Source organism: Cajanus cajan, chromosome 1 (genome assembly GCF_000230855.2).
Source record: "Cajanus cajan strain Asha chromosome 1, NIPB_CcT2T_4, whole genome shotgun sequence".
Classification (NCBI taxonomy): Eukaryota; Viridiplantae; Streptophyta; class Magnoliopsida; order Fabales; family Fabaceae; genus Cajanus; species Cajanus cajan.
The window spans coordinates 51,287,328-51,359,416 of record NC_138517.1 but is presented as its reverse complement, the minus strand read 5'-3'; the positions used below and the strand labels follow the sequence as shown (position 1 = coordinate 51,359,416).

Genomic DNA, 72,089 nt, shown 5'->3' with positions numbered 1-72,089 from the left:
CTACAAGGAGCCACTTAATAACCAAGCCTTTTCAAGTGGAAATTACTAAACCCCCTTATACTTGTCTTAGAAAACAACTTTTTCACACAAGCAAGTCAAGTAGTTGTGTGTGTGTGCACGAAACCCCTAGTAGGCAATAGGAAGCCTTCTAAACGAACTTAGAATTAAAACAACAAAAGGAAAGCAAGTAAAGCATACACTAGTCGAATTGTCCTAGGGTGGAAGTCTAAGTGACACTTAGAATCCCTTGGAACACTTCCACAAGTACTAAACGGTTTATGAAAGCAATTAAACTAGGCGTCTCCTAGTGGAAGCCCAAATGACACTTGAAGCCTTTTGGGGACCCTTCCACAAGCACTAAACGATTTTAAGAATCTTTATTTAGAACTATTTAGGAAGTGGTGGGACTTAATCAAAGAATTTTCCCAAACAACCACTCCTAAATGTAAGTTTTCTTCTAACCAAAGAAAGTTAAAAGTTAACCCAAGGGTAGGGTTAAGGAATTACAACAAGAAAATGATACAATCAAAAGAAATTGAAGAGTCTCTTCAAAGGATCTTGGTGACCGAGTTTGGAACAGCTTCTTGTATCAAGTTTAGTGACCAATTTGAGGGAAGGTAGGGATCTCCACAAATCCGCCACAATTCTCCAAATCCGTCTCTAATTTCCTTCCAAAATCCGTCTCCAATTTTTGACCTAAAATTAGAAAGAATTATTGGCTACAAAAAGAAAAAACAAGTGAGCCTTTCCAAAGTGTTTCTGATGGAAAACTTGTTGGAGAATCCGAATTGATGTGAATCCTCTTCAAGTTCCTCCCTAGATCTTTGGCTCCTTGATTCTTCTTAAGCTTCTCTAAGGTCTCCAATGGAGGAAGAGACCTTAGAACCACCACGGTTTGGTGGGGAACTCTCTCAAGAGACGCCACTCCTTGGTGAAGAGATAAGTCTCTTCAATTCTCACCACACTCTTCTATGGAAGGGATAAGAGAATTGGATGAATATCAAAGAGGTTAAAGACTTTTAGAAGAGAGAATTTTCGTGCAAATTCTGATCTCACTCAAAAATATCATCCAAAAGTCTTTAACCTCTTTGATGGAAAATTTTGTAAGGAAAATTTCAGTCTTTAAGTCAATCACTAAATTTTGTTTTCAAATTTTTTTTTTACAAATTTTCAATGAATTGTTTTGCTTTTCCACTCCTCTTTTTCCATCTGCCAAAACTCCTCCTAAATGTGTTTCCAAGTGTTTAGGTTGTGGTATTTGTTCCTTGCCAATTCCACCCTAGTTTGGACTTTCCACCAAATTCTTCCTTTTGATGACCCTTGTAACATTAGTTTCTATAGAAGATGATTAGTCCAAATCTTAGGCAACACATAGAATTAACAAAATTAGGAGCAAGATACAGCTAGAAGAATGGAATTAGAGTTATACAAACATAGATGAACATGACCAAAACAATGGTAAAAGAATTTCAATCAATAGACAAACTAAAACAAGTTGATTTTAAAGGCTAGCACACAAAGGACTCCTTAAGAATGGCTCTAGATTAGATAACCAAACCAAAAAGAAAAAGAACAACATTAATTCACCCAAAGAAAATGTTTTTCATGGTTTAGCAAATTAAAATAACAATTCATGTAGTGAACACTCCTTTGTTTGGATTTTTCTTATATATGTGTGTATGTATATATTTAAAAAATATTCCATTGAATTTTTTTTTAACAAAATGAGGAGCTGCCTTTTATGTTAACTAAATTCAAATTCTAGTCACACTATCCAACAACAAGGCGCACCAATTCAAGATGAATTTGAATTCTCAAATGCAATTGAAATTTGACCTAAATGAAATGGTTTAGGTTCATGTTTTTCATGCTTTCTATTTTCAAACAATGTGGCATGTCCTTGTACTCTGTTTTCTAGATTTTAATTCAAGTTTTGAAGCAAATTGTCCAGCAACAAAATGAAGAACAATGCTAGATATTTGAAAAGAAATTTCTGGACTCAAAGAAAATTTTTAAGAAACTCAAAGACATAATAGAAACCTAAATCTACAAAAAATTTACTAATGATATAATAGTAATCCATGAACTCAAATTGCTCAAAATAAAAAGCACCAAAAGCTCAATTAGTTTTGGCCAGAATAGAGTTGCAACATGTATTTCAAATTTAAAATAATCAAACAAGTACTACTAGGAGTATGTTGACATATAAAGGATTTGACTTTAAAAAATTTTGTCATATGCAAAATTGTTGAGTCATTTTGATTTGTGAATCTATCCAAAATTGTCCAAAGTCATGTGTAACAAGACTCAAATAAATTGAAAACGCACAAGTATAGATCCTGAAACACAATTTCAAGCATGATTTATATGAGGCAAATTGAAATTGATGAACATATATGAATCATTGAAACAAGTGAAATATTGATATATCAATTTTCAAATCAAGAATTAGATTCATACAACCAAAACTTAAGACAATAAAGGATTAGAAAAATTCACCGAAAGAAATTGATGAACTTATCTCTTGAAGTAACCTGACTTTGATACCACTTGATGGAGTCTAATGTAACTTCAAATGAACTTCGATCTTGCTCATTCAACCTTCTCTTGGAATCCTTGAGAATTCTTCAAGGAAAAACCAAAAGGAAGAAGAGAAGAAATGGTGCCAAAGGTTGGAGCAATCTCCTCGAATAGAAGAGTCCAAAGACCTAAGGCTATAAAGAGGAAATTTCAAGGTGATTGAAGAATTCCCTTACTATGGTGACTTCGACAAGGAGAGAACTCAGAAAATATGACTCTCATATAATGCTCAAAGTGAGGTAAGCTACATGGACCTAGTCTATATATAGGCCAAAGAAGAGTACCAAGGAAGCTAGGATAACCTAGAGTTTAAACCAACCATGGTATAGTTAAGTTTAAACTATAGGCGCCAAATTTGAATTTGAAATTTCAAATTTGGATGTCTCACCCTAGATTCTCGAAACCTCCCATGTGCCACATGTGGAGCTTGCATCTAAATGTAATTTGATTCTCATTTGAGGTGAATTTGAGTCACACCATGTGCACCACCCATATGGTCTATCACATGGCTCCAAATTCATCTTAAATGTGTTTCAAATTACTCTAAATGCAATCTCTTATATAAATGTAATTTTCTATACACTAAGTGGCCAAAATACAAGGCCCAAAATAAACCTAATCTACTTGGCCAAAATACAACGCCCATTGATCGGTGTCATACCCGATCAAATAATATAGTTTTTGTAGTACTAGAAAGTGACTCCTAGGTCGTTTCTCTCAAGGAGAAACAAGCCAATCAAAGGCTCTTGCAATACAACCAAACACGCAAATTGGGGGGTTTCAGACTCAGAATAAAACATGTGAACAGTAAGCAATGGAACAGTGTACTCTCCAACTCAGTTACAACACCCATATCATTTGTTCACAAATTATCTTTTACTGATCTAGACCTTGGTTCAGTTTCTAGTAATCACTAAGCATTATTACCATTGTCAAACGCATACAAATGAAGCATTAACATACATTCCTATCTATATTCACGGGATTAAGCAAACCATGAGCAGAGCCATTCAGTCTAGTTGAAAAAGAAACCATTAAGCATGGAGACAAATCGTAACATGTTAACAAGGATTAGAACACAAAGACACATTAAAATGAATAGACATCAATGGTGCATTAAACTGAGTTCGAGAGTAATACAATCAGCCTTCCATGAAGGAAAAAATAGAAGAAGAAAACAGAAGAAAAAGAGGAGGCAACAACACACTCAAAATACCAGTAGAAGAGAGGGAAACAAAGATACAAAAATGGTCTCTGTCAAAACTCATCCAAGACCCCCAAAAGGAGAGTGGCGGCTGTCCCCACTAATGTCACACCCCCTTACCTAAAACCCTAGTTTCCCTTTTTTCTTGCTCCAAAATTTTGAATTCACTAGGGTCAACACTATTGGGTTGACCCAGTTAGCCCATCTAACCCATACAAGCAACAAAAACAAAATTATAAAATAAAACAAAATTAAGACTGTGCTGAAAATAGGTCCACATGGCAGTGCTCACAGTCTATTAAGTACTTCTAAATTCTCTGCAAATGATTATGAGATTAATTAGGCTAATAAATCCAATTAAATGCAATTCAGAATTAATAGCTCAATAAATCTCAAAACAATAAAATATGGCAAGAGAGAACAATTAGGCACTAACAATATTTAATAAGAGCTTATAAAGGTAGAAAATGCATGAAAATTATGATTCATCACCCATAAACAAAAATACAAACACACATGGGCCAAAATCCTACTCTACATGGGCCTCAAGGCACAACCCAGCTAAAAAGTGTCTTGAGTTTTCTCTCCTCTGTACTAGCCCACTCTTCCTCCATTCTCCTTGCCATAGCTCTAGTAATTGGACACTTGGTTCATGGTCCTCCATCACCTACTAAACTAGAACAACAACCAACACATCAAGAATTAGTTTAGGGAAGAGGGGTTGTTGTGGGAGAGAAGATGTAGAAAAGGAATAAACTCACAGACCAAAGTACTTCTCTCTATAATTCTTCTCTCTAACTTTCTAAAGAATTGAAATTATGAAGCTTAACTCAAAATGGAAACCTTATATATTTCTCCCCTTAGACGTCAAAGTAGATCTCTATCAAAAGAAACTTCCAACATTGTTGAAACTAAACAGGAATCCTCAGATCCTAGAGTTCCTCAACACAAAACAACTCAACTTAACAATATATGAAACAACATAAAATAAATATATCACTATTCAAATTATAGTGTTAAATCAACCATTTTTATGACACAATTAGTTACTAATGATCAACTATTATTAACAATTAGACATTAATTTCAATAACTTTACAATACTATTAAACACATTTGAAAAAATGTAATCTTGCTCTTTTTAGCGGATTTAAAATACTCGAGCTACATGGTCTAATAAATTTGCATTATGTACGAGGAGTTGTATTGAAAAAAAAATCAAGCTCACTTTGTTCTAAATCATTTAGAAAATGTCACTCACTATTTATTTAAATGCGAAGTTCAATAGTATTAGGTGGAAATGATGCATGAGAAAAATTAATGTTCTTAAAATTGAACCGGTCATTTAACAAATATAGGTATTAGTTTAAGATTTGATAGTTTAACAATAATCAAACCGGTATTAATAAAATAATAATAATAATATTAAATAAATATAATTTTATAATTTTATAATAAATTTAAAATAAAATATTATTTATAATTTCATTATATTTAACATATACATAAAATTCAAACTCGACATAATATAATATTTAAGTTCAAATTTTAATAATACAATTAATAACAAGTTTAGATATAAAATAAAAAGTGTTTAATTAATATAATATAAATTGTAAAGTTCAAGATATTAAAAATCGTAAATTAAAAGATTGATTAAATTATATTTTATTAAAAAACATTAAAAATAATTTATAAACAATTTATTCTAATTTTGAATTTTTTATTACATACGTATTTTATTTTTATAAAAAATATTAAATTAAATTTCAAACTTGAAAAGAAAATTAGGTGCAATTTTTTAAAACCAATTTTGGGTAGGGTTTATTGGTTTTTATCAATTCTCACTAGTACTAAGTTGTTCCAATTTTTTTTTGTTACATATCAAACTCGTCACCAAACTGGTTCTTGGTTCAATAAGAGGAATCAGTCCGTTTGGTTCGATTTTCAAAATTAAAGAAAAAATTCAAGACTCACATTAATTAAAGAATGATAAAAAAGTGAAAAATAATTTTTACCTTACAAACCAATTTTATAAGATTAAGTTAGGTTCAAATTCACATTAATTCTAAAATCGTATCTTTGCTATTCTAATATAATTTTATCGCAATAATTATCTTCGACATTAATCTCATCTTTTATTTGAAAAATTAATTATATATAAATTTTTAATTTTAATTACATATAATAATAAAAAACATATTTACATTGCACCTAAATTTTATCACTTGATGTGTTGTGCGTAATCATACCAAGTTAAGGCTTTGCAAGTCTCTTTCAATAGAAGGCCATGTCCCACCTAATATTCTCTTGTCTCAAATTTTTCCTTGTCTTTGCGGTTCTTAGCTGACCCCTATTTTGTTGCATGCTTGCATAAATTACTTTTATGTTTTTGACCTTTGGGAGACCACAAACCTAGTTCTTTTAATTTTTAAAGTAAAACAAAATTAGATGATGATTGATGTACCCTTAGCCAACAAAACCTACACTATTATGCGCCTTAGTTATATATGATGCATGCGTACCTAACCTATTAATTGTCGTTGATCGTTACTCCCTTTCTTCTTCTGTTAGAGTGAAATTACCTTCTAAAAATATTATTGGAACAAATATTAATTTTTTTTTATGAAATCATAAAAGGCGTAAACACAAATTACACAATATTAGATAAATATTGATATTGGTTGTTATTTGTTATCTATACAAATATAAAAGGAATTGTCATGTAATAACACATATCTTATAATTAATCTTTAGTTACAAAATAGATATATTATATGTTGATATATTGTTAAAAAAACGTAAGTATAAATTATAGTAACACACAATATGCTGTTAAATCTTATTTAAAATCAACACTAAAATTGTGTATAGTTATATAAATAAATTTATATATATATACATATATTGTATCTATATTAATATTTTTGTATGTCATTGTATGTAATATTTGTTGTAATAACATGATGGATTGTAGCCTACAAATAATTTATTCTGTATAAAAGAAAAATGTGACTCGAAATCTTAAAATTTCATGATAATAACATCATTTTAATTAAAATATACTGAGATTATTATATTGTTACCCAATTGTATAATTAAAAATAATTAAATTTTAAAATAATTACTTCAAAAACCATATAATGCAATTGACATTTGAATATATATATATATATATATATATATATATATATATATATATATATATATATATGAGAGCGATCCGTTTACTCTAAGAGTAATTCTAATTAGACTTATTTCATTCAATAATTCATATTTTTACTTCAAATTTTAACGATCCAACCGTTGAATTTAAAGTTCTTGTGCATATATCAAGTCTACAAATTTTTAAAAAACTTTGAAAATCATTTGATACTTCATTTTAATGAAACTAAGTATCAAATAATTTTTTATTTTTTTTTAAAATTTGCAGATTTTATTTATATATTAAGAAATTTAAATTCAATGGTTGGATCGTTGAAATTTGATGTACAACATGAGTTATTGAACGGAGTAAGTATAGGTAGACTTACTTTATTTAATAAATCATATTTTACACCAAATTTTAATTATCTAAATGTTGAATTTAAAGTTCGTAAATGCATAAATCAAATTTACAAATTCTTAAAAAATTTGGAAAACCAATTGATATTTCATTTTTTTAATTCAAATTGATGGATAATCATAAAATTATTTTATACATTGATTCGAATTAATGAAACGAAATATTAAACGATCTTCAAATTTTAAAATAATTTGCAAACTTAATCTATGCATTAAGAATTTTAAATTTAATAGTTAAATTGTTTAAATTTAATGTCAAATCAACGTATAAAAAGACATTTATAATTATCTGTTAATTTAAATTAATAAAAATGAAATATCAAATCATATTCAAATTTTTTAAAATTTGGAAGCTTGATCTATGTATTAAGAACTTTAAATTTAACAACTGAATGATTAAAATTTGATATAAAATATGAATTATTGAACGAAATAAATCTAAGTAGACTTACTCTTAAATTAAACGGATCCCTCTCTCTCTCTCTCTCTCTCTCTCTCTCTCTCTCTCTCTCTCTCTCTCTCTCTCTCTCTCTCTCTCTCTCTCTCTCTCTCTCTCTCTCTCTCTCTCTCTCCTCCTCTCTCTCTCTCTCTCTCTCTCTCTCTCTATATATATATATATATATATATATATATATATCTTTTATATTTACGTCATATTAAAATTAAACTCTAATAATATTGATAAAACCATTTATTAATTACTTAGAAAGTAGATTGTCATAGAGTAAGATAATAAATAAATTAGAACTCTCCATTGAACATTTAACTACAAGCAAGTTGGTGCCTTAACACGAATCTTAATTAATTACTTCTACTTGTAGGATTATGGTAACAACCGATATTAATGTGGGTTTCCCTACCTCTGATTAACTTCCCAAGAATAAAGTACATTATATAAAAACCTAATCCCATTTGGATTTTTAGACAAGTTCAAAGCATCTCTTTTTTAAAATTCAAGTTAGTTTAAGAAAATTTTGTCAGAGATCCTTACGATTAAAAAACAAATCATATATAACGTTCCCGTAATCGAAACGACAAACTCTAAGCCCAAGAATAACTTATACTCCCTATGCTTATATTTCATTACGATAGTCGTTTAAGAAGATTGCACTCTAACAAACAAAATCAATTGCTCCACTATTTGTATATTGAGTATGTTTGAATTATTCGCTACTACTACTATACTATTATTTTTTTGTGGATTAGATAAATTGTAGAATTTTGATTTTTATACAATGGGCTGATACTAATTACTAAGAATGACAAAGTTAATCTTCGTTCATAAGTCTATAAAGGGCATGAAATTAACTGGAGTTAACCTATTTGGTTAATCAGGCCTCCTTTTAGTTTTTACCCACGTATGACAAATATGTAACCTATTTGAATTATTTATATACTTTTATATAAGATATGTTTTTAATCTCTGAAAATATATAAAATATTATTTAATTTTTATACTTTAAAAATTTATTTAGTTAGTTTGTTTTGCTCTAAAAAAATTTCAAATAGTCTTTTCTTTCATAATCTTTTACACGGTCTTTGTTGCTACTAAAGAATAACATGATATATACAAATATCTACTCACCACTCTTGCCAGTGATTAGGTCAGCACGAAAATTCCTTCAAGAATGTAAATCACTCTATCACTGTCCTAATCTCATCTACGACATGTACAAATTTGCTTACAGAATATTACTTTAAAAGTTGTTAATCTCAAGTTTTTTCTATTGAAATTGTTTTCAATAACTAATTAACTATTAATTAAATAGCTATCAAGATAGGTTACTCCAAACTGCAGTCCCCATCATGGTAGTTACATGGTGATATGTATCGGAACTGGAATGGGGTCGATTAATGAAACTATGTACTGATTGATTAACGTTAAGAATATATTTTATAAATAAAGTGCTCAACATTCAATAAAAATCCTAATATTTTAATTACGTAATAGTGGAGCCTATGAAAGTGAAATCTTGGTGACATAAAATGAATTAACCTTTCACCTGTTAGCTAGAGAATAGCTAGGAAAGAAGAAAAGGATAACTAATAATAAAAGTTAATTAGCTCAATCGTACGTCAAAATAAAATAAGTGAATTACAATTACTTTGAATTTAACGAAACTTTATTTGATGCGCACGATATATTTATTTTAAGAATACATTTTCGTAAATTTATTGAAAAAGTAAGTTTTTGTTGATGTATGTCACTCAATAATTTGTGTCTTACATTAACTTTCAACGATCTAATCATTAAATTAAAATTTTTAATTTATAATTTAAATTTTAAAATAATTTAAAGATATTTTATTATATAAATTTAAATCAATCTATAAAATATTTTTATAATTACCTATCAATTTGAATTAATGAAACAAAATTTTAAATAATTTTTAATTTTTTTAAATTTATATATTTGATCTATACAATAAAAACTTTTAATTTAATGATTGAATCATTAAAATTTAATGTATAACAAAGTTATTAAGTGAAATAAGTCGATTAAATTTTTTTTAAAATAAATAGTTCTCTCGTCTTGTGAGACCCCCTCTTTTCCTTTTCCTATTGTACTCCCACACTCTAACTCTCTTTTTCCTTTTTACGCACTCTTTCTCTCAAAACTCATACTTCTCCTTTTCTCCCATTCTCACTTGCGGAACTCCTTCTGGTGGCTGTGGTGTTTAGGTGTTGATGTTGGTGTGGGAAATTAGCTGAAGATCTCCTTCTCCGTTGGTCTCCGTCCGCTTCCAATCTTCTTCTTTATTCTTCCTCCCAGAGCTCGAAAATTCTTGAACCAAGGTAAGGGAAGCTAGTTACTTTGTGTATTTTGGCTGTGAATGAGTCCCGAAACTCCTTTGCTATTTGATGCTTGCGGGATGTCGGGTTGAGATTGCTGAAAATGGGTTTTGGTGGGGGTTTCGGAGTTTGGATAAATTTTTGGGGTTTTGATGATTTTGTGATTGCATGTCGAAAAAGGAACGTTTTTGTTGATGTTTGATGAAAGAGGAAGCTTTTGGATGGTTTGCATGTTGTTTTCCTGGTATTTTTCGCAGGTTTTGGTGAAATTTTCGTAGCAGGTAAGGGTCCCCGTTTGAATTCGCGTCGGGCGCAGTTCTTCGCCCTGGGCGCGACTTGAAATGGGAAGTTTCTGGGTGAATCGCGTTGGGCGCGATGAGGACAGTGCTGGGCGCAATAGAATTTACAGGTCTCTGGTTGAGAATTGAGCCGGGCTGCACATAACGCGCTGGGCGCGCATTTGTGTTTCATAATTTGACTTTATAGTCTTCATAAAAGTTGTAGCCTTGGATGTCAGCTTTCCAATGGCACTGGAATCACTCAAAAAGGAGTTTTAGAACTCCAGATATGGCCGTTTTAGTGAAGAGGGGTCAGGCTGCCAGCTTTACCTATAGCTGTTGCGGTTTTTAGAATATTTAACAAGGTAGATGAATGAATTAAGACTTTGTGTATTCATGAGAGTTGTAGGAAATTTGATTATCTTTCATATGAGATAAGGATGAGCATGGTAGGAGTAGTATAACTCATGATGTGATATTTTCTGTGAAGGTTGCCATTTTCCATTTAGTGATTTGGTTAAGTTTAAAGTTGTTTTAGGTGCTTATGTTGATTGGTGTTGTTTGGGTGGGTAATTTTGACAAGATAGATGAGTTGTAAATAAGAGGATTGGGTCGTAGTATGTGTTGAACATGTCGTACGTTGTGAAATTGTTGATCATGCTATTTTATGCTGTTGATGATGAAATGCTACGCTGTAATGGATACATATGTATATGCTGATATTGGTGTGCTGCGCTGAGTGCGGCCCTTGTCGCGCTGGGCGTGAGACTCCTTGGGAGTCTCTGCCCTGTGGGCGCTGGGCGCAATTTGAATTGCGCTGGGCACGAGACCAAGGGGAGGTCTCTGCCTTTCCCGCGCTGGGCGTGGGTATGGGCACGCCGGGCGCGTGAGACTCCTGGGAGTCTCTGCCTGGCATGCGCTGGGCGCGTGTGAGCCTTGGGCTCTCTGGCTGAGCCCCGCCAGGCGCAGGCATACCTGCGCTGGGCGCGCTAGCCCCTGGTGCTCTCTGGTTGTACCGCGCTGGGCGCGACCATGAGTGTGCCGGGCGCGGAGATGAGAAATTTATATATGTTGGTTAATGTTTTTTTATGCTTAGTTGAGTTGTAGACGAATATAATGTGATGACTAATGGATGATGTTGGTTGATTGATGTTGAGTTGTACAGTTGTGTTGTGTTGCAAGTTGATATGTTGAGTTGCAAACGTTGTGTTGTGTTGAATGTTGATATGAGTTGCTGTAGGCCATAATGGCTGAGTTGTTGTAGGCCATAATGGCTGAGTTGTTGTAGGCCATAATGGCTGAGTTGCTGTAGGCCAAAATGGCTGAGTTGTTGTAGGCCATAATGGCTGAGTTGTTGTAGGCCATAATGGCTTAGTTGCTGTAGGAGATCTCCGAGTTGATATGCGTGACGACGCATTGTGTGCTGATTGCTGATTATGCTGTAAGATCGATGAGTTGTATGCTGAAGATGTGTGCTGTTATGGTTAAATAATGTGGTACTTTAAATGAATTTCGTTAAGTTGATTGATGTGTTGAAGTGTTGTGTTGTGCTGAGTTGGGGGATATTATAGCCGCTAAGTCGGTGCTGTTGTTAGCCACATATGTGGTGTTGATTCTAACCGCTAAGGCAGTGCTGATATTGCCGCATTGCGGTGCTGATATTGTTGAGTGGTATAAGCTGTATAAGTGTGCTAATAATTGTATCTGCTGTTTATTTATATTGATATATATATATATATATATATATATATATTTGTATGTTGAATTTTAATTACACTAGTTTATCCTTTTTTTGTCTCCATGATGTTGGACTGCGATGATCATACTATGTATGGGAGCAGAGCAGGGATAGGTGGGCATCTAAGGATGAGTCTTTGGCGGACCAGTAGAGCTGATCATTTTTGTGACTATTTTGTCATGTAGCTACTTGGGATAGTAGCATTGATTGTACTTTGTGTTGTACACTCTAACTCTAGTCGGATAGAGACTTTGTATATATTTATATTCTAGACCCTATATCTATATACTTGTCCTTCTGTCTGGCGTTTCCGGTGTACAGTGGTGCGTGTAGTGACCAGCCGGGTCGTTACACTTTAGGGTGTGCAGTGGTGTGTGTGTAGTGACCAGCCGGGTCGTTACACTTTAGTGGTATTAGAGCAGTTCGAGTCTAGTGGACACTCTTTGGGGGTGGTTCCTTTAGGCTTTTGTTGTGCTGAACTCTGTGTTGTGTTGTCTTGTTGTGTTGTTTGTTGTATTGGTTGTTGTGGTGTTTTGTTGTGCTGGTGATGGTTGATTGGTTTAGTTATTGTATACTGAAGATGTTGTTACTTCGGTAGATAATGACTAGAACCAATTAGTAGGTAGCCTGTGCCATGGAGATGATGGTTATGGCTATATAGCAGCAAAATGCCTATTTTGCTAGGATGGACGCTGATAGAGCTGCAGCTGGTGCAGCAAGGCCCTTGGGGTCGTAGGAGAGTCGGGATCTAGCTGAGTTCCAGAAATGCCGTCCTACTCAGTTCAAGGGAGATGCAGACCCAGAGGTAGCTGACCACTAGATCTGTGAGATGGAGAAGATCTTCACTGTGTTGGGATGTTCTCAAGAGAGGAGGCTGGCATATGTTGTTTACATGCTGGTTGGGGAGGCTGAGCATTGGTGGAGGGGTACAAGGTGAACTTGATCTGTTTACCTTGGGTGGATATTGACATAGTCTTAGGGATGGATTGGTTGTCTGCCAATCGCATCCTTATAGATTGTGCCAATAAGCGGTTGATCTTTCCTCAAGTGGAGGAGGAGCTGTTGATTTCAGCTGGTCAAGCTGAATCATTGTTGAGGGATGGAGCAGAGTGTTGTCTTCTGCTTGCTGCTATAAGTGTGGAGACCGAGAGGGTCATTGTTGAGATTGATGTGGTGAGGGATTTTACTGAGGTGTTCCCTGATGAGGTGCCTGGGTTGCCTCCTGTTAGGGAGATGGAGTTTAGCATTGACTTGGTTCCAGGTGCGGGGCCAGTGTTGGTGGCTCCCTATGGGATGGCTCTTGCTGAACTGGTTGAGCTGAAAGGTCAGTTGGAGGACCTATTAGAGAAGCAGTTGGTGTGGCCGAGTGTATTGTTGTGGGGTGCTTCCGTGTTGTTGGTGAAGAAGAAAGATGGAGGTTGTCGATTGTGTGTTGATTTCTGGCAGTGGAGCAAGTTGATCATTAAGAACAAATATTCACTTCTCCGGGATAGATGACTTGATGGATCAAATGAGGGGAGCATCCGTTTTCTCGAAGATTGACTTAAGGTCAGGCTATCACCAGATCAAGGCGAAGGAGGGTGACATACCGAAGACTGCTTTCAGGACTAGGTATGGTCACTACGAGTGTGTTGTGATGCCGTTTGGTATGACCAGCCGGGTCGTTACACTTTAGGGTGTGCAGTGGTGTGTGTGTAGTGACCAGCCGGGTCGTTACACGTCTAATTTGATATATATATATATATATATATATATATATATATATATATATATATAATATTTTTAATCGATATAACAACTTAAATTTAGTATATTTTATTAAAATATGCGCAATAGTTATAATTAATCATTTTTCATTAAAAATATTAAAACGTTTGCCTTTAATTTAATTTTTAAATCATCAACTTTTATTCCTTCATTTTCGGGGGAAAAAAAAATATGTCACGTTAAATCTCAATTACCGACAGCATTAATTTAACTAATAATGGTGCTACATGTACCAACACTATACATGTAAACATTTTAAGTGATGCGACATTCACATGTTTACCAACAAGTGTATTTTTCCCTTAGAAAATATTTAATATGTTTGTTATTCTAATAATATTTAAGGTTTGGTTTTAACATAGAAATTAGAAAAAAAAATAGTTTTAGTCCTCAACGTAAACGATTGATTTAAGTCCCATAAAATTCAAAATTTAAATTTAGTCATTTAATTTAAAGTTTCAATTGCCGACACTTAAACATTACCAATATCATTAGTATAGTTCAAACCATTATTATTATGAACTATCGATGTCAACACTTTTTAAGCAAATTATTTGACACCCTTCATTAACTAACGAAAGATTCAACAATTATAGCTATAATTCAACATTTTCAAAACTCTACTACTAAAGAAATATTAAACTAAGCATCGTAACATTGTTAGTTACTAAAGAATGTTAGAGTATATGTATTAGGTATATTAATATTCAATTTGTATTTAGGTCATTTGTTTGTCATTATATTAGACTATATGGTTGCACTTTCTCCTCTTTTTTTTTTTAATTTCTAATAATAGTTTGAACCAAAACTTTTAAAACTAGATTGTTCTTTAAGTTGGTTAATGCAAGAGTTCAAGATTCAACAATCATATTTGAACTTGTAATAAAATAATATAAAGCATTAGAGGTAATTTATGTCGGTTATTTTATGGTTTTTACGTTAGAAAAGGGTTCGACGTTAATGCGGGAGACGTAAATTTACGTCGGCTGTGACAGACGACGTAAATTTACGTAGCACATTCCTTAAGATCGATGTAAAAAAAGGTTTTAAAATTAAAAAAAAAAAAAAACACACACACACACTAAAATATTTTCGTCGGACATGGTGTGTCCGATGTAAATTTATGCGTTTTTTTTTAATTTTTTTTATTTTTTGATACACCTAAAACCTGCATACAGTCCAAAATATAAAACCTAACTCAGGCAGTCTAGAATACAAATTCAAATATAATTTATATTTCAAAATTAAATGACAAAAAGAAAATAATATATAAATCTTAAAAAGCATAAATTAAGACTATGTAAATTTTATTATCCTAAAAAAGCTATAAAACATATGTTTGTCAATGCTATCAAACTAGAAACATAATATCCAACTAACTAAACTTAGAAATCTAACTATTATATACTTTGAAGAAAAAAAGTTGCCTATTGTTCTCTTATCTTGATGATTTCATCTTCGAATAATGGAAGTAGATCTTGAAAGACCTGAAACATTAATTTAAGTGTCATTAATATGCAATGTTAATTATCATAAAGGTAAATATACTTAAATAAATTTTGATATGAATTACCTGCCCCCAAGAATTAGTAATACTCGTAGAAACTATAGCTTTCATCCAATACATGATGTAATAGCCACATTCATACGAGTCTTGTTGCTTATTACACTAAAATGAGAAACAAATAACTATTATTTCCAAAGTCGATAAATTCAAATATTATTGCCTCTATTAATTAATTTGCTAATCTTAGGGTATATGAATTACAATGTCTTTGATCTAGCTCTTCCACTTAAAATATTAGCTCTAGACACGATTCTAATTAATTGAAATAAAAATAGATGTTAGCCAATATATATAGTTACAGTTTTAAAACATAATGAAAAATTTCAGTTACCCTTGTATTTGGCATTTAATTTCATGGCTTGGTTTTCGATATAGTGAACAAAATCACACCACGGTATATTCCTTAGGAATGATTACCATTAACTGCCAATGGGACCTACATTGTATGACAAACAAATTAGTTATAAAATTACCATGATTAAAAAACCAATTAAAAAACTAACCTATCAATGTATGAAGCCATGTATATATCTCTTCCTGATTCACTCATCCATGTTTGCATATATTGCTGGATCTGGACCTTAGTGTTTCCTGATTTTTGGATGGATTGAGGCTCAATAAATCCATATATTTGTGCTTGTGCCTGCTCCACACTCAATTTGTCCATGTACCTAACACAATTAATTATTATAAGTTAAATGTAATTATTGTAATTTTAGACTCATAAAAGAAAATATCACTTACATGGCCCACAACTATATGATAGATATATTTAACATGGAGTTTCCTCCAACAATCTCTAATGCGTCGGGCAGGGATATGTATAGTGGAACATTAGAGCTATCAACTCCAAAAACTCTAATGTCCCACTGCAATTGAATTGGTTTCTTCTTCAATCGTGGTAATATGGTTAGAAGCCTAGGTATGGGATCATCCTCAGCTTCTGCGATATCAACATCATCAACAACAGGTTCTCTCATGACCTCCTTACCACGATTGATAAAATCCTAAAGAAAGAACCAAAATTAGTTAAACTATAATAGAATTATAAGAATATAAAAGAGCAATAATAGAATTACCTTTGTCCGTTCTGAAAGCGGCATCACCAAACGTTTTGGCCAAGCTAAGAATGTGCCGGTTGCCTGCCCCACTAGTTGAACCTCTGTATTGGGCAAAGGCACTGGAGCAGCAGCATCTTGAACTTGGTCAACCACAACCCGTGTCCAGTCTGGCTCTAGAGGGACACCATGGATGGTTGAGCCACCTCAAATACTCGACCAATAGCCACTAATCACGGGGGGTCATCCTTAACATATAACTCACACTAGTTTGGTACAGCAGTGTGAGTCTGTTCCCCTAAGGGATTTGGAGCAGCACAACTCCCTTTAGTGTTAACTCGAACACCAACATGAGCAACTGTAGTCTATTGTTGAGAACGAGCCAAAAACTCAAACTTCTGTTCAAACTCTTGTCGAATGTTCTTCAATTTTTCTTCAAACTGCATCTCCATTCTCTACATAACCCTTGATGCCTCTGCCCTAGCCTTCACCAATTTCTTTTTTTTTTAATTCATATCCCTCTCTTGATAATAGATGAGGTGCATCATTCTTGCTCTGTCATTCTTGGACAGCTACTCTTTTGGCCTGCAATAATACAAATAAGAAAATGAGATTAATTAAAATATACCTTAAGTATTTGTGTCAATATAAGAATTATCAATAACTAACCTACCAAGAAGGGTCCAATTGAGTGGCACGAAATTGCATCCACTCCTCATCAGTAATCTGGTACACTTTAGACAGGGAGTCTCATTTTTTCGCTCTCCAAATACATACTCCCATGTCAAGAAAGTCTTGAAGTCTCTCCACCTGGTGGCAAGGGCAGATAACATCTTCCTCCTCATGACCTCAGTGTTGGGAATGTCAAAATTTTGCTATCAAAATAACAATAAATAATAAATAACGTATTTAAGTTATATAATATTGAAGGGATGTGAAAGTATATACCTGAATATCCTGCCACATGAGGTTCTTGTCAGCCTCCTCAACGTCATCCCATGATGGAATGATAATAGAAACATGACGTCGAGCTAAGACTCCCAAATAGCTCCTAAACTTCAGAGCATTTGGGCCTAACGCCTTGCCAGAACAAGGATCCACCTCAACCGGTGTCCTCTCCTTGGCAATGCGTCCAGCTGTCAACCCAGACAATCGGGTGACAAATCTACCCTCCCTCCTTCCACTGCCAGACCCCGAATCTGCCATAATCTTGAAAAAATTAAACTCTCATTATTAAAACAACGAATTAACTGAATAGACAAATAAAGTAAAAAAGATAATAAAAATATAGCAACAAAACAACTAATAAAAAAATTAATAATACACAAACACAAACCTATTAGGTGGGTATGTTTTCCCATATTCCTTCATCATGATCACTTCGAATAGTATGCATTTCGTCCACTTCATTGTCCGCAATAGGACCAAATGATCTACTTGAGAAAGACAGTGTCTCATGCATATCTAGAGACTCATCTTCGTGAGTTCCATGCATGGTTCTTCCTTCGAGGACCACTAGCCATTTCATTACATTGATCCCTGACATAAAAATTTTTTCTTTCTTGATATGCCATAATAAAAGGTTCATCCTTATAATCGACCTTGTTCAAATCAACCAAAGTAAACCCTAAATCATCTGTTCGCACATCCGTATTGCCATCAACCCATTTACACTTGAACACAGACACTCTAAACGTAACATAATCAATTTCCCATATGTCTTGTATGACTCCGAAATAACTCATGGATGTTGTAATGGGATTTTTATCTTTAGAACTAGCAAAGTGCACAGCCTCAGCCTGAATTGTAACCCCACTATTTTGTACTCTACTTTTGTCATCTTCTATCTTTGTATAGAAACAATATTTGTTAATGTCACACCCACCAAATGTAATGACATTGTTGTTAGGCCCACGAGCGAGTCTCAAAAGTGTATCAGAAGCATTAACCTCACCGTAAACCTTTTTCTTAAACCAAGCTAAGAAACTCTTGTTATGTTCATTCAATACCCATTTTTCATTCATTCGGGGGTGTGCTATCTTGATTTCATGTATGTGTTGCGATATGTAAGGAATTACTTCATTAGTGTTGTTCAATATGTACAAATGTACTTGGTCAACTTCTGTTCGACTCACAGTTCTAATCTTTAAACTTCTAGTACCCTTACCAAAATGTTTCCCATCATGTCGAGTCTTAGGAATTCCTATTGGTTCTAATTTTGACATGTACCCTGAACAAAACTCAATGGCTTCTTCTGCAATGTACCTCTCCACAATAGAGGCTTCTGGGCAGTATTAATTCTTGACATATCCTTTTAAGATCTTCATGTATCTCTCAACAGGGTACATCCATCTAAGATAAATCGGGCCACACAATTGAATCTCCCTAACCAAATGAACTATCAAATGCACCATGATATCAAAAAATGAAGGTGGAAAATACATTTCCAATTGACACAAGATTGTGATTGCTTCATTTTCTAACTCATCTAACTTTAAAGGGTCAATTACTTTGTTGTAAATGGCATTGAAGAATAAACACAATCGAGTAATAATAGCAACTATAACAGAAGATGGTAAAATGTTACGAATAGCCACAGGCAAAAGTTGTTGCATTAAGACATGACAATCGTGAGACTTTGATGGAGAAGATAGGAGGAGTGAATGTTGTTCTTCTCCTATTCTTCACCTAGGCTTGGATCTTCTTCAAGGAGCTTGAATTCGAAGATGGAGAACTCTGGAATGATGAAGGAACACGAGTGGAATGAGGTCTAGACTTGGATGGAAGCATCCAAGCTCAAGCATCAATGGAGAGCACACTTCAAAGAGAAGGATTCTAAGGTGAAATCCTAAGGTTTTGAAGAAGAACTCTAAGGGGCTTTTGAGAGAGGAAACTCGGCAAATGGCTCACAAATTTCTATTATGATCAAAAGTGTATACAAAGTGAGAAGGAATTGGCTTAAGTATGCACCGAAATTATGACACTTAGGCGCCTAATTTTAAGGTTCACAAAATGGCGCCTAAAGTTTGAATTCAAATTTGAAATTTGAATTCAAACTTTGGTGCACATGTGTAAGTCCGAAAATTTAGGTACCAAAGTTCATTTAGGTGTGATTTGAGAGTCATTTAGGGTTAATTTGAGTGGCACATGTTCAGCCACCCAAGGTGCTAAACATGTGACTCAAATGTAACTTAAATGACTTCCAAATTAAACCTATTTTAACCTAATTAGCATACTTTAGTATTCCTTGTATTTTCCTATTCTAATGACCTAATTACATTGGTCCAACAATTACAATGGAAAGGAAAAATTACAAGAATGAAAATGAGCCCAATATTGGGTACCAAAAGCCCAAAGGCCCATGAAGCCCAAAACTAGGCCCAACTAGCCTAAAACCTAAAATGCTACTCTATGTGGTCCAAAATACAAGACCAAAATATATGATACCTATACTAACATGATGTATACAAAACATATGAAAATAGCTATAACAAACTATGGCCCATGAAAAGTTCAACTTGGGCCTTCCCAAGCCCATAAGGCCCATTGGGCCCTGGCTGGCCCAAACCTTCATGTCTAGCCAACTCCTCTTGGATCTTTGAGTATGTCACCTCTTGCAGACTCTTAACATTTGAGGAGTACCCTTGTGTAACTTTCACACTGCGTAAGCACTCATGAAAAACTTTTTTTTTCCCTTTTTTTTGATAGAGTATGACAAGCTGGAGGCAAGTAAGTACGTCATCTAATAGACTGAGGATGTAACTCAGAACGTATACCCATGTCCACCAAATCTTGTTGTGCTTTCACTCCATCTTTAGTCTTTCCTTTTATGTTTAGCAATGTCCCAATTACACTATCACAAACATTTTTCTCCACATGCATCACATCTATATAGTGTCTAACATCTAGCTTGCACCAATAAGGAAGATTAAAGAATATTGATCGTTTCTTCCAGATATTTCTCTCAATTGACTTCTTTTGCATCTTTCCGAACATAATTTTAATGTTCTTCACCCGCTGATATACTTCTTCACCATTGCACGGTGTCGAGGCAATTTCATCCTCCTGACATCCATTAAATGCTTTCTTCAATCTACGGTATGAACGACTACGAACTAGAAACTTGCGATGCCTAGTGTACACAGTCTTTTGCCCATGTTTCAATTGGGTATAACTTGTGTTTTCTTCACATATAGGACATGCATACCCTTCACACTATATCCACTCAAGTTACCATATGCTAGAAAATCATTTATTGTGCAAAATAACATTGCACGCAAAGTAAATTTTTCTTCACAATATGCATCAAAGACCTCCACTCTTGTCTCCCACAACATTTTCAAGTCATCAATCAAGGGACTAAGATACACATCTATGTCATTTCCTGGTTGTCAGGGTCCTGATATCATCATAGACAACATAATATATTTTCTCTTCATGCATAGCCAAGGAGGCAAATTGTAAATGACCAACAAAACTGACCATGAACTGTGTTTACTACTTAAGTTCCCATAAGGATTCATGCCATCTATAGCTAGACCAATTCTCAAGTTTCTTGACTCTGCACCAAATTCTGGAAATGTTTCATCAATCCTCTTCCATTACGGAGAATCAGTTGGATGTCGAAAAAATTTGTCACATTTTCTACTATTTTCATGCCATGTGAGGTTTTTTGCATCCTCTTTAATGGCAAACAATCTTTTAAACCTAGGTATTATTGGAAAATACCATAAGACCTTAGTAGGGGGGACCCTCTATTTCTTCCTCACCACTACTTCCATCAGTTTTCTTTTTGAACCGTGACAATCCACATGTCGGACACACTTTCAATGTAGCAAAATCATTTGTATACAATACACAATCATTAGGGCATGCGTGTATCTTCTTATACTCCAAACCCATTGGACATAGTATCTTTTTTGCCTCATAGTTGCGATTAGGTAACGTGTTATCTTCTAGAAGTATCTCTTTCAACAACTCCAACAATTCTATGAAACTTTTATCAGTCCAGCCATTTCTTGCTTTTAAACTAAACAATCTTAAAGTTGCTGATAATCTTGTAAACATACTACATCCTGGGTACAATGGTTGCTCAAAATCAGACTTTAAGGTATCAAACACATGTGCTCTTTCAAAATTTTCTACACCAACATCACGTATCATCTCTTCTAAATTATCGTCTATTCCTTCAAAATTTTCAGTTGTTGACATCGTTAGAATGTCTAATATTTCTCCGTGCCATGTCCATATTGTATAACTCTTCACAATACCAAATATAAATAGGTGATCACGTATTTCCCCAACTTCTTGACGTATCTGATTCAAACAACGAACACATGGACAATAATATGTCCCTTTGATGGGTTTTCCATTTTCTCTTGCAAATTGCAAGAACTCTTCAACTCCATTTCTGTACTCTTGACTAATGCGACGTGCATTCATCCAACTTCGATTCATTATCTATATATTAACACAAATTAACTATTGACTCAGTTATTCATAATTATTCTAACCTAAACTACAACCCTAAAAAATTGATAGTAATTTCGGATAGAATCGATAAATACTTCTACTAATACAATGCTAAACTAAAGGTTAATGCCTAATTTGGTCCCTCTTAATAATTAAATTCTTCTTCTTTAATGCATCTGGAATGGCCTGTTCTGAAACTAGAACAGGCCGTTCCAGATGGACAATTAACACAAAATTAATGCGTCTAAAATGACCCATTCTGAAATCAGAACGACCCATTCTATCTGCATCAATTTTGTATTAATTGTTAATCTGGAACAACCCGTTCTGGTTTCGGAATGGCCCGTTCCAGGTGAACAATTAACAAACAATAAATTCAAGTAGAAAGGCCCTTTCTAGTTGCAGAACAGGCCGTTCCAGATAAACAATTAACACAAAATAATGCAGAGAAGAGAACTAAGTTGAAACTAACCTCAAACGTGCAGACCCAATGCAAAATAGCTTACAAAGAGAACGTGTGCAGAGACTAAGATATCTAAGTTTCTTTCTGTAAACTTAGATGGAAAAATAAGTAAACTAAAGCGCGCGCGGGAAGAGAACGAAATGGTCATCATGTAAATAATATTTTACATCAGACTAGGTGTGGCCAGACGTAAATTATATAATCTACGTCGGACATGTATTGTGGCCAACGTAAATTGTATATTTTACGTCGGACCATACCTAGTCCGACATAAAATAGTCTACTTTTAATTACAAAAATATCACTGCTTATTTTTTACGTCGTATTTTCGTATGTTTGACGTGAAAGAGGTGATGTAGTAACCTTATTTTACACTAGTGAAGTAATATTAAAAATAAAATAACATAATATTAACTCTAACATTATTAGAAAGGGTGAGCAATGGATGAGTCAGAAGAGTGTTAAAAAGAGTATTATAAACTAACATTATTTTTCAATTAGAAATGTTGAAATTTAGTAACAGACAAGCAGTCATTTTTTATATTGTTTTGTGGGTTTGTGAATCGGTCTAGCAATTGGTTCCTAATTGAATCACAACTATATATTTGAACAATAATATATAATTATGTTTGTAAGACGGATGTGAAAATGGATAAAATAAATATTAGATTTTAAAAATAACTAAAATAAGATGACAAATTACGAATTGAAATCAAATTTTAAAATTTAAATGATCAAATTAAATCAGACTTTGAATTTTAAATGATTAGAAGCAAACTTTGAATTTTATGGAGGATAAAATTTAACTTATGAATTTTATAATGACAAAAACCATATTTTAAAATTTATAAGTATTAAAATCAACTTTTAAAAATTTTCTAGGATAAAACAACACTTGTCAAATGAAAAAAGTGTACACAAAATGTCCATGTATATAATGTTGATATTGATATGACATTACTGTTAATTCTATTGACTGAGTTATTCAGAGATTTAATGCGACAAATTTTTTAAAATAGAAGACTGAAATTAAGTAGATGATTTTAAAAGGAAGGACTAAAAGTAAATTATTAAATATTTACAGGGAAAATAAAGATTTAAAGTGCCCTAATTTAAATTCATCACAATTTGGAGTTTACACCGTAGAGCATTCTTAAATTTCATTTGTATGGCCAACAATGCAAAAAGAATTGCAATAATTTTGATCCATTTCATTTTTCACACTCTAAAACAAATTAATACTAACATATAAACCTAAACCTTTCCTATTCCTCTTTATAAGCGATGATCTCACTCTTCACTTCCTTGTCAACAAAACACAGACGTTATCATTAATAAAAAGTGACAGAGAAGGTACCAAGTCCAAATAGGATTAATGTAACTAAAATATAGATGTCGTTTTCCATGATCATTTTTAGCTCCTCAACTCGTGTTGGATCAACTGTTTTTTTTGGCCCAACTCCAATGGCTTGAGATATGATCTTTGCCAAAATACCAACCTAGCTTTTTTGGTAAATTAACTAACGCAATCAAAGAAAATCAAACCCACATGTCCACAACCTCACCCCAAGAAAATGAAAGGTAGTTCAATTAGAGGTTAAGTATTTAAGGGTATATAAGGTCTTTTAAGGTCACAAATTACTAGACAATGGTCATTGTGAGTGTTAGTGACAACTTTTGAGATTAGTTGAAGTTTGTCTTCCTGCTGTAGTAAAAAGGAACATGAAGCGCAGCCTTTATTGACAATAAAAGAGGCTTCATGGCCAACTCCATTCCATGTTTTTATTTGACCACCTATATATGTGCTTGCTTCTGTATAATCTATATACGTGTAAGTGCTATAACCTCCTCATAAAGGTGCTCAACCTAGTGACAAAATCTTCTCTAACAACAGAAAAAGGTCCCACTCAACAATGCTGCACAAATGCATAATTGATTTTATTCATGGATAACTCCTTAGTTTTGGACCCCTATACTATTCCGCACATGAATATTATTGGCGATAATCATTGTCTTTTGCTTCTCGATCCTAAGTTATGATCACAAGAATAGTTATCATTATGAGTTAATCACCTATATATTGTCAGTGTAAATTTTTTTTACACCGGTAACTAATTATATCTTTTAATTGTGTCATGTTACTATAAATACATTTACTTTTAACAGTGATATGACACAATTAAAAGATATAATTAGTTGTTAGTGTAAAAAAACTTTACACTAACAGTATATTGGTGATTAACTCTATCATTATATATATTAATACATAAAAGAGTTAATCATCCATACACTGTCAGTGTAAAGTTTTTTACACGGACAACCAATCATATCTTTTAAATTATTTTATTTTATTTTTATTTGATTAAATAAGCAAATGACATGACATTATTAAAATATATGATTGGTTGTCAGTGTAAAAAAATTTTACACTAACAGTGTATAGGTAATTAACTACATAAAATCAATCTCTAAGTGGTGTTTCGCCAAAAGTTTGGTAACCCCTGCATATATTTAGTCTTGGAGAAACAAAGAGCATTTTAATTTTATGCATTTTTTTTCCATGCTTATATGGATCCTATAAAACCTAAGCTTGTGTGCCCCTCCCTCTTTTTTCTTCTCAGCTTGATTTAAGGTCATCTTCTTTAACTCTTTATAACCAAATGACTGTTACAATTAATTTATAAATCATTACTGAATATCTAAATCCACATATTTCCATTCACAAGAATCAGCGTAGTAATTAACAGTGAATTGAGATAGTATATGCAAAAATTTATAAATTCGAATTTTATTGTGGTTATTATATTACGAATAAAAAAAATTATATATGTTACTATTCTAACTAATTGTCAGTGGCCTAGCTATGTAGTATATAGGAGTGCTATCACTTTAATTAAAAAATCAAATGTGTACATTTCAAAAGCCTAACTTCACTACTTAATATCACATTTGTGAGAAATCGTATCACATTCGTGTTTGAGATAGATTTGTCCTTTAAGAAAATCATTGAATTGTTTCACCTAAAACAGTCTTCCTGTCTTCTCTCAACTAACACTGCAAATTCAAACGTCATGGACTGCCCCTTTTTCTCCCTTCACTCTCATAGGCAAACATCGAAAAAATCCTAGCTGCCTAAGATATAACGTAATTGTCAATTACCTGTATGTGTGCCAATAATTGTCACTGAACTTCACACACAGAAAAAAGGAAAAAGGAGGGTCTTATTACTGTGATGCCTCGTGTCTATTCTAATTTCAAAGTTTAATCCTAGTGTTTTCTTTTTTAACTTTTGTTTGTTTATGTGGGGGGCTTTCTTTTTCTTTGTTCCTTTTTTACTTATTCCGGATCACTCGCTGTCATTATTGACTTTGGGTTTTAACACTTATTAGTCTACCAAAAAGTGAGTGAACACAGCACAACAAACAAAAAGAGAAGGTAAATTTTAGACCAAGTGTTCTTTCATAACATTGCATTTGGACCCTAAACATGGAATAAACGCCCTAATTTCAATCATATATTTCTTTGCTAATTTACCGCTAATTAGCCTGCTTTTATAACTATAATATTAATAAGAAGTATCAGTTGAAAATATTGATTAATCTTTGTCGAAAATATAATATATTCTATATTTAAGGTTAGAATTCAAATCATAAATGATTTGGTTAGGAGACACAAATTTATAACACTAATATCAACCAATATTAGTTAAAATTGATTAATCTATCATAGAGCAAAATAGAAGAGGTAAATTTGGAACAACTTGTTTGGATAAAATATTTCATAAGACTTAAAGAAAAAAAAATTAAAAAAAATTAATTTATTCATAAATTAAAAATAACTTGTGTATAAATTAAAAAAAAAATCTTAGAGAAACTAATAAGATAAAATTTCTATATTAATTTTAATTTTTTAAAAAGTTTATTTTATATTTTCTCCTTATTTTTCTCTTGAAAAAGTATTTTCAAAAAAGTTTACTCAAATATGTTCATACTTCAAGTAGCATTGCACATGGATCTCAAAACTGGAGTAAAATTCTGAAATTCCATCCTGCTGTTTACGAAACTAGGTAAACAATTTTTTTTGTGTTATATAATATCAAATTTGTATCCTTAATCAACGCAAGAATATTTATTGACATCAAGGTTTTATTTTAGGTCACGATTTTAAAACGTTATGGATGTAGTTGGCATTTTGAAACACTGAGATGTGACATAGACCAACCAAATCAGTGAAACTACCCTAACCAAAACACCTCCCAACCCTGTCTTTTGAACCTTCTAGTTCTAGCCAAGACTCTATAATGTTAAGCCACCACCCTATCTGCCAACCTTTGACACCAACATGCTGAGCCTAAGCCCCGTCCTATATATCAACCTTTGAGACATTGAACATGTGTCTGTTCTTTTATTAGTTTGATTGTGTCCAAGTGATTTTGTGCGTGTCTAATAAACTGTGGTGGATCACGCCATTTTTGACATTCCAGCAACATCAATTTGGTGTGTCAGAAGTAGGGATGACAAATATACCCGTACCCGCGGGTAATATCCGAACCCGTCCCGACTTTGACAGAAAATACCCGGTTTAACTGGGTACGGGTACGGGTAAAACCCGATATATTAAATCGAGTACGGGTACGGGTACGGGTATGTACTTACCCGCCCCGTACCCGTACCCGTACCCGTCCCCGTTTTCATTTTTAATTTAATACTCACTTTCAATTTAATTATATTAAAGAATTTTAGTATTTTTTTATATGTGATTTTTTATTATAATATGAGATAAAGAAATAACCTAATTATAATTATAATATAATTAAAAAAATAATTTAAAAATATTATATTTAAAAAAATAATAATAATAAAAATTTTGATAGGTACGGGTATACCCGATACCCGACGGAGACGGAGATAGGGATGAAAATCACATACCCGACGGGTACGAGTACGGGGACGAGAATGAGTTTGCCTCGCGGGGATGGGGACGGGTATCATGAAACACTACACCAAAATTAGGTTTTTGTGGCAATTAATTTATTCTTTAGCGACCATATAAATGGTCATTATTTTTTTTACCAGCATTTAAATAATGGCTGGTGTATCTAGTGTCGCTAATACTATTACCGACATTTATATAAAATGCTGGTAAAGACCTACTAAATTGTCAGGAAAACTTATTTTTTTTAGTGGCAATTTTAGTAGCCATTTTAAAGGCTATTAAAAGTTATTTTTTCAATTGTCACCTTTCCATCCATTTAGTGACTTTTATCTTTTGCTAGTAAAACTTTAAATAATTTATTCCTATAATTTTCTTTTCAAAATTCATAACTTATATACTCTTTTTTTTTATCTCTAGTCGATGTGAGATTTGTAAGATGAGGGTTGTCTTCTATTTATATATTTTTTAATTGTCTTATCTCTTAAGAGATGTGAGATTTATAAGGTGCAAGTTACTCTCTAATTGTTTTATAGCACTATTGAACTTGGTAATAGTGAGTGATTTGATACTAATTTATTATAGTGAATTAAGAGTCTAACTCAACCCTATTAATCAACTTATAAGGTGATAGTTATTACTCACTTATATACTATTTAATTATCTTATCTCTAATCGATGTGAGACTAGTTTTTTTCAATAAATAATTGTCGCTAATAATAAACTTTAGTGTAATATAAATACACTTTTAGTGGCTATTATATATTAGCCATTAATATTTTTATTATATAATTAAATAGCGGCAATTAAATTATTACCATTAAACAATTGTCGTTAAAAATAATTTTTGTTGTAGTGAAACAGGTACCCGCTCTGCCCCGTTGCCATCCCTAGTCAGAAGAAGGAAGGACAGAGCATATACCGTACTTATTTTAGCTGTTTATATAATAATAATGCCAGTTTCTTCTTGCTTCCTCATGTACGCTGTATATAGCTTTTCATGTCAAGGTTTGATGATAAATTCACGATGTACATCGACCCTATTGAATTAGTAAGCTTTTAATGGATATAATGTTGAATGATCAAACTAAAAAATATCCATATTATAAACTATAAATCATTTTAAATGGTTGACTGACTATTAGGAAGAATCATTAGAAGGGTTTGACGACATGCACATGATCAAGATTTTAACTTTGCTGTTGTTATTATATTATATATACTTATAATATAAACAGAACAAGACTATGACTATTAAAATCTAATTACTTTGGTACATGTTATAGCTAACAAAAAGGATTGTTTTACACCCAACAACCTATTTAATACCTACAAAAAGAAAGAGATAAATATAAGTATAATAAATTGTATGATTCCATAAAAATAGGAAATTGATAGGCGTTGATGTATCATTGTTATACGGCTAATAAGTTTTAATGTTTTTGTTTTATCATTGTTCCTTAATATGAACACATATTAACCTACACTCAGTTACTATATTATTTGATATTTATTTGTTATTATTAATTTTGTTTTAATATTACATGTAAGTCTTAAAAACCTATTAGTAACATTTTTAATTTTATTTTTATATAAATCTCGTCTCACTCCTCCATATATACAGTAACATCATAGTCATATATGAAACTTAAAAAGAGGAGAATCTCTTAGATGCTTAGATACATATATGTGTACAATTATGTGTGTGTATTATGTGGAGAGAAATTCGCTTTATTTCAAGAGTAATTAAGTGTCTTGGTAGACTTAAGCTAATCAATTAGTCATATTTTATATTAAATTTTAATAATTTGACAGTTAAATTAAAATTTTTTATGTAAATATCAAGTCTACAAATTTTAAAATAATTAAAAATTTGCTTTACAAATTCAATCAATTTTTGGGTTAAGATTATGTGCAAGTTATATAAAAATTGTTTTTTAAGCTAAAAGATTATATATTAATATAGAAGTGGGCATAAGGCATGCCAGTATAAGGCATAAATAAAGTTCAAAATGTGGACAAACAAGTTAACAATCTTCTCTCATTTTCATTATTATAGCAATATATTGCCTAAATATTACATTTTTACTCACAGATAACATCTCCCTTCAACATGATCCATTAGTATGAGTGATAGATCACTGTCAAACTTAAGATCATTAAATTTAACATGGTTAATCCTTCTATAGTTAAGATTTTAGACTTCTAAACTCAATATGTCTTCGACATTTCAGAATATCTCAACAATATTTCACTATCACACCCATAGATATAAAATATCTGTTCTAGCAATACTCTTAAGACATAAAGAAGATAAAGTTAATATTTATATTTTTTTATTCATGCCTCTAAAGACTAAAGGAATATAAATTTATAATCTAATAGTTAATAAAGATGACCATACAAGTATCATTATCGTATTTTAGAAAATATTAAATAATATTAAAATTAAATATAATAATATTCTAATATTCTAATTAAGTCAATCTAATATAATCTTTCAACCATTTAATTTTATTTCTTTTTGGAAATAAAGTCCATCCTAACATTATCGAAAGCTTCACATAAAACTTTGTTCTCAATCGTTAAAAATAGACATGTAGATGATGAATAACAATCTAACTGTTCGTAATGCATAAATTGTGAATGTTAGGCCAAGCCAAGGGAAAATAGATTTTTAGAATTCAAAAATGTTGTAGGTTGGAGAAGCGGTTTCCATGGACGCCCAAAGTGCCAATCAAACGAGAGCACACAAATCTTGTTCTTGATCAAAGGTGGAGAGGCCTTTTTATTATTTGGTGGTGTAGGTGAGGCAATAGAATTTGCCAAAAGTGTGGGCTTTGTATTATTTATGGGTTATTGGGTTGATCGGGCATTGAAGTTGTGCATGGGCTATTGGAGAAATTGGGTCCAGAATTTATGTTGTGTGGTTCGGGTTGAGTGGTGAGATATGGGAGTGGTGGCACAAAGGGTAAATAGGTTTAGGTTTGTAAGATGCTAAACTGTTGTCACTAGGGCATGAGATATGCAGTGATGGCCTGAGCATGGGTAGGTGGGACGACCCTCATCCATAAACTTTTTTTGTCAGAGGCAAAAAAAAATAAATTATTTAGTCTTATAAAATATTAAAAATTATATAATTAATTACTAAAAATCTATTAGAGAAAGTAAAATAATTATGGATAATTAATCAATAATCAATTTTTTTACTAGTCAACAAAAATCTACCAATAATTGTAAGAAAATGGTAATATTAGATGTAAAGATAAATCAATAACTTAATTAGTCTCATAGTTTCATCAATATCATACATTAAATTTTTAGACATTGTTATCATTAAAACACCTTAAGTCGTTAATAATTAACTCACATTATAACTTATAATTTACGTATGTTTTCTTCCATGATTTATATTTCCTAAACATTAATATTGGTACCTTAAACCATTTGTAAGATAAAAAATGTTAAAGAGTAAATTCATTTCTCATTACCATTTACAACTTACATTTCCACAACTTAATTTTCTAAGACCTTGTGTAGTCCAAACACCATATCTAGAATTATACACGTGTCATCAAGTTGATATTAATTTTCTTAGAAAGATAAAACAATTATCTACAACTTCTATTTTAACCTCAAAAGTTAATTGTGCCATTTACTATTTTTAAAACAAATACAAAACTGCAACATTTTCTACTTAAACCTAACAGCCTAACCTTCGTTTACAAATTTGATCATAACTTGAGTTCTAGATCTCCTTTATAGGTGATTCCTGACTAACCTTCGTTTACAAATTTGATCATAACTTGAGTTCTAGATCTCCTTTATAGGTGATTCCTGATGGCATCCTTACTTGCATGAACATGAGATGATGAGCAAAGGAAGAGGACGCCTACTCCAAGGATCAAGTTCTTCAAAGGTGGCACAAGGTTTTAGGGTGGATGATGATGGAATGGACGAAAATGGAGGTTGGGTAGAAGGTGTTTGAGGAAATGCTTGAGAAGGGTACTCTAGGGTTGGCTCACTTCATGATGATGAAGGCCACTTCTAGGGTTCTTTCTCTCAAGGTGGAGATGGGAGGGAGGTGGCCGAATTAGCCAAGGGTGACTAAGGAAAGATATAAAGGCACAAAATGCTCTCTTTATATTCAATATCCAAAGTATTTACAAGGTGTGGTGCCTAGGGTATTTATAGGAGTGGGAGACATCTAGGGTTGCATTTAGGGTGCCAAATGCACACCAAATGAAACCCAAATTAACCCTAGATGCAACTTGGTGGCCAAGGATGAAATCTTTGGGTTTAGTTAGGCTACATCTAGGTGCATGATAAGACCATGCAACCTTTGCCCTCCACTTGAGCCTAAGCCTTTCTAAGTCCAAAAATAGGTCCAAACACCACCAAAAATGTGTCTAGCTCCCTAATTAAATACCTTAGCCCAAAATTAAAAACCTATGATCTAAAACACCCCATAATATAAGGGTAAAATGGGAAATACAAAAGAAAATAAATCATATGACTAAGATACCCCAAAATACAAAGGTAAAATAGGAAATTAAAGACAAGGGCAAAAATAGGAATAAAAATAAATGCTATAAAAACTTAGGAGCTAAGGCCCAAAAGTAGGCTTACTCCTCCTATGGTTTTTCAACACTAACCCATTCCTCTTGCTTCCTTCAATATATCACCTCTTGGTCTTCTTGGCCTTAGTGTTATTCCATCATTCCCTCCCTCTTGAAAAGGATTTGACCTCAAATCAAGAGGTGCTTCATGGTGGGCCTCATGACCAACAAAAACATAAAAATAAGCATTAAAGGTGATAGTATATGATAGAAATGGAAAGTGTATCCTAAGAGGAGTTCCACTAAAAATGCTAAAAAGATTGTTTAAACTAAAAGGATTAGACTCTCTAATGTTAAGGATAGTATCCTCCCCATGGTGAAGTCTAGGTGTATAACTGAAACCTAAAAATTTAAAAAGACTAAAACTATAGCACACTAAAGCACTAGTCCTAAGAACTAAAATATCTTGTTGGAGGTACCCAATGTAGTGACCTAGGTATGTATTGGAAAATAAAGAAAACTTAACTAAAAAATTACCTAAACAACTTTGTATTGCATTATTTGTTAGATACATATGAGAAAAAGGTGTTAAGAGGAGTCTAGAAAACTCATATAATCTAAGTTTGTCTTGTAGGGAAGTATCCAAGTTAAGTTCAAATAAGTTTGAACTTCCTTCAAGATCAAAAATAGAAGATACAACACCATGAGATGTATCCAACAAACCATACAAACCAAAAGTTGGGTGCTTTATGAAGAAAACTAAAGTAGAAAGAGTCTTAAAGAAAGAAGACTTATCTACCTTGGGCACCACCAAGGAAGTAGTACAAGAGGTGGTACTAAGTGAAGTCCACTTCTTCACTAAATCTTGAGGTTGAGATTCTTTTTCTTTAAAAAGGACTTGTTTTTGAATCTCCACTTCATGACTAGTGGCAACATGAGAGAAAGAGTTAAGGTCTTGATGAATAAAGAAAGTCTTTTTTTAAATCATTTTCAATGGGAAAGTGACTCTCTTCAAGCATAAGCCCTTTGGAAGAAACATTATCCTCCTTACTCTTCTCTATGAGTGTTGGTTGTTGTTTTTCTTGTTCTAACCACTCTTTAACCCTCTCTATATTTTTCTTCTTTTTTTCTTTCTTTTCTTTTTCTTTTCTTCTAAGTTCTTCCTCTCTTTTTGTATTTTCTTCCTCATGCATACTTTTAGGGATTCTAACCTCTTTGGAATTTTGATACCTAGTTGGGACAACCCTAGGTTTGGATCCACTAGTTTCTCTCCTCTCAACTAATTTTGCAAGTAATTGTTTTATTTCCTCCTTATTCCTAGTATTTTCTTTTTCCCTTTTTCTAATTTCTTCCTCTCTTTTTATGTGCTCCTCTTCTTTTTTTCTTATGTACTCTTTTAATTCTCTAATCTCATCTCTAACACTAAACCTAGTATTACAAGAATTATGACCATGTACACTAGAATGATCACTCATCTTTGATCAAGAAAAGGTTTTCACAAATTTGTTTTCAAAAGGTTGGTAAAAAGGTTTTCACAAAGAATGAGTGATAAAAAGGTTTTCACAAAGAAAAGGTTTTCAAGATGCAAGATTGGTATGAAATGGCCTAAGTGTACAAAGTGAACTATCAAGGGAGGTGGACTACTAAGAATCACTTAAAAACCAAGCCTTTTCAAGCAAAAATCACTAAGCTTTTTCAAACTTTTCTCACAAAACTGTAACGACCCACCCTAGGTCGTCACATTAATAACCAGCCAAAATAAAATAATATAAAATAAAGAAAATAGAGCAAAAGCCAGCTACGATAGAGTGAAAAAATTATTTCATAATATCAAACATAATTATATCAGAGTCATTCTTGGTAAAATTATACAGTAATCCAATAGTAACATCATGAAATATAAGTTAGACACCCTAGGTGCTGGTCAAGCTCTACGTCTAGCCACTTCTCAAAGCAGCTACCCCAAAAGACTCCTTGCTATCCCAAGGCCTCACACCTGATCTGCTCCCCCACATAGTGAGATCATCACAGTCCAAACCACATGGAAACACAAGGGTTAGCACATATAAAACCAACCATAGTATATCATAATAAAATATCATTAAACAAATATTTATCCACAGTATTTATCCAGACCAACAAGTCATTTCCATTCTAAATATAGACCAACCCAAAATATAATGTATACACGTCCATGCCAATATATACATATTTTATGATAATAAAATAATCCATAACCAATGTATACAATCCATACCATATGTATACAGATTCCATATCCAAAACAAAGTCACACCACTGTATAATCCATGATGTAACCAACACATCCAAACCAAATGTTGGCCTCAACACCATCCAAACCAAGTGTTGATACGGTGAAACATGTCAGCAACCCATGTCCCACACCTAACCTCTCATGGAAAATATACAGTTGGATTACGTCGTCACGTAACCCTGGTGATCATGGCCACTTCATCCATCGGTATGACTCGGCCTTGCCCCCATACCGGTAGCAAATAGAATACTTAGAGGAGTACTTCAGAATCCACCTAACATCTGAAGTGGTTTATCATATAACCTTTGGAAAAGTTCCACATTGGAATCCTCACCATGGGATTCCCAAATTTCATATTTTTCCAAAGATTATATCCTGATCTCACCAAGAGATCTAATCCATACCATAACCTTACTCCTTTAAGTCCTATTTACTTTTCCAAACCACATACATAGCATATTCCATAATTAAACATAACCATAACCATGCCAATTTGTCAATATAATAATAATATAAATATCCAAAACAACCATCAATTGATCCAAATTATACTATATGAAATGAAAATCTCCACATAAAATAGCATATTAAAATTATACTATTCCTATCATGCTCATATATACTAGATTAATTTTATAAGCACTACCCTTACTTGGATAAACCTGAACTGAAACTCGGGCAGAATCTCCTCCTCTCTCCTTAAACAAGAACCGAAACTCGGGCAGAACCTCCACCTCTCTCCTTAAGCAAGGGCCGAAACTCGGGCAAAATCTCCTCTTCTCTCCTCTTTTCTCTCCCCTAGCAGAACCTCCTCTACTGGATTCCTCTTTCTCTCTCCTCTTTTCTTTTCTCCTCCCCTCTTTTTCTTTCTCTCTCTCTCCTCTTTCTCTCTCTAGGATTCTCTTTTCTCAGTATATTTTTTTTTCACCCCCCTGGCCCCTATTTATAGGCAACCAGAGTCACCCGGAACGGCCCGTATTGAATTCGGAACGGCCCGTTCCGAATCTTTCAAATGTACGCAAATTTTTAAACTGGAACGGCCCGTTCCAAAATCGGAACGGCCGTTCCCAAAAAGCAGAACGGCCCGTTCTAAAATCAGAACGGCCCGTTCCGAGACTCATCCAGAACGGCCCGTTCTCCTTCCGGAACGACCCGTTCCCTCCAGAATGGCCCGTTCCAAAGTCAGAACGGCCCGTTCTCCTAGTTGGAACGACCCGTTCTGGGCCCGTTCTCACTAAAAAAATTTAGTATAATTTTTAAGCTTGGAACGGCCCGTTTTGCTTTTGGAACGGCCCGTTCCAAGTTACCAAAACACCCCTTAATTTTTTTTTAAATTGCGAAAATGCCATCAGTAATAAAATTACAAGAATACCCCTATACCTTTATAAAATTTACGAAAATGCCATTGATAATTAATAATAATAAAAAAAATGGGTATTACAATTCTCTCCAACAACAAAAATTTTCGTCCTCGAAAATTCACTTACTCTAAAAGAGATATGGGTATTGATCCTTCATCCTTTCCTCCAACTCCCAAGTAGCTTCATTAGTAATCTCATCCCAAATAACATTCACCAAATTGATAGATTTACCTCGCAACTGTTTAACTTTCTTATCTGCCACTGAAACTGGCTGTTTCTCAAAAGTTAAATTCTCCTTAACTTGTACTGCCTCTAATTCCAATACATGACTTGGATCGTGAATATATTTCCTCAGTTGTGAAACATGGAACACATCATGCAGATTAGAAAGGAATGGAGGTAATGCAATCTGATATGCCACTGGTCCAATCCTCTTGAGAATTTGATACGGCCCAATAAACTTAGGATTCAACTTCTTAGCTTTGATAGCTCTTCCCACACCTGTGGTAGGAGTTACTTTCAAAAACACATGTTCTCCTTCTGAAAACTCCAAAAGTTTCCTCCTTTTGTCTGCATAAGACTTTTGCCGACTCTGAGCAGCTCTCATTCTTTCCTGAATTTGTTTCACCTTTTCAGTAGTCTGTAAGATGATCTCTGGCCCCACCATCACTGATTCTCCCTCTTTAAACCAACACAAAGGTGTTCGACATTTCCTCCCATACAGAGCCTCAAATGGTGCCATTCCTATACTTGCATGAAAACTGTTATTATAAGTGAACTCGACCAAAGGCAACATCTCTTCCCAATTCCCTAGATGATCCAAAATACAAGCTCTCAACAAGTCCTCCAAAGATTGGATAGTCCTCTCAGACTGCCCATCAGTTTGTGGGTGATAAGCAGAACTGAGCCTCAACTTAGTCCCTAACGCTTGATGCAAACTTTGCCAAAATCGGGATGTAAAACGAGGATCCCTATCAGAGATGATACTGGAGGGCACACCATGTAATCTAACAATCTCCTTAATATACAATTGAGTTAACTTTTCCAAGGACCACTTTATATTCATTGGAAGGAAATGAGCACACTTAGTTAATCTATCCACGATCACCCAAATAGAATCACAATTCTTAGCAGATCTTGGTAATCCAACAACAAAATCCATGGTTATACTATCCCATTTCCATTCTGGCACTTCCATCATTTGTAACAAACCTCCTGGTTTTTGATGTTCTACTTTAGCTTTTTGACACACAATGCAAGATGCAACATACTCAGCTATCTCCCTCTTCATACCATTCCACCAGAACATTTTCTTCAAATCTTGATACATTTTTGTCATACCCGGATGTACACTCAACTTACTTTTATGACCTTCCTCAAGTATCAACTTCTTCAACTCTTTATCTTGTGGAATACAAATTCTACCCTTGTACCTCAAGATTCCATCCATATCTTGTTCAAATCCTTCAGCTTTCTCAGAACCCAACAACTCTCTAACCTTATTCAATCTCATATCCTGAACTTGTTTTTGTTTCACCATCTCCAAGAAATCACTAGTAATGGTAGTCATACCACAACTAATAAAATCTGAGGCAATCACAACATTAAGATTCATATCCCTGAATTTCTCTACTAACTCCATCTCTTTAACCATCAGGTAAGACATATGAAGAGATTTTCTACTCAAAGCATCTGCCACCACATTTGCTTTACCTGGATGGTACATTAACTGAAAGTCATAATCTTTCAAAAACTCAATCCACCTCCTTTGCCTCATATTTAACTCTTTCTGATCAAACAAATATTTCAAACTCTTATGATCACTAAACACATCAAACTTTGCTCCATAGAGATAATGTCTCCAAATCTTCAAAGCAAAAACCACCGCAGCCAACTCTAGATCATGCGTAGGATAATTTCGTTCATGAGTCTTTAACTGCCTAGATGCATAAGCCACAACCTGTCTATCTTGCATAAGAACACATCCTAAACCTTGATGAGATGCATCACAATAAACCTCAAAAGATTTATTAGGATCTGGCAGAATCAACACTGGAGACGAAGTCAACTTTTCCTTTAACTCTTGAAAACTCCTTTCACACTCCTCCGTCCATATAAAAGGATGATCCTTCCTGGTCAGCTGTGTCAAAGGCATAACTATTTTAGAAAATCCTTCTATGAATCTTCTATAATAGCCAGCCAATCCCACAAAACCTCTAATTTCAGTAACTGATTTTGGACGCTCCCACCTCAAAATCGCTTCCACCTTAGTAGGATCAACTGCAATTCCTTGTGCAGAAATCACATGACCCAAGAACTTAACTTCAGATAACCAAAACTCACATTTTGACAACTTTGCAAATAATTGTTTCTCCTTCAATACCTGCAAAACTATCCTCAGATGTTCTCTATGTTCTTCCATAGATTTAGAATAAACCAGAATATCATCAATGAACACCACCACAAACTTATCCAGAAAGGGTCTGAAAATCCTGTTCATATAATCCATGAAAATAGCTGGAGCATTCGTCACTCCAAAAGGCATGACAACATACTCATAATGGCCATACCGAGTCCTGAAAGCAGTCTTTGGTATGTCCTCTTCCTTTACCCGAATTTGGTGATATCCAGATCTCAAATCAATCTTGGAGAAAATAGTAGCTCCCCTTAACTGATCCATCAAATCATCTATTCTTGGCAATGGATATTTATTCTTGATTGTCAATTTATTTAACTGCCTGTAATCCACACATAACCTCACACCACCATCCTTCTTCTTTACCAATAACACTGGTGCTCCCCACGGAGATACACTAGGTCTGATCATCTGCTTCTCCAAAAGTTCTTCAACCTGCTTCTTCAATTCAGATAACTCCGCTGGTGCCATTCTATAAGGAGAAATGGACACTGGTCCCGCCCCTGGTATAAGATCAATACTAAACTCTAACTCTCGCTTTGGTGGTAATCCCGGAACATCATCCGGAAAAACCTCTGGAAATTCTCTAACAACATCAATACTATTCAACAACTTTTCATTCTCTACACTAATAAAAGATAAGATCATAAACCCAAGAGCTCCATCCTTCAACAATCCATCTACCTGTCTATTAGAAATAAATCTCTCCTGTTCATCAGTAGGAAAGATTAATTTCTTCTCTGAACAATCTATCAAAATCCTATTGGCAGAAAGCCAATCCATCCCTAAAATCACATCCAAATCGGATAGAGGTAAACAAAACAAATTCACTTTATAACAACGCCCTTCCACCTCCACTGGACATCTCAAACAAACCTCAGAAGTCAAAACAGACCCTGAAGCTGGGGTAGAAACAACTAGATCCACACACAAAGAACTCACAACTAAATTTAACCTTGCCACGCATTCATAAGAAATAAAAGAATGTGAAGCACCAGAATCAAATAAAATAGAAATATCATTACCATCAGCTTTGCCCTTTCCTTTTACCAGCTCAGATGTCGTTTCAGCTTCAGCACCTGTTAAAGCAAAGACACGACCTGCTGTAGTAGGCCGATCCACTTTCTGGTTCTCTCTAGCTGGAATATTTTTGACAATGCAATCTTTAGCCATGTGACCCACCTTGCCACATTTAAAACACGTATAGTTCTTTGTAGGACAGTCCTTCATCATATGTGGGCCTCCACAGATATAACATCTAATACTCTGAACATCTCTTGTGGTAGTAGTCCCCATCGGTTTCTTATTAGCATTTCCAATTTGAAACTGAGATGGTCTCTTTTGAGGATGTTTCCCCCTCCCAAATCCAGATGATCCCTCTAGACCCTTTGCCACTCTATTTCCTCCTTCAAATCTCTCAACTGTTTTTGCCTTTTCAACTAGAACTGGGAATTCCACAATCCCCATAGGGACAATAGTCTTTTTCAGCTCAAATCTTAGACCCTCACTAAACTTCCTGCATCTCCAGGCTTCAGTGATAGCTTGAGAATAATACCTAGCCAAGTGTTCAAACTTGACCACATACTCTTGTACTGACATATTTCCTTGTTGCAATCTCAAAAATTCAGCTTCCTTAGCATATCTGGCGCTATCTGGAAAATATTTCTCTAGGAATACCTTTTTGAAATTTTCCCAATTTATCACCTCCCCTCTAGCTTCCATCATAGCTTGAGCACCTTTCCACCAGAAACTAGCCTCACCCACCAACATATAAACAGCATAAACTAGCTTCCTTTCCTCAGGACAATGCATCACCATAAAGATTTTCTCCATCTCTTCAATCCATTGATCAGCAATTTCAGGTCCATTAACACCTGTAAATTGAGGAGGATTCCCTTTTCTGAACTCTGACAAGCCCCTATATTCATCAGATACTTCAGTCCTAGCTGCTTCAGCTGCAGCCCGGTTGGTCTCCATCTGAGCCAACAAAGTATTCTGTTGTCCAATAGCAGCAGCAATTAGCTCCATAGCCTGAGCAATCTGCCGCTCATCTACACCTGAAGAAGGATGAGAATGGTTTCCCCTACCAACCATCCTAATAAAGATAAAAGATCAAGGAACCCATGAGTTTACACTAAAACACATAAGAAATTCCTTTCAAAAAAAAAAAAAAAAAAATCTATTTCCACCCAACAGAAACATAATAAGACCATTTCCCACAAACCCTAAAGAGACTCGACCAGCTCTGATACCAAAATTGTAACGACCCACCCTAGGTCGTCACATTAATAACCAGCCAAAATAAAATAATATAAAATAAAGAAAATAGAGCAAAAGCCAGCTACGATAGAGTGAAAAAATTATTTCATAATATCAAACATAATTATATCAGAGTCATTCTTGGTAAAATTATACAGTAATCCAATAGTAACATCATGAAATATAAGTTAGACACCCTAGGTGCTGGTCAAGCTCTACGTCTAGCCACTTCTCAAAGCAGCTACCCCAAAAGACTCCTTGCTATCCCAAGGCCTCACACCTGATCTGCTCCCCCACATAGTGAGATCATCACAGTCCAAACCACATGGAAACACAAGGGTTAGCACATATAAAACCAACCATAGTATATCATAATAAAATATCATTAAACAAATATTTATCCACAGTATTTATCCAGACCAACAAGTCATTTTCCATTCTAAATATAGACCAACCCAAAATATAATGTATACACGTCCATGCCAATATATACATATTTTATGATAATAAAATAATCCATAACCAATGTATACAATCCATACCATATGTATACAGATTCCATATCCAAAACAAAGTCACACCACTGTATAATCCATGATGTAACCAACACATCCAAACCAAATGTTGGCCTCAACACCATCCAAACCAAGTGTTGATACGGTGAAACATGTCAGCAACCCATGTCCCACACCTAACCTCTCATGGAAAATATACAGTTGGATTACGTCGTCACGTAACCCTGGTGATCATGGCCACTTCATCCATCGGTATGACTCGGCCTTGCCCCCATACCGGTAGCAAATAGAATACTTAGAGGAGTACTTCAGAATCCAACTAACATCTGAAGTGGTTTATCATATAACCTTTGGAAAAGTTCCACATTGGAATCCTCACCATGGGATTCCCAAATTTCATATTTTTCCAAAGATTATATCCTGATCTCACCAAGAGATCTAATCCATACCATAACCTTACTCCTTTAAGTCCTATTTACTTTTCCAAACCACATACATAGCATATTCCATAATTAAACATAACCATAACCATGCCAATTTGTCAATATAATAATAATATAAATATCCAAAACAACCATCAATTGATCCAAATTATACTATATGAAATGAAAATCTCCACATAAAATAGCATATTAAAATTATACTATTCCTATCATGCTCATATATACTAGATTAATTTTATAAGCACTACCCTTACTTGGATAAACCTGAACTGAAACTCGGGCAGAATCTCCTCCTCTCTCCTTAAACAAGAACCGAAACTCGGGCAGAACCTCCACCTCTCTCCTTAAGCAAGGGCCGAAACTCGGGCAGAATCTCCTCTTCTCTCCTCTTTTCTCTCCCCTAGCAGAACCTCCTCTACTGGATTCCTCTTTCTCTCTCCTCTTTTCTTTTCTCCTCCCCTCTTTTTCTTTCTCTCTCTCTCCTCTTTCTCTCTCTAGGATTCTCTTTTCTCAGTATATTTTTTTTTCACCCCCCTGGCCCCTATTTATAGGCAACCAGAGTCACCCGGAACGGCCCGTATTGAATTCGGAACGGCCCGTTCCGAATCTTTCAAATGTACGCAAATTTTTAAACTGGAACGGCCCGTTCCAAAATCGGAACGGCCGTTCCCAAAAAGCAGAACGGCCCGTTCTAAAATCAGAACGGCCCGTTCCGAGACTCATCCAGAACGGCCCGTTCTCCTTCCGGAACGACCCGTTCTCCCTCCAGAATGGCCCGTTCCAAAGTCAGAACGGCCCGTTCTCCTAGTTGGAACGGCCCGTTCTGGGCCCGTTCTCACTAAAAAAATTTAGTATAATTTTTAAGCTTGGAACGGCCCGTTTTGCTTTTGGAACGGCCCGTTCCAAGTTACCAAAACACCCCTTAATTTTTTTTAAAATTGCGAAAATGCCATCAGTAATAAAATTACAAGAATACCCCTATACCTTTATAAAATTTACGAAAATGCCATTGATAATTAATAATAATAAAAAAAATGGGTATTACAAAAACAATTTTTCACAATACTTGTGTGTGTGTGCACGGCCCCCTAGTAGGCAAAAGAAAGGCCTTCTAAACGAAAATTTAGACAAAACAAAGACCTAAGCAATTTTACTACCAAAAGCTTTAAAACATGCAAAGGAAAGAAACTTAAAACATATACTAGTCGAATTCTTAGGTGAAGGTTTTCAAATCACCTTCAAACTACACGAAATTACTACCAAATTGAAGAGGTTTAAAATGGCCAATTACGACCCAAAATGAATGAAAGTAAAAGCCCAAAATACAAAAAAAAAAGGCCAAAAATTTAATGAAGAAAGAACAAGTAAGAAAAGAAAATTTTGAGTCTCCAAGTCTTCAAATCTCCACCCCTTAACAATGAACACCCAAGGTTAGCCTTTCAATGGTGTTTGCACTCTTTGATTTAGTGTAATCCTCTAAAGCTCCTTGAACTCAAATCGGATAGCCCCTCCACTCAATCCACCAAGAAAGTGTGTGGTGTTTAGAAGCTTTCCACACCTAGGTCAAGAAAGAAACCAAAACCCAAGAGTACAAGAGGCCAAGAAAGAAAAACTAAAAAGGCACAATTAAAAAGGATAAACTCAAGTGGAATTGATAAGACAAACTTAAGAGTAGAAAGAAGACACAAAACTAAAATTAAGGCACATTAAGAAAGGTAAGCACACAAGAGAATAAGTCCTAGAATGGCACTAGAATAGAATTTATCAAATAGGCTTAAAAGAAAGTAATGCACTTAATGTGTTTGATTAAATGTCTCATAAAGTCAATAAGCATTGTCCAAAAGTCCAAGAATAAATTCAAGTGCCAAGGTATGAAAATTTGGTCCAAAACTCTACAAGTCTAGCAAAGGTTCCCTTTTTCTTTTGTCTTTGATTCTTTTGATTTTGTTCCTTTTTATACTTGGCTAAGGTGCAGTTTTATTGTCCCAAAAGTCCAGCCACTCTCTTTTCTTTCTTTTCTTTTTTGAATGTTTATACCTTTCCTTTGCTTGGGTTTTACACTTGTGTTTGTTGGTTTGGTTAGCAAATTTTTGGAGTATCCTTTTTAGTGACTTATGATGGCTTAATGAGACAAGTTTTGAGTGTTTTCTTAAGGTTTAATGTGCAATGTCTAGCAGCAAAAATATGCACATAAAAGTTATTTTCATACTCAAAACATCAAACAAAACATAGGCATATCAAGTGCACCAAGGATTACACAAAGTGGCCGAAAATTTTAAAGCAAATATGTGCAAAGAAATTAATCATGATATTTTAGGAATGTAGAACATGCTAGAACTAATTAGCATGCATGATTGACTCTCTAAAGCACCTCAAGGACTCACAGCCATTTCATCAAACAAGTGGCATGCATGTCATTTTTTGTTCATTTCAAAGGCTAAGCATAAAAAAACTTGGAATTTCTTTCAAGGTAGTTCAAAGAGACAAGCTTATGAAAAAACCGGATAGATTAAAAAAATAAAAAGCATTAATATATCATGCAGTCCAAAATTTTCAGCAACTCAAAAATTTTTAAAAAAAAAGGGAAGAACCTAAATAAGAAAGCCTAAAATGCCAAGATGATTCACAAGGAAGATATGGTATTAATCAATACAAGAAAGGAGATTTATGGATCATCAAAATATGGAAATTATGATGATTCATTTAATCACACTTAGAAGACAAACAAGGATGACATGACATGACCGAATATATGTAGAGACAAAGAAAGTGTTACCCTTGAATAACCAAGGCTCTAGATACCACATGATGGCATCCTAGCTTGCATGAACTTGAGATGATGAGCAAGGGAGAGGACGCCTACTCCAAGGATCAAGTCCTCCAAGGGTGATGCATGATTTAGAGAAGGAATAAGGTGGAATGGATGAAAATGGAGAGTGTGGGTGAAGTGTTTGATGAAAGGTTTGAGAGGGCACTCTAGGGTTTGACTCACTTCAAGGTAGATGAAGGCCACTTCTAGGGTTTTGCTCTCAAGGTGGAGATAGGATGGGTGGTGGCCGGATTTAGCCAAGGGTGACTAAGGATGATATAAAGGCAAAAATGCTCTCTTTATATTCAATTTCCAAAGTATTTACAAGGTGTGGTGCCTACGATATTTATAGGAGTGGGAGGCATCTAGGGTTGCATTTAGGGTGCCAAATGCACACCAAATGAAACCCAAATTAACCCTAGATGCAACTTGGTGGCCAAGGATGGAATCTTTGGGTTTAGTTAGGCTACATCTAGGTGCATGATAAGACCATGCAACCTTTGCCCTCCACTTGGGCCTAAGCCTTTCTAAGTCCAAAAATAGGTCCAAACACCACCAAAAAATGTGTCTAGCTCCCTAATTAAATACCTTAGCCCAAAATTAAAAATCTATGATCTAAAACACCCCATAATACAAGGGTAAAATGAGAAATACAAAAGAAAATAAATCCTATGACTAAGATACCCCAAAATACAAGGGTAAAATAGGAAATTAAAGACAAGGGCAAAAATAGGAATAAAAATAAATTCTATAAAAACTTAGGAGCTAAGGCCCAAAAGTAGGCTTACTCCTCCTTTGGTTTTTCAACACTAACCCATTCCTCTTGGTTCCTTCAATATATCATCTCTTGGTCTTCTTGGCCTTAGTGTTATTCCATCAATTCCACGGTATTTGAAAGCTAACATCTAAGACTACAATTCTTATGAAGATCACAAACCTAGTTCTAATAGTACTGCGCACGACGTGAGGATTATTGCACCCAACACGGAGAAGACTACAACCTCTTTATCACACCTACGCCTGACGTGACTGAGGTCACCCCTAGCACCAAAACTCGTAGGGACAACATTGAATGGAACTCAACACATCCCATTTGACGCTCAGTAAGATATCAGTTCGTGGGAGACCTACAGACTATGCAAAAGTCCCACAATACAAACCCAAAACCTCAGAACTCCAAACCAATCAGTAAAAATCACAATTAAAGCTTGATACTAGTCTATTTACCATCAATTACTCAAATCCAACCTAAATTTCACATACTCATGCAATTAACATTAATCTTCACTTTGCTTTATAAATAAGGTTTTCTTACAAGAACAACAAGCAATCCAAAATCATGCAATTACAGGTTAAACTCAAAAATTATAATCATATACATACAATTGACATTAATTAGAACATACAAGAAGAAACATAGAAGATAAAGGCGCCTTTGGGAAAACCCCTCACACAAGGAATAAAATAGAGATAACAGAAAAGGGATTGGGGGTCAATCTCACGATCCAATATACATTCCACATCTAGAGTGAAACTACTCACTCCTCTTACCTTAATGAGGGCTAGAAGACAAACGTGGATCTTTGAGGTGATTTCCCTCATACTGAAATTCTCCCAAGTCTAGAGTATTTACACGTACTTGAAAAAGGAAGAAGTGTAAAATGAACTAATAATAAACTTCCTATTTTAAAACACAACTTCCCTTTAACCCCTCAATTAAAACAATTAACTATAGTTATCAAAACCCTTCCCTCAATTAACAAAATAATAATAACAAAATATTTAATTATGAACCTTATAATATCACTACTATATGACATATTATCTACACCAGTTCTGTAAAGATATCTACATCGGTTCTAAAATCGATGTAAAACAAGGTGACTGAGAAAATGTATAAGTATCTACATCAATTTTTGAATCGATGTAGAATATTCACATCTACATTGATTTTAGGGGAACTGATGTAGAATTTTATCCTCATCTACATCTATTCAATACTAAATCGATGTAGATTAGTATTTTTTTTAAAAAAAATAATTTGTTTATTTTTAGGTTCTTTATGATTTAACTTGTAATAAACAAATATATAATTCTAGGAAAATACTCGAACAATACTTTAAATGTCTTGAATCATCATATCATCCCTATATAACATATAAGATCTATATATCATCCTACATATAAAAATATCAAGAAGTTAGAAGTAATACTACAAAACAAATGCTCCAATACTTCTTCTTCTTCTACCAATGTTACAAAACAAATATATAATTAAACATGTTGCCAAAATGCTCCATCCAATCCTCTAGTGCAAGTAAAATAGGAGTAACATATGAACATACAACAAAGCAGCACCAAGTCAGCCAATTCTCCACCCAATCAGCCAAGGTCCAAGTTGAACCTACAACAGTACAACACCAAATCAACCAAAAACTAAAACTAAAATATGATCCAAGCAACAAAACCAAAAATAAAATGCAACCAACAACCACCATATTAGGAACAAAACAACCAAGCATACTTATGATAAATCAAAATCTGTTGTAACTTCCAAACATCACAATTAGCTCAGAAAATCTAAACCAAAATGCAGGGACCGAATCAGTTACAAATTGATCAAAAACATCAACAACAACTAAACAGGTCAACAAGAACATCATCCATATTGATCCACATTCATATTTTGTTTCTTTTTGTTTTAACCATTAATGAAAACATGTATAATTCTCTTACATATTAATCCAAACCCATATTTTGGTACACATACTTAGATCAATATATAATTGATAATTAAAATATAAAAAATGTTTAACTAATGAAAATTAAACAACACATCTAAGTTAAAATGTTTACATGTTAATTACATGAAAAATTATGATCATTTCTAAATTTTTCCAAAAAGAATTTTTCCTATTAACTTCGAATATCTTCCAATTTGGTTTTTGGCAATAGTGCAACATCGTCAAAAGGTTGTAACATACATATATCATGATATTAGTTACATCATAATCATTAAAATCAATAATGTTAATTAAATTATCAATATTACTAGAGTTTAATTTTAATGACGTACATATAAAAGAAATATATATATATATATATATATATATATATATATATATTACCTCAACACAATCATTTGTTACTTCTCATTCAATTATGTTTAACATCTAATTCATCACATAGTATCCACATTCATAACCTCCTTGTTGGAGATTACTCTAAAATCAATACCAAATTGAGTTGTATAAGTAATTTTTTATTAAGCTAATAAAAAAACATTTTTAGGCACATTAAGGTTACAAACTACTTACCATGGGGTAAATTCAATCTAGGTTCTTTGGTTATGCCATAGATCTACCACCCATGACATTATACACAACCATAACGCTGAAGAAAATAATTGAATATAAGTTACATGATTAAAATTTATAATAGAGCATAAAGCTAATACATGTGTTACAAATTAAAGTTTACTTTTTTATTAAATTTTTGAATTGTACATTGGGCTTACGATTCAAAGAACAAAACCGTACGACAACATTGTCCATAGGACAAAGAACCAAGAGCTGCAAATGATTTTTGCATTAAGCTAAAATTAGTTACACAATACATATATAAATTACCTAAATTAAATGTAGTCAAAAAACTTGCACTTATTGATCGACGTAAGGAGTCATGTAAATTTATTTTGGTTGTTCTTCACCTACAAGTTGCCTCTTCTACTTCTCAAATTTTTTGAGTCTTCAAGAATTTATCTGAACAATTTTAGTGCATTAAAGTTTAAAAATCATGAAGAGAATATTATGTCTTTAATGAATACTATCACCCAACAATTGTAAATGAAAACAATGCATATATGCAATTGTATTAAAGAAGCTAAAAAGTACAACATAATATATTTAGTAGTATAGGACAACATAAAGAATGTGATATGACACTACTAGCCTATTGAATCCGAATGCAAATGGCTTACTAACCATTGACTAATCAAATTTCCCCTCATTTTTTAACTTTCATTCTCAACCTCATTAGAATATTAATTTTTTTTATAATTATTTTTTATGTCAGGTAATGATGGGAATGGAAAGGAAATGATGAGCGGAATCAGAGAAAGTTCCCCTATTTCATAGCTTAAAATAGATAAGAGGGCAAAAGGACAAAAAGGAAACTATAGTCCCTAATTACTGAACAAAACATTGTAATGTAGTGATTTTACTGTATTTGGATCGATAGACTGCATATACAAAATAAAAAATTAAATTCATATAGATTTTTACCAGAATGTTGCAACGACAGTGAAGTGAAACGAACCCTCAACCGATCCCTCAGTAAATCAGAGATTTGAGAAGCAAAATGCAAAAAAATTTGAGGTGCTTAACTCTTTGTGCATGGATGCAAATGAAAGTTTAAAAAATAGAGTAAGAATCCAAAAGAAAAATAATAATGTCTCAAAAGCTCTCGCAAAATCAGAAGTTCAAAAGTAGAAGAGAACAATTTGAGTGCTTACCATAGGGCTTTGGATGATGATGCTTTTCAAGGTCTAAGAAAAGTACGTACTTGGGTGTGCTTGCTTTGGTGGAAAGATTTCTTTGGAGAGGATGAGGGCGTTCTATGGAGATGGCGTGTAGGTAAGGTAAAGTTATCTAATACTACATCAGTTACAAAGTGAATTGATATATATGTATTTACATTTTTATGCTTATTTATGAAATTGTCACCATGTTTTCAATATTACGTCAGTCCCTCATGAAATTGATGTAGAACACTTAATATTTACATTGTTTGACATGAAAACTGATGTAAATATGCTTTAAATTTTGCAAAAAATTACAAAAATGCCACCAAATTTTGTTTCTATATCGTTTTTTCTAAAACTAATGTAGAATTGGTGACGTTTGTTAGTCCTTTTCTAGTAGTATATATACATATATTCATATAAAATAATTAATATAATTATTAAAACCAACTCATTGAATTATAACATAATTCAATAATATTAATTATTGTAACGTAATTAGTAGACTGGAACTGGGCGTTCCCAAACTTGAAAGGGTCGTTCCAAACTACTAAAATGGCCTATAAACTCTAGATTTGAACGGGCCGTTCCAACACAAGCTGTTATGAGTAAAATTTGAACCCAGAATAGGTCGTCCCACTTTTGGAACAGACCATTTCAAACATGGTCGTTATGGGTCAAAATGAAACTCCAGAATGGGCCGTTCTAGTTTGAGAATAGGTCATTCTGGATGTGAATTTTTACACATGACGAATGAGCGCAGAACGGGCCGTTCCGGATCTGAAACGGGCCATTCTGGCCACTCCAAACTTCTATAAATAGGCCACATGCATGCAATTGAGGAGAAAAAAAAGGGAACTTAGAGAGAGGTTTTAGAGAGAAAGACTCTGAGCTAGGAAGTTTGCTTTTTGAGGATTGAAGTTCCAAATTGAGTTTCAGAGGATTTTCCTTGCTTCTTCTCAGTTCTTGGCTTTCTGAGCCAATCTTCAGGTGAGGGAAACTAGATTGTAGATTTGTTGGTTGTATGGGAGTTGAGAACTCATTTGGTGCATGAATTTTGAGAAATCAGTGGTTGGATTGTTGAACATCTAATTTTTTTTGGGGTTTTTGGAAAAATGGGTGTTTTGATGATTTTGCTGTGTTGATTTGTTGCATGTTGAATTTGAGCTCATTTTTGTGTTGTATGAAGCTTATATGTTGCCTAATTGATGGAATTAAGTTGTTTACATGTTGTTAAAGTTGTCAAAGTTGTATAGTTGTGATGGAAGAGGTTAGGAGAAGTGGTAGGTGTTCTTCTCCTTAGCTCTCCTTATGCACGGATCTCCTTCAAGGAAATGGAAACCAACGAAATGAACACTTGATGGATGAAGGATTCACGGATGAAGATAGGCCTAAGCCTTGGATGGAAGCATCCAAACTTAAGGAACAATGGAATGCTCACTTCAAAGAGAAGGAAGAAGGTAAGTTCCTAAGGTTTGAAGGAGAATTCTCAAGGTGACTTTGATGAAGAAATTCGGCAACTATGGCTCTCAAATTTCATAAATGTCAAAGTGAGTACAATAAGGTGAAGGAGGGAACATATAGCTTCCGAAAATTAGGTGGACACTTGGCGCCACATGAGTGGCCACCATGTTGGCGCCAAGTTTTGAATTCAAATTTGAATTTGAATTCAAAACTTGTTACACATGTGTATGACCGGTCCCATGGGTGCTTGGTGCATTTGGCTTTGATTTAGTGTGCATTTAGGGTTGAATTTAAGTCACACATGTTCAGCCAAGGTGGCATAATCCATGTGACTCAAAATGCAACTTAAATGCATGCTAAATTAAACCTAATTTTGCCTAATCCTCTTAAACTAATATTCCTCCTTAAACCCTACTCTAATGACCCAAATACAATGGTCCAACAAATACAATGGAAAGGAAAAATTACAAGAATGAAAATGAGCCCAATATTGGGTACCAAAAGCCCAAAGGCCCATGAAGCCCAAAACTAGGCCCAACTAGCCTAAAACCTAAAATGCTACTCTATGTGGTCCAAAATACAAGACCAAAATATATTCAAACTATATTAGAAAAACAAGAAAAGAATGTTCATAACAAGATAGGCCCATGTTGAAAACTTGGTTTGGGCCTTCCAAGCCCATAGGGCCCATTGGGCCTTGACTGGCCCAATCTTCCATGTCTAGCCCACTCCTCTTGGATCTTTGAGTATGTCACCTCTTACTCTCCAAAGCATGATTCCATCAAGTTGTATAGTTGAATAGAAAGTTGTCAAGTTGGTATGTGATGTCTATTGTTGAAAGTTGCTTTTGTAGACCCCTAAAATTGTCCGGGTCGGAAATAAAGCTTGAAGACTCTCGAAGACTGAAGGAAAATCAGCCAGAAGGACTCCTGGAAGGCCCTAGGAGGGTTCTCTGTAGGTCTAGAGGTCTTAGAATAGCTCAAAATAAGGAAGTGGAGGGAATGAAGCCCAATACGGCCGTACTGAACTTAATACGGCCGTATTGAAGCTTCAATACGGCCGCAGTGAACTCAATACGGCGTATTGAAGTTTCTGAAACTTCAATACGGCCGTACTGAAGTCAATACGCCCGTATTGACACTTCAATACACCCGCAGCGAACTCAATACGGGCGCATTGAAATTTCTGAATTTCAATACGGCCGTATTGAAACTCAATACGACCGTATTGAAGTTCAAAAATTTCAATACGGCCGTATTGCTCCTGTAGGCCGTATTGCGCCTATTCCCTATAAATATGACGTCAATTGGACGTCATTCCACACTTTTGAACATAGTTTCAACCCTCTCCTTGAGTATTCTGGGGTTTTTGAGCAGTGTTCTGCCCTAGAAATCACTCGGAGAGTTGATCCGACGAAGTTCTTGAGCCCCGAGCCATTTTGCTTGAGGATCGAACCTAGTCGAGGGGAAATCTTTTTGATTCCCTTAGTTAAAATTTTGTTCTAGGAGAGCAAGAAGTGGGCTTGTAGAGCGAGGGAACGCCAAAACGCTTCCCAGTTCATTTTTGGCAATATATAAAAGCACGCTTCAAGAGGTTTCCCTTCAATCCTTCCTTTTACCGCTTTCTGTTTGTTGCATAATTTAATAAGTCATCATGTAGATATTTAATTCTTAATCGTTCATAATAAAAGGGGTAATTTAGTAATTTTACACTGTTATTTTAGAAATAATCTGTCATAGGGAACCCGAAAGGGGCGCTGTGGGGTGCTAACACCTTCCTCACGCGTAACCGACTCCCTTACCCGACTCTGGTTGTAATGGCCAAAGTCGATTTTTGAATCGATTGCCTTAAACTTCTTTTTCCAATGTTTTGAGTAAAACATTGGTGGCGACTCCATGAACCCTCAATTTTTATGAAAACCACTAATCCATAGAGGGTCCCGCTTGGGATTAACATGGATTGGTGAGCCTTTTAATAAAATTGCTCGTTTGACGAGGTCTCAGTTTGAGAATAAGTCATTCTAAGCAATCCATATTTTAAAACAAAAGAGTCCAACCATCCTTCGCGAATGCCGAAAGCCCGCTTCGGGCCGGTGGCGACAGATGGCGACTCCACTGGGGAATCCTCGAGAGTCAGTCCCATTTAGTGACAGATTGTTTTTAATAAATAATGGTTGAAATTACTTCATTACCCCTCGCTTGTATTATAACATGCTTTATTACATGGCTTTAATAACTGTTGTTTGTTTAAATTCCGCAATTGTTTGAAATACAAACTGCACACAAACCCTTGCACACAACAGTTCCCTCTACACCCGGGGGCATGAGTGGTAATCCATAGGGAGTGGATGTTAGTACGGCCGGTTGATGGGTTTATAGGAGCCTATGAGACCGTTGTCGGAAAACATCACTCAAGGTGATAACCATGAACTTGAGTCCGACGGTGCGTTGGAGCTTTCCATCGACCTACGACGAGAGGAATTGGGTCCCTATAATGGGGGCACCTTGGGGGCCTTTGACCAAGTGAGAACAGTTAGATCCTCCTTGAATATGCACTTTTCTGCAGGAGACCCCTACCTCGTGATTCGCTCGTGACTGTTCGTGGATGAGTGAATTGTTTGTGCATTTTTATGTGACATTGTATGAGCATACATTTGCACCTTTTAAACATACAACATTCTTTTTTAAAATAAAAAGAATAAATAGAAATAAAGATCTTCTAGTACATGGTGTTAACATCTACCTTCATTGCATTCATATAGGTAGTTTCCCTTTTCACCCAAAAAATACAAAAAAGATACAAAATATTCAAAAGAAAAATATATATTTACCCCAAACCAAGCAATATCATGCATCATATTAGGAAAATCCCGAAAACATGATAATGCTTAGTTCAAATAAACACTATGCATGCATATTCATCTTCATCATCTCATATCATGCATTGTATTGTAGATTATGGAGAGATCTAGGGAGGTGCATGGGCAGTTGAAGAAAGTGGACTTCTTATTGTACCATGCCGAGAGGTTGGATCACCTCTGTACCTTGATGCCACGAGAGGCTCGTTTGGAATTTGAGAAATCCTAAGGACGAGTTCTCGACTTGATGAAGATCTGTGTGGATCCAGCCTTTCTAAGAGCCTTGGTCCATTTTTGGAGTCTCGATCTGCACTGCTTCGAGTTTCCCCAGTTTGACCTAGTTCCTACTCTCGAGGAGTACGAACTCATGCTTCGATGGCCCAAATCAGCCGGGGTCTACATTTTTCATGGAAATCATGTGGCCGTGGAAAGAGTTGCCACTCAGGTCAAACTATCATCACGATCAGCTGCCTTAGTGGGGAACGACAGTATCAAGGGTTGGAAGCTTGCTATGATAGAAGACCACCTTTCTTCCTTGGCTGGTGAGGGAGATTGGTTAGCTTTCAACAAGACTCTAGCGTTAGCCGTGTTTGGGACGATCTTATTCCCCTTTCACGCTAACACAGTGGACCATGCTGCGATGGACGCTTTCTTCGCTTGGGACGTACATATGAAGAGTCCCGTGCCTGCCATTCTTGCCGACACCTTGCTTTCTGTCAGATTATCTCAACAGAAGCAAGGGAAAACTATCCGATGCTGTACCTCCTTGTTGTATGTGTGGGGCATCACACACTTTTATGCCTCTAGTCATATGGGGACTTTGCCCGATCCTTTGAGAAGTTTTTCGAAGATCCCCGTACGCCGCCGGTATGCTTCCGAATGGAAGGAAGAGATGGAACAGTGGAGCATTAATCACTTCACATGGGTTTGCCCTTGGTTCCATCCGAGCCATGTATTGACGAGATGCGGCAGTTATCCAAGCATACCATTGATGGGCCTCAGAGGTTGCATAGCCTACTCGCCTAAATTGGTTATGAGACAACTAATGAGGACCCAAATTGTTCCTACTAAAGAGGAGCTTGGAGGGTTGTGTTTCTCCTATGATTCCGAACATCAAAGGGATATGCACGCTGTCATAAGAGCGTGGGAGAGACCAACCTATGAGGGAGATCTCGAGCTTGGAAAGCCTCGGGTATCCGTCTCCATTGATTATGAGGAATGGAGGAGCAAGAGGGGGGTGCCTCAACCATCCACTTCTTGTGCAACCACAGCAACAAGGAAGGCATTGCAAGAACAAGTCGACGCCTTGACCAAGAAACTGGAAATCCAAGGAGCTCAAATGAGAGCTCTCGAGGAGAAAAACGAAGCATCCAGTTTCCTCATTGATGGTCTTCAAAGGCAATGCAAGAAGAAAGACCACGAGATAGAGCGGCTCAAGGATGAGTGTGCTAACCTCAACGAGGAGACTACTCGGGCATCTAAAATACCAAAGGTTGAACCGGGTAGTCAACTCCAAGAAGTCAATGTTAAGATAGCACGCCTTGAAGCCGAGCATGCAAAGCAGGCACAGTTGATCAGGGACATGCAAGAGGACTTGCTATCGACTCGATCCAACGCACAGAAATGGCGGGAAGTCGCTCAACGACAAGCCGCAAACCTTTCCGACTTCCGCAAAAAGGAAAGGGAAGGATTGGCACGAATGGCCAAACTCCAAGAGGAGAAGGATCGAGCCGAAGACGAGCTTAACGAGCTGCAGGCCATGATCAACTATCACACTCAGAAAGCGAAGGAGGCTCAGAAGACTTGTGATGATATGAGCCAAGCCGTCCACTCGCAAGTTGAAGCAATGGCACGCCATGTTGAGGAAGCCGAAGAAGAATGGCAACGACGTATGAACCCGCCTGTGGGTTTCTACCGGCTTTTCTCTTTTTGTAAAAAAATTGCTTCAAAGCATTGTATAAAAAGTTGTACACTTTCTTCAATGAATAAAATCGAATTCTTGAGATTTATCGCCTTTGCATCTCATAGTCATTCATTTGCATTTATCTCTCCCGGTAATTTAATAATAAATGTTAATAAAAAGAAAGAAATAATCGATGCGTATGTTCAGAATGGATCGCGCGCCATTGGTCATTAAATGCAAACCAACAACTGCGCAAAGCGAACACACGACGACGCCGTTGTTGGTAATCAAAACAGACGAAAGGGAAGGTCCGACGCCGTTAAAGATTGTCGCTCCAAGGCCTTTCCCCTACAAAACAAATAAGGCTGTGCCATGGATATACGACATCCGTTCTTCTGCCGACAGCGATATCTCCAACATCGCTGGACTTGGGGGCATGACTAGGAGTGGCAGGATCTACACTCCCGAAGCTCTGCACGATAAAGCTCCCAAGAATAAAGGAAAAGAAAAGGAGAAAACCGAGGAAGATAGAGAATCCGAGGAGGAGACTGATGAGTTGTTAAAATTCATCAAACAAAGCGAGTACTCCATTGTGGATCAACTTCACAAGACACCAGCAAAGATCACTTTGTTGTCGTTGATCCTAAGCTCCGAACCGCATCGGCAAGCTCTGTTGAAGGTCTTGAACGAGGCATATGTGTCGCATACCATCTCCCAAGACAAGTTTGAGGGAATTGTTAGCCACATCACGGCTAATGATCACCTCACTTTCACCGATGAAGAAATCCCCGCCGAGGGACCTAATCACAACAAGCCCTTGCACATCTCTGTAAAGTGCAAGGAGTATCACATCGCAAAAGTCTTGGTGGATAACGGATCTTCCTTGAATGTGATGCCCAAAAGAACTCTTGATCAAGTGGCAATCAAGGGAGTCCAAATGCGCCCGAGCAACATGATCGTTCGAGCTTTCGACGGTTCTAAAAGAGAAGTGGTGGGAGAAGTCAATCTTCCAATCCAAATTGGACCCACCATCTTCAACGTCGAATTCCAAGTGATGGATATTACTCCTGCATACAGCTGTCTCCTAGGCCGACCTTGGATTCATGATGCGAAAGCTGTACCCTCTACGCTCCACCAAAAAGTCAAATTCATTGTGGGTGACAAACTGGTGACCGTGCAAGCTGAAGACGACATACTCATCAGTAAGCCATCCAACATACCTTATGTGGATGCAGCAGAGGAAGCTTTGGAAACCGCCTTCCAAGCATTGGAAATTGCCAATGTTGAAACGTTTCCCCGAGAAATGAAGAAGGTAGCCCATATGCTCACAAAGAACGGATACTTGCCAGGACAAGGATTGGGCAAGTACTCCCAAGGAATCCCGGAGCTACCTATTATCAAGGACAATCCGGGGAAACAAGGATTAGGATACAACCATGTTAAAGATCAAAGAACGAAGAGGAATCAAGATCCTTCTCGACGTTCTTTAAGCCAGATCTTTAGGAAGGCTGGTTCACAAATGTCAAGGCCAGCTGTCGTCATCAAGTGTCTTTCTCCTTCCGATAGGGATGTATAGACTCAGTGACTATTAGAGATCACTCCTCGGGGACAGCCCGACCCCCGAGCCTCGATAGGGCACATGTTTCCATTATGATTATAATAAAATCATTCTTCATTAATTCTTTATTGCTTCTTTTCTCGCTTGCAATAAAATTCTAGACCACATTATTTTAACCCCGTTTGAATAAACATGAATGAGGTTAAAATCATCTTAATAATAATAAACCCACATCATTTTTATGTGGAAGTGTGTGTGTCAACTTGGAGCACCTTTTCTTGGCCTCAATAAGTGCCATCATGGATAAAGAAATCCTAAAGAGCAAAAGACCCGCTAGGAATCCCACAAAAGGGTGACCTAGGCAAAAGTTAGGGTTACAAAATAAGAGCAAAAGACCCGCTAGGAATCCCACAAAAGGGTGACCTAGGCAAAAGTTGGGGTTACAAAATGAAGACCAAAACCCGCTAGGAATCCCACGAAAAGGGTGACCTAGGCAAAAGTTAGGGTTACAAAATGAATACAAAAGCCCGCTAAGACATCACAAATGGGTGTTTTAGGCAAAAGTTAGGGCCGTCAAAAAAGAAAAAACAAAATAAATCCATGATGGTACCATCAATTGAATTCAACAAAGGGGCTCAAGAAAAGCTATCCAAGTTGTCAAAGCACAATCATTAATAACAAAGATGTGCTTAACCTCATAAGTGTTTAAACAAACAAACCTAAACACATAAGCCTACCATGGCCAGCCATTCTTACAAAAACCATTTTTCAAAAATAAAATAATCCCCTCTAAAACACAAACTTTTGAAAATATATATCCTCTCCTTCTTTTCTCTCTTGTCCCAACGATTTTTGAATAATCTAGTGGAAACATGGAGATATAGTGGTCAATAGGAGGGTTGACACATCTTCTAAAGAAAGGGAAGAATCATTTGGTTGATGACACCAAAATCAAATATGCATCATTCCTCGGTAACAGAAATCGGCAGAGCACAGTCCGTCTGGAGGAATGGCAAAATCCAAACACAAAAACGCATCGGTTAATTCTTTTGAAAAAAGAATCAAATAGAATTAGGTGCATCATACTGCATACATGCATACAGATGATAGGTGTACTGGAAGATCACTTATTCTCTGTTTATTGAAAAAACAAAAAATATAAACTTCAGAAAAACAATACGCCCGTATCATGTTCAGTACGCCCGTACCAAAATTAGGGTTATGAACAAATTTTCAATACAATACGGGCATACTGAAATGAATAACGGCCGTATTGGCAATAACAGAAATCCTCCCTCACGTCGATGACAAAATTCCCCCAAGAAGAAGAGAATAGGGGGAGCCATTCATTTTTTCTAAAAAACAACAAATTAATAAAATAATTAAACTTGCATTTTGTGCATCGCGCACATTAATTGCACATTCAAAGACCTCATCATGAGGCAATTGCATAAAAATAGAAAAAATAGAAAATTGCTTGTGTATGACAGCAGCAAACAAAATGCAAAGATTCAGAAAATCAACAGCGTCATACAGAATAACTGAGCCTGGAGAGGCTTGCCGAAAGAATACTCTCAGAATAACTGAGCCTGGAGAGGCTTGCCGAAAGAATACTCTCAGAATAACTAAGCCTGGAGAGGCTTGCCGAAATAATACTCTCAGAATAACTGAGCCTGGAGAGGCTCGCCGAAATAATACTCTTTCAGAATAACTGAGCCTGGAGAGGCTCGCCGAAATAATACTCTCTCAAAATAACTGAGCCTGGAGAGGCTCGCCGAAATAATACTCTCTCAGAATAACTGACACATTTCTATACAGAAAAAGCCAAAACCAACAAAAAAGGCAAAAATACAGAAATCAACAAAAATACAGAAAAAGCCGAACTCAACAAAAAAGGCAAAAACACAGAAAAAGCCAAAATCAACAAAAAAGGCAAAAACACAGAAAAAGCCAAAATCGAAAAAAGGGCAAAATACAGAAAATCCAACAAATCATACAGAATAACTGAGCCTGGAGAGGCTTGCCGAAAAAATACTCGTACAGAATAATTGAGCCTGGAGAGGCTCGCCGAAATAATACTCCCGCAAAATAATTGAGCCTGGAGAGGCTTGCCTAAATAATACTCCCGCAGAATAATTGAGCCTGGAGAGGCTTGCCGAAATAATACTCCTTCAGAATAATTGAGCCTGGAGAGGCTCGCCGAAATAATACTCTTTCATCATAACTAAAGCCTGGAGAGGCTTGCAGAAATAATACTCTCTCAGAATAAATGAGCCTGGAGAGGCTCGCAGAAATAATACTCCCCAGAGAAACCTCAACTCAAGCTCACGGAACAAATCCCCAGCGAGAGCTATCAAAGCAAGATCGACTAAAATCCCCAATGGAAGTACGATCTCCCAAGCAGAATATCCAAGTCAAAGGACTTAAACTTCCTCAGTGAAGATAGCTCTCCAGCTCAAGTGTTGAGTGAGGCTAAGCCTGCAGAGGCTTCCTAAATAATACTCTGGGATACATAAGATCCCTCATTCCCCAATCGCCTACTCAAGAGGCACTCCTTCAAAAAGAGGAAAAATCAAAAAGATCAATAATCATTCCCCAAGCGGAATCCGGCTCTCAGCCAATCATTGAACGTCAAAGCTGATACGCCTAACAGAAGAGGCCAGTCAAGAAATGAATGACAAAATCCCCAGTGGATAAACAGCCTACACAGAGGCTACAAAATCAAAAATTGAAAAGAGACACCCGAATAAAAGACAACCGGGATACTCCACCTACGTCAAAAGGACGTCAGCCAAACATAAGGCATTGCTCAACTCAGAGAGAGAGCATCTGTGTCTATACCCCAAGGAGTCAGAAATTCCCCAAGGGTACCAACAATGCAATGCAAGTTGGAGCACAGGAACCTGTGAATGACTGCACATCCCCTAGACGGATCCCTGCGTTATCCAGCCCTCAGTGGCACAAAAATCAAAAAAAAAAAAAAAAAAACAAAAAAAAACAAAAAAAAAACAATCGTCGAAGCAGCATCGTGGACTGTGGAGACAAAATCAACATCCAGAATCCCCAGCAGATAACAGCCTACACAGAGGCAGCAAAAATCAGAAAATCAAAAAGAGATACCCGAATAAGGATAAACCGGGATACTCCACCAACGTCAAAGGACGTCAGCCAAACATAAGGCATCGCTCAACTCAGAGAGAAAAAGCATCTGTGTCTACACCCCAAGGAGTCAGAAATTCCCCATGGGTACCAACAATGCAATGCAAGTTGGGGCACAGGAACCTGTGAATGACTGTACATCCCCTAGACGGATCCCTGCGTTATCCAGCCCTCAGCGGCACAAAATCAGAAAAAAAAAACTGTCGAAGCAGCATAGTGGACTGTGGAGACAAAAATCATCTCAAGTCCCTGGAGAGGGTAAACTCGCATTGCCGAAGTGATCAGAAGACACGGACGCAGTCCCTGGAGAGGGCAAACTCAGCTGCCGATGTTAAGACGCAGTCCCTGGAGGGGGTAAACTCACCTGCCGATGTTAAGACGCAGACCCTGGAGAGGGTAAACTCACCTGCCGATGTTAAGACGCAGACCCTGGAGAGGGCAAACTCAGCTGCCGATGTTAAGACGCAGTCCCTGGAGGGGGTAAACTCACCTGCCGATGTTAAGACGTAGACCCTGGAGAGGGTAAACTCACCTGCCGATGTTAAGACGCAGACCCTGGAGAGGGCAAACTCAGCTGCCGGTGTTAAGACGCAGTCCCTGGAGAGGGTAAACTCAGCTGCCGATGTTAAGACGCAGACCCTGGAGAAGGTAAACTCACCTGCCGATGTTAAGACGCAGACCCTGGAGAGGGCAAACTCAGCTGCCGATGTTAAGACGCAGTCCCTGGAGAGGGTAAACTCACCTGCCGATGTTAAGACGCAGTCCCTGGAGAGGGTAAACTCAGCTGCCGATATTAAGACGCAGTCCCTGGAGAGGGTAAACTCGCATTGCCGAAGTGATCAGAAGACACGGACGCAGTCCCTGGAGAGGGTAAACTCAGCTGCCGATGTTAAGACGTAGTCCCTGGAGAGGATAAACTCAGCTGCCGATGTTAAGACGCAGTCCCTGGAGAGGACAAACTCAGCTGCCGATGTTAAGACGCAGTCCCTGGAGAGGGTAAACTCACCTGCCGATGTTAAGACGCAGTCCCTGGAGAGGGTACACTCAGCTGCCGATGTTAAGACGCAGTCCCTGGAGAGGGTAAACTCAGCTGCCGATGTTAAGACGCAGTCCCTGGAGAGGTAAACTCAGCTGCCGATGTTAAGACGCAGTCCCTGGAGAGGGTAAACTCAGTTGCCGATGTTAAGGCGCAGTCCCTGGAGAGGGCAAACTCAACTGCCAAATGTTAAGCGGCAGAGCCTGGAGAGGCGGTACTCAATCATCAGGGTGATGTTAACACACTGGTGTCTAGCTTCTGGCTCGGGCGTCGAGTGAGGCTAGGTCTGGAGAGACGGTACTCAACCATCAGCGTCATCAGAGGTGCGTTGATGTCCAACTTCCGGCTCGGGCGTCGAGTGAAGTTGACCCTGGAGAGGGTAAACTCAGCTACCGAGGATGTCAGAAGCGCCGAGGTATGCACCCACCTGGAGAGGCTACTCAACAATTTTCCGCCGGAAGACATTACAAGTCAGAAGGTTGGCACATCACCCGGACAATTGGGTCAACTCCTTTACTTATCAGCCGGTACACCAAAAGGCCGTCCGACTAAGTAAAGGGGGGGCAGCTGTAGACCCCTAAAATTGTCCGGGTCGGAAATAAAGCTTGAAGACTCTCGAAGACTGAAGGAAAATCAGCCAGAAGGACTCCTGGAAGGCCCTAGGAGGGTTCTCTGTAGGTCTAGAGGTCTTAGAATAGCTCAAAATAAGGAAGTGGAGGGAATGAAGCCCAATACGGCCGTACTGAACTTAATACGGCCGTATTGAAGCTTCAATACGGCCGCAGTGAACTCAATACGGCGTATTGAAGTTTCTGAAACTTCAATACGGCCGTACTGAAGTCAATACGCCCGTATTGACACTTCAATACACCCGCAGCGAACTCAATACGGGCGCATTGAAATTTCTGAATTTCAATACGGCCGTATTGAAACTCAATACGACCGTATTGAAGTTCAAAAATTTCAATACGGCCGTATTGCTCCTGTAGGCCGTATTGCGCCTATTCCCTATAAATATGACGTCAATTGGACGTCATTCCACACTTTTGAACATAGTTTCAACCCTCTCCTTGAGTATTCTGGGGTTTTTGAGCAGTGTTCTGCCCTAGAAATCACTCGGAGAGTTGATCCGACGAAGTTCTTGAGCCCCGAGCCATTTTGCTTGAGGATCGAACCTAGTCGAGGGGAAATCTTTTTGATTCCCTTAGTTAAAATTTTGTTCTAGGAGAGCAAGAAGTGGGCTTGTAGAGCGAGGGAACGCCAAAACGCTTCCCAGTTCATTTTTGGCAATATATAAAAGCACGCTTCAAGAGGTTTCCCTTCAATCCTTCCTTTTACCGCTTTCTGTTTGTTGCATAATTTAATAAGTCATCATGTAGATATTTAATTCTTAATCGTTCATAATAAAAGGGGTAATTTAGTAATTTTACACTGTTATTTTAGAAATAATCTGTCATAGGGAACCCGAAAGGGGCGCTGTGGGGTGCTAACACCTTCCTCACGCGTAACCGACTCCCTTACCCGACTCTGGTTGTAATGGCCAAAGTCGATTTTTGAATCGATTGCCTTAAACTTCTTTTTCCAATGTTTTGAGTAAAACATTGGTGGCGACTCCATGAACCCTCAATTTTTATGAAAACCACTAATCCATAGAGGGTCCCGCTTGGGATTAACATGGATTGGTGAGCCTTTTAATAAAATTGCTCGTTTGACGAGGTCTCAGTTTGAGAATAAGTCATTCTAAGCAATCCATATTTTAAAACAAAAGAGTCCAACCATCCTTCGCGAATGCCGAAAGCCCGCTTCGGGCCGGTGGCGACAGCTTTTAAGTTGTAAGTTTCCTTAAAGTTGTTCAGTTGCTCTAAAGTTGTTGAAGTTGATATTTTGATGACTATAGTTGCTTATTGTTGTAAGATGCCTATTGTTGTAAAGTTGTAAAGTTTCCTATTGTTGTAAAGTTGTAAAGCTGCCTATTGTTGTAAAGTTGAAAAGTTGGGGACATATGGTGAAGATATATGTCCTATGTTGAGATACATAGTACTAAGGTGATAAGTTGAAAGTTGTTTTAAATTTGAATCCCTTAGTACTATGTGAGCGATATGGAAGTAGTCGATCCATGTCATGGTTGAATGACCAAATTGAGTAAGGTATCTAGTTAGAGATGTAGTCTTTGACTAGGTACTGGAGAGTGCGTGGTACTTAGAGGGCAGTGGGTAGACTAACCCCATATGTGGATTGGTTATGTAGACCAAGGCCGTGGTAGGTTCATACCCAAACCCCCTGACAGTAGTACTGGACCTTCAAGTCTAAGTGGCACGCCTGAGCAATCACCACTACTACAAAAACATTATTTAACATCGCCATATTTACATCGGTTCTAGTAGCACCGATGTAAATCATAAACGCGGTGGCAAACTTGTAAATAAATAGAAAATATAAATATATTTACATCGGTTGAGAGGAGAAACGATGTAAAAATGAAATTCGAAGGTTGTTCTACATCGGTTTTGTTTATGACCGATGTAGAAATAAAAACCCTAATATTCTCGCGCCCAAAGACTCATCATCAACAATCACCCAAACTCCGTGCGGCGTGAGAGAACATGGCTGGGCGACTCCACCTACACGAACTTCGCCCCCTTCCTCTCTTCCCCCTCCGCCTGGGACTCCTTCATCAGCTCCACCAATCACATCCCTCTCCAATTCCGTGTCCGCGCCCTCCTCTTCGACAAAGCCTTCGCCTCTCTCTCCCTTAACCCTAACCCCTCCTTCCACCTCCTCAACCCTACCTACCTTCAATTGCACGCCGACGACGTCTACTTCACCCTCGACAACGCGCAACATGACTCTAAGGTCCTCCAAACAAAAACCCTACCTATTCTCTTTCGCTTTCGCTTTCACCGTTAATTTGCTTCTTCCTATTTCACTTACATTCTTTTCTTTTTCTTCTAATTTCACGCAGAATCAATCCAAAGCCACCGGATCCAGGTACGTCAAATCTGAACTCCCTGAAACCTGGTACAATCAGGTTATTGATAAGCTTAGGCCGTGGGAAACTTGGAAGTGAGGGGAGTGGGAGAGTGGTTGGGCCTGAGCAAGCGGCGAAGCTGGCGCAGAAGGCGGTGGCGCGGATCTTGTTGGGCGTGGGGTTTGAAGGTGCCATAGAAGCTTCTGTTGAGGACTTCTCTGAGGTGTTGAGAGAACGCATTTGTAAAATAGGAACGAATTTGAGAGTGCTTTCTGATAGTTATAAGAAATAGTGCTCGGCCATTGAGCTTCTCAAGATGTTGCTTAAGACAGTGGGGTTTAGGTGAGTTTAAATTCTTCTTGGTTAACTGTTTAGTTTGGTGAAAATAAATTTATGTTTATCTTAGTTCTCCAGATGGCTTTTCTTGGCACCATGTTTGATTTTATTTTTCATTATTATGGTAGTGATTGTTTCTCTAATGCATGGCAGCTTGACTGGTTGTTCACCTAGTGATCTGGTCAAACAAAGCTATTTCAGGTCCCTTCTATAACCTTTTAGATAGACATTTGATATATCAAGATATTACCCATGACTGGCAGATTGAGTTCCTTTTTTTAATAGCAGTTCTTCCAAATATAGGGTGTCCAATGGAATTATAGGTCTCCCTAATCATGTTTCTCAGGGTGTTGGTTGCCAGCTGAGGGGGCAGAATTGTTATGTTGAAGTAAGTCTTGGCTCCCCTAGATCTGGAACTGACAACACATTTCAGCCCAACAAAATTAGTGTCAGGAATTTACCCAAACTTCATGTTGTTGAGTCTCCTATTATGGGATGAAGTGATCACATAATAGGAGCTAACCACCAACCAAATCAGCTACATAGCAAACAAATCTCATTAATTCACATGCTACTGTGCCTTGTCATCTTTGTTTTAAACTATTTTCTTTTTTCAACGGCCTCCTCTGTTTCATGTGCAATACAACCATCTTTGTTTTTTTAATTTGATCTTATTTTTGTTTTGGATACAAATTCTTACTTTATTAATTGTTGCCACCTAAACTACAGTTCTTGGTGCCACTTGAGCTGCAACAAATTTAGTTTTGTTAGATGAATTGTTATATGTGCATTCCATTGTGCTGTCATATGAACCATTATACTTCAATTCCTAGAAGACCCTGTGATTCATACTATATTAATGTGAAACATACAGATTTTGGTTGCAGAATTGGATGGGACCATCCCTGCCTGGTTCCTCTTCCTTTCACTGGTTTCTTGGACTCTTGTATATTACACTATAAGATTAAAATTCTTTATAGTGCTTGAATGTTGGATTGGACCTATTTCATTTTTACCCTGGACCGATATTGATGAGGACAATCGCAGGTGGATGGTTCATTTCATTCACCAGAATGGCATGCTGCTCGTTTGGCTAGCCTTAACACATCTCACACCATTACCTGGGAAGAGTACAAAAAGAAACAAAAGGTAATCTTTGGAAAACTTTTAATGTTCCTTCTATACCTTCTTAATCAGAAATCAGAATTACATATATAATTAGAGGATTGTGTATTGTATAGATTTCAGATCAAATCAGTCTGAAATTTGGCCTGTTTCACTAAAATTTGTTCAACTTTTATTTCATTTTGATTCTCATTACCTATATAATTAGAATTTATTGATAAAAAAAAAACCCGATGTTTTTCATTTGTCCATGTACAACAAGTATACATTTTTTCAGTAAATGTTTCTTCCTCCTTGCAGTGAAATGGTTGTATTATGCTCAGATACTGATATATAAATAAATCATTGGGAAGGCTGAATAGAATTCTTTTAAGAGTAAATTGCATTTCATTACCCAATGATTTGTTGAAATGACAGCGAAGCCCAAAGATGACCAAAAACTACTCCACATCCCATTTTTATGCATTTGATTAGCTACAAACTTATAAGGGCTAAATATTTTCAAAACATATTGCTCATTGTTAGATTTTCTATATATATATATATATATATATAAATAAATATTTTTCAGATCATAATCTTATATTTTTTTAGATAAGTTTTGTAGCGTAAAATTAAAAATATATAACTTAAAAAACATTTTAAACAAAATATAATTCTTATACAAACCATGTGTTATTTTAATCCTATAAATAAGATATGCTAATATTAAAAAATATGTTTTATCTTTTTGTTTCCTTTGTTGATTCATCTATTTCAACAAATAAGGCTACGAGAATATTGTATTTTTCTCTTGTTCATAGAAAATGTAATTTTCTCTTTTATACGACCAAATGACAGACTCTTATTTTTATTTTTATTTTTTTTATAGTATAGTTGTCTACTTTAATATTATTAATTCATGCTTGCCCTTTTATTATGAATCATTGTTACTTTTGTTAGATCTGTTAACTTTTATTAGGGAAAAAATTCCAGTAACCTCCCCATATGACACTCCCATACTTTTTAGTTTCATATTGCAATAGCTACCCATTCAAGTTAGTCAGATCTAGATTTGGTTATAACAGAATAAGTAGAAACCAGTTGTAAGCTAATCAACTAGTTTTGCTTAAAACTTTTCTGTTCAACTTAGATTCAAGTCTCTTTGTCTCTCTGCAGGGCTCTAAGCGGCCTCGAACTGGAGTGACAGAGTTGTTAAGTACAGCTGCAAACATTCCAGTGCAAGATGCTTACATGTCTGATTTTGGTTTCATGGAGGTGAACAATTCACAGGAGTAGGAAACGAACCAATTGGGTCTTACTGGGTCTGGGATGATGATGATAGGGGCATGGGAATGGATATTCAAGCCCTTCTATCAGAGTTTGGTGATTTTGGTGATTTCTTCTATCCGAATATTTATACTATGATTTTAAAGAGGATTCCTTCTTTTGTTTTCCACTTTTTCTCATCTATAATCCTGAGTTTAGTGAGAGCCATTGAGTTGTGACATCCATTTCTAAACAGGTGCGCACCATAATTATTATCTTAAATGGTAAATTACACCAAATAATTATATCTTACTTTCAACTCTTCAATATCTATTATCACCTATTTTTCCTTTAGCATAACAAATGTTTAGAAGGCAACTTTTAAATTTGTTCAATTTACTTTTGGGAAAAAAGATTGTGGAGATGTCAACAACAGTCCAGGTGGTGTGATAGATGTTGTTTCAGATCCTCCTCTTTATTATTCCAATATTTTTGTTCTCTCTCTGTTTCTTGGTCTTTTATGTACTAGTCTCTTATTGTGTAATCATTTTTCTGACAAAGCCCCTAGGAACTGCAGAATCTCAGGCACTAAGGAGATCTGATAAAATTGAAAAGCTTGCATGAGAAAAAAGTTCTGCACCTTATGTTTTGTATTTTGTAGATGGTAGCATGGAAAAATTTCTTTATTGTAATTATTTAATTTAGTTATGTTTGCTTAGATCTCATCTAGCTGAAGATTGATGTTTATAAAAGTTATTATTATGTTTGTTGTGGTGTGGTAAATTGCAGAAATAAGCATAAATTTTTTGTGTGGCTCTGTTATGGCTCTATTGGTGCAAAAATAAGCATAATTTTTTTTATAAAAAGAATGCAATCTACATCGGTTCTCAAGAAAACCGATGTAGATTTATGCTTAAATCTACATCGTTTTTTCAGAACCGATGTAAAAATGTGTATATTTTTTACGTCACTCTATTCTACATCGGTTTTAGAACCGATGTAGATGTCTTTAGAGAACCGATGTAAAATATGCATCTTGTAGTAGTGCACCTATTGTTGTCTATACCTGGTTTTCTTTGGAGTTCCTAATGATGCCCAATATCTGACCTGGTTAAGATAGGTCAAACGTTGGATTCGCTAGGGTTTATGCCACCTAGACTGCTCAACCTCAGTTGTTGGAAATCTCCTAGTTGTATATGCGTGACGACGCATTAGTTGATGTTGCATGTGTTGTTGCATTCAAGTTGCATATAATGTTATATAATGAGCTGAGAGTCAAATTATTTGTGTTAAAAACTATATGATTGTGCTGTGATGAATTGTTGTTGATCACTAGGACTAGAGGAGATATTTTTGAAGTTCCTCATACCATTGTGTGGATTGAGATAGTTGTAGTGCTTTGAGAACCCAATTTGTTGAAAAACCCTCTTTGGGAAGTTGTCCCTTGGAGTGGATGATGTGTTGTTCTCCTCTAGGACTTAGTAGGTCCCGTGTGTGGGCAAGGTCAAGGCACACATGTATGAAGTGACCATAGTATAGGAGATAGACTGAGCTATACCAATTACAAGCGGTCAATTTGAGTAAAGTAAGATATGTTGAAATGTTGTTGCTATTATGATGAGTTGTCGAATAGTTTGCGTTGCGGTGTTCATACTGTGTTGATTTGTGTTGATGTGTTGAACTAAGTTGAAATGATGTTAAGATGTGTAGTACGTGTGTTGTTTGTCTTCTATGTTGGACGTGAAGATGATTATATAGTTAATTGTGTTGCATATTTAAATATTATGAGTTGTTTATTGTCTCTAGCTTACCCTTGCATGTTTTCATGTGGTTTGGACTACGATGTATGGGAGCAGGACAAGGATAAGCTAGGAGATAGCTGCTAGATGCTACAAGAGGTGCCTCGAGTTGGATTTCTTTTTGTAGGCTACTTTATAGTAGCATATTTTATTATACTATTTTAGTATATATATCCCAGTAATGTGTAGTGTTGCTCCGTCGTGTGACGGTCATGACAGGTCGTTATAATTAATATATATATATATATATATACACATATATATACACATATACATATATTTAAAATACCACAAAACACTTTTTTTAAAAAAATATATTTAATTACATAAATAATTAAAACATATATTTTCTCCCAATACTTCTACAACAAAATAACTTCACAAATCTTCTTTTATTAATAAAACACTCATAATTATTAAAATCCTCTAAATTATATTTTATAATTACCTTATAATTAATCAAAATATCATTTTAATAATATACCTAATTTTGTATTCTTCGTTATTTCCCTTTATAGATATTGATTCTCACTTATGGTTTCCCTTTTACCTATTAATGTAAAAAATTGGGTGTGTTTTGCCAACTGATAGTCATTTCTACATTAGTCACTATTAGAGTTGATATAAAATATTGGACATTTTACATTGGTTTATGATATAACTGATGTAAAATGTCTAAAATTTCTATATCAATTGTTGAAATGATGTAGAATGTCCCACACTTTTTAAATCACCTTCACCGACATCAACTTCAAAATTGATGTAGAATGACCAAATTAATCGATGTAAATGTGTTTCCTATAGTAGTGATTATTGAACTTTGAAGATCTTTAAAGAGGATCACTTGTGAGCTTTTTGATCCTTGAGTGCGATATAAACTTCACATTTTTAGGTGTTGTGTCTTCTAGCAACTCCTACTCATGCACTTTGAGAATTCATAAGAGTTCTTCAAGTTGGATTCTCTTAACGTGGTTACTTGCAATCTCCATTTTAGAAAGTTGTGAAGAATTTTGTCAATACTATCGTAAGTAGTATAAATTCTAGCAAATGACTACAAATTATCAATGATGGTTTTCTTGAAAAAATATTTTTTTTAGTCGATACACTACTCAAACAATACATTCATTACTTAGTTACCAACATATATAGTTTATATATGTGCACTCTAAAAAAAATTCTTTTAGTCTTTTTTGTTGCTTCAAATGAAAATATAATCATTCTCTATTTTCAACATTTAAAAATTTCTAAGTGATGTCAACACTACTCTAAAAGAATATTTGAGAAGATCTTTTATTAATTAAATAATATAAAAAACTTTTATATTCATAATGAATAAAAAATTAAATATAATTTTTATATGTAATATAGGATTTATTTCGGTAAACTTTCTTATAAACACTAGATAAAAGAAAATAAGAATAATATAAAAAAAACTTTTACATTCATAATGCATAAAAATTAAATATAATTTTTATATGTAATATAAAATTTATTTGGGTAAACTTTCCTATAAACACTAGATAAAAGAAAATAAAAATAAAAATTAAAATAAGCTTCTTCAAAAGTTAAAATTAGTTTCACGATAAATTAATTTCTTAAACTTCCTTCAAATTAACTTTTTCCAAATATGTTTTTCACTTATATAGAAACTTTTTTTAACTTTATGAATTTTTTTTTTTATTTTCTTCTTTTAGACATACTTATAATTTTTTTTATTATCCAAATATACACATAATAAAATTTGGTCAAGTTAAAAATATATTATATACGATATGTTGGCAATTTTCAGATAGACTACTTTGTATAGCATTACAACTCAAATGTTTTTGTTTTTTTGGGTTAGCGAGTTAGTTTACCACGGGGGCCTTCAAGTGAATCACATTCGCATTGGGCTTTTGATAAATTTACATTCATCTATTAATAATGCACCTCATTTATATTTCTATTAATAATGCACCTCATTTATCATTTTTGTTTTTCTTCCCTTTCTTTATTCCCCTATTACCCTTTCTACTTTCTAGAAAAAAAATATATTTTCAAAAAATACTTTCAGGAAGAAAAACTAATTTATTATTATAGAAAATATTTTACAAAAATATATTTTTTACTATTTTCGAAAGAAGTTTTCGAAAGTATATTTTAACACTCACTCCCGAAACAGAAGAGTAAAAATATATTTTTAGAAAATTAAAAATATACTATCAAAAAATACTTTTCGAAAGATAAATAAATTTATCAGAAAGTACTTTTCATAATCATATTTTTACTCTTTTAAAAAGAATTTTCTAGAAGTATGTTTTAGCACTCTCTTCCAATCCAGAAATATGAAAATACATTTTTGGGAAGTACTTACTGGAAGAGAAAAAATATACTCCTATAAATTACTTTTCAAAAGGAAAAATATATACATCTAGAAAGTACTTTCTAGAAGATTAAATATTATTTATTTTTGAAAAGTAATTTTCGAAAGTATATTTTATGAACCACAAAACACAATTTTAGAATGATAATTACAAAGATATTTTATTTCTAATCAATAATTCATCATACAATCAACGGGTCAAATATTTGAAAGGATACCTTCAAACAATTTACAATTTTGTATCAAATGTAAGCAATATTGAAGGTATAGTGAAAATTTAGGATTTAAAAAATATTGAAGTTAAGAATGTAAAAAAAATAATATTTAAAAATAATAAAGATAAATCAATAAATATCTTAATTATTGAAGAAAAAAATCAAGAGAAAAAAAAGGTAAAAAGAATTAAAGAAAAGAAGTTTTAGAAAAATAATATAAAGTATGAGGAAAAAAAATGGAGGGATGGAAGTTAATAAATATTTTAAAAATATTATTTATTAAAAATAAATTAAAAACATATTTAAGAAAATTTTAAAATAAAATAATTTTTGTTTACACCAGAAACATATCTATTAAAAAGGTGGCTTATATAATCTTTTTCTTCACATTGGGCCATTTAGACAAAAAGAATACAAGAGAGCCCAACTAAATAATAATTGGAACTACTAGAAGTGGACATATTAATATACAACAAACTGCGTAAAACTAAGTTGGACTACTTAGGGAGAGAGTAAAAAGAATGGACCAAGAGAGAGAACAAAAGAACTAACAAATAACTGGAGTTTAAGGCTATGCCACAGTAATACAAGAGAACCCTTGCACTAGGTAAGCTATATCTGCATAGATGAAAGTAGGTGCAGCCAAAGAGAATAAAATAAAATGACATCATCTGTTGCAGCTAGTTTGGATGATTTAAACTAATTGAGACAACTAATTCTCATTTACACCCTTATGCTTCTATAATTAGCTGTATCAATGCACACCCTTATGTTTCTATAATCAGCTATATCAATCCACTGAAAGCTAAAGCATGGTATGTGTCCTTCAAGCATATCTTTAGTAAAGGTAATTAGTGTCTAAATTTGCAAAGCAAGGATCATTTTATCAACAACTACTTTGCCCATTTGGGAAGATTGTCCTCCTTAACTTGTATGTTTATCGTTTGCTAACATCATTATTGGCACTTCTTTTTCTTCTTGTTAGCTTTTGTTTTAGTTTTCTCAATTATAAAATAAATAAAAGGATTTACATAATATATTCTTTTAAGGAAAAAAGTATTTAAACATTCTAAACTTTCTCTATTTTGCAAATAGACATTATAAATTTTAATTTTATATCGATAAATTTTTTAAAATTTTATCATATTAGTAAATAAGCAGCATAAACTATACTTGTGTTATAATTAATCCTTAAATTTTATTGATTTTCAAAATAAACATCTTGATTTTAATTACTTTAATCTTAATTAATTTTTAAAATTTATATTTCTTACAATGTATATAGTCATCTTTTAAAATTTATTTATTTTAAACCACACTCATTTATTAGCTTTATTTTTATAACACTTTTTTATATATTAAATCATAAAATTTAGAATTAAAAAATAAAATAAATATTTTTTTTATTGCTTTTTAGTTATTTTCTATCTTTTTTTTTTTTTTTATATATTTAAGTTTACATTTTATTATATTTGAAAAATAAT

General features: G+C 35.1%; 1 protein-coding gene and 1 pseudogene across 2 annotated transcripts; one reads left to right on the top strand and one right to left on the bottom strand.

Annotated features, from left to right (window-relative positions):
* Positions 1-17,107: 17,107 nt before the first annotated feature.
* LOC145954832 (uncharacterized) lies at positions 17,108-42,310 on the bottom strand. Its single transcript, XM_083069519.1, has 4 exons — positions 41,499-42,310; positions 36,974-40,122; positions 18,685-18,833; positions 17,108-17,134 (listed from the first exon to the last, which is right to left on the bottom strand). Exons 2-4 carry the CDS (start codon positions 40,119-40,121, stop codon positions 17,108-17,110), a joined length of 3,324 nt encoding a protein of 1,107 aa, XP_082925645.1. The 5' UTR covers position 40,122; positions 41,499-42,310.
* Positions 42,311-49,935: 7,625 nt separating this feature from the next.
* On the top strand, positions 49,936-63,971 carry LOC145954827 (uncharacterized; annotated as a pseudogene). The gene is made up of 3 exons (XR_014431860.1): positions 49,936-50,069; positions 63,111-63,405; positions 63,515-63,971. The product of XR_014431860.1 is annotated as an uncharacterized LOC145954827 (transcript).
* Positions 63,972-72,089: the final 8,118 nt, after the last annotated feature.

Bases quoted from the DNA above. Each gene is read 5' to 3' on its own strand.
- LOC145954832 (XM_083069519.1), bottom strand. From the start codon at position 40,121: ATGGTTGGTAGGGGAAACCATTCTCATCCTTCTTCAGGTGTAGATGAG. The intron at 18,834-36,973 runs GTAAGTTGAGTG...AATACTGCCCAG, and splicing joins ACTTGAGGAAGGTCATAAAA to AAGCCTCTATTGTGGAGAGG. The intron at 17,135-18,684 runs GTGAGTCGAACA...GTATTATTGCAG, and splicing joins GAAGTTTAAAGATTAGAACT to GCCAAAAGAGTAGCTGTCCA.